Here is a 72,089-nt window from a genome sequence, read left to right as displayed (position 1 = left end):
TAACTCGATTATTTCCCTGGCCCAAATGAAATGGTTCTCTTTCTCAGTACCCGTTGATGACGAAGGAAACCTACCTGTTGTTCTTAGGTCTGTGGACTTGATTTCCCATCCGTATTTACTCTTAAAACCTCTGGACAGCTTTGACAGTAAGGCACTCTGGTTTCCCCCAACCAGAAATTTCTTAGCTGTGTCTGTAAGCAGGGTGACCTGTTCTCCTGGGGCAATCCTGATTTATCTGTGTTGCCCTGATGTAACTATTAATAATGGCCCCTTTCAGCCTCAAAATATATTCTGGTTTGGATGATAAATTATATCATCACTTCATTTATAATGAATCTTATCAATGTTAAAACCTTAGCAGGGAGGTATTCACTGAGATCCTTCTTCCTGGCAGGATAAACCAAGGGGATTCACTATATTATCTTACATTCCAGCAAGTGTTTTCATACATAATAAACTAGTTGCCATCGAGTCAATTCCAATTCATGGCAACCTCATGTATGTCAAAGTAAAACTGTGCACCATAGGGTTTTCAATGGCTGATTTTTGGAAGCAGATCACCAGACTTTTCTTCCCAAGCACTTTAGGGTGGCTGGCACTTCCAGCCTTTCAGTTAGCAGCCAAACACGTTAGCCATTTGTACCAACTACGGTCTCCTTCATACACAATACTTCATGTAAAATTTTTATAAACCCACATTTGGGAGTAAATATTATCTCCATTTTTCTCATGAAGAAAAAGAAGCTCAGAGAGGTTAGATAACTTGCCCAAGGACATTGAGACAGTTAATAATAGAGATAGTGACCTGAAGGCATGCCTTCCTTACTTCAAAAACTATCTTCTGTCCAGGTCCCTGTGGCTGTCCCATGAATTCTGCCTGCGAAGATTTTGAGAACACGCGCAAGAAAACTCTCATTGGAAATGAGGCTGCCTCACATTCCTCTGCAGCCACTTTGCTCTGTGGACCAAAGAAGTTCTAGAAAGGGAATTCTGAAACTCGAACCCTCAGCAAGCTCAACAATGATACTTTTCAACTGGAATGGGCAAGGGTCTGCAATATGAGAGACACCATATTTAATTGTGGGAAAGGAACTTGAATTATTTTTCTCTAACTACCTCATCTGTTGACCAGGAGTAAAGATTTCCATTAGCTCATAGCATTGTAACTTAAACAACACAACCAAAAATGTCTAGTACATAGTAAGGGCTCATGTAATGCTAACTGCTTCTCCTTCCTCTCCTCCAAATGGTTGCTACGGTATTTCCATCGGCCCGGAGAGGTTTTCAAGAAGCCCTGGTATTGCAGTGATTAAGTACTGTGCTGCTAACCGAAAGGTCAGCAGTTGGAACCCACTAGCTGCTCCCTGAGAGAAGAAGTGGCAGTCTACTTCTGTAAGGATTTACAGCTTGGAAACCTTATGGGGCAGTTCTACTCTGTCCCACTGGGTTGTTATGAATCAGAATGAACTCAACAGCAAGGTTTTTTTTTTTTTTTTTAGTTTTACAGAGGGCTTAAGTGAAATAAATATGAGTTGTGAACAAAATTAGGATAAAAAATACTTCTTCAATCAGAGAAAATAGCCCTAGGCCTCATGCAGCAAATATGTGCCCCAAAGCCCTTACCTGACCCCTACAAACCCTGGGAAAAGTAGGTCTACTCAGGTATGGAGGTAACTTTCCTACAGAAAGTTACCTTCCCTGGGGCTTCCCTGGTGGCTGCTTCACATCAGGGAGTGCCTACAAGGCCTAAAAACCCATCACCGTCCAGTCAATTCGAACTCATAGAGACCTTACAGGACAGAGTAGAACTGCCGCATAAGGTTTCCAAGGCTGTTAATCCTTACAGGGAAACCCTGGTGGCGTAGCGGTTAAGTGGTATAGCTGGTTAAGTGCTACGGCTGTTAACCAAGAGGTTGGCAGTTTGAATCTGCCAGGCGCTCCTTGGAAACTCTACGGAGCAGTTCTACTCTGTCCTATAGGGTTGCTATGAGTCAGAATTGACTCGACGGCAGTGAGTTTTCCTTGGTTTTAAATCTTACAGAAGCAGACTGCTACATTTTCTCCCACGGAGCAGCTAGCGGGTTCCAACTGCTGACCTTTTTGTTAGCGCCAATAGCTCTTAACTACTGAGCCACCAGGGCTCCTTGTAGAGTGAAGAAGAGCCTATTCAGATTTATATATTTTTTTTGTAATAGCAGCTAATGGCCACGGGCTAGCCTATGGTCAGTCCCATCTAGTCTGATACCATTGACACTGTGGATGTGCCCAGAATAAACACATTTCCTGCTGGGACTGCAGAAGTAATTGAAAATTAACCTAGAGTGTGCCAGCTTGCCTCATGCAAGGGCTTGTGATTTGCTGTCTGCTATTCCTCCTCTTACTCCTCCTCCTCCTCTTACTCCTCCTCCAGGATGCACAGAAACTTGAAAGATTGTGCATTGGGGTTGAATTCCTCCCTTCAAGGGCCAGGAGTGGGCACTCCAGGTGATGGAGCCGACACAAAGAACAGACGTCTCCTGGATGTGTCTGACGTAGGAGGGGTAGTCCCAGTCTAAGTAGAAAGAGTAGAGTCTCTAGCACCCTCTCCAGTCCTCTCAGCTGTCAGTCAGGTGGCTTAAAGGGAGCTTAAAGGCTCCCAGAAGCATCAAACAATGGCTACTCCTCAGGAAAGTTTGTCTATCAGATTCCTCTGAGGAGACACTATCCCTAAGAGAAAACTCTTTGATGAGGGTTCATGGTAGAAGGTAGGATACAGGGCCTGGGTGTGTGTCTGTTGGGAATAATAACACTTGTGTGATGATTAAACCAGACAATACATGTACAGTGCTCAGAACAGTGCCAGCACCATAGTAAGTGTTCTGTGTCTGCTAGCTGTTGTTACTATTGATGTTATTGTTATCATTATCACCCTTAGCCATTGACTTGTGTTCCCAGTTTTCTAGGTCTCTTTTTCTAATTTCTCTATGACTGATATGGACATGTCTTCCCCTTTTCTGTTTTCAATTTTTTTAAGTTAATTTAAATTATATAAAGTTCTTAAACAATCTCCTTTAATTTTTTTTAAATTGGTAAGACAGAAATTCTTACTACTCCCTGTCTTATACATCTCCCATGTCTAAGAAGTAACCATTATTTTCAATTTGTGTATCTTTCCAAAAATATAGGAATATATCTATACTCCTATAAATAAAGAAATTTGTACATATATATATGTATATACATATATGAGCCTTGTGCTCTACTGGTTAAGAGCTCAGCTGCTAACCAAAAGGTTGGCAGTTCAAATCCACAACACTCCCTGGAAACCCTATGGGACAGTTGTACTCTGACTATGAGTCAGAACCAACTTGATGACACCTAACAACAACATATATATATACACACCCATAGGAAATATATGTAATTATTACTTGTGTATATATTTTTTTAAATAATTTTTATTGTCCTTTAACAGAAAGTTTACAAATCAAGTCAGTCTCTCACACAAAAACCCATATACACCTTGCTACACACTCCCAATTACTCTCCCCCTAATGAGACAGCCTGTTCTCTCCCTCCACTCTGTCTTTTCGTGTCCTTTTTGCCAGCTTCTAACCCCCTCCACCCTCTCATCTCCCCTCCAGGCAGGAGATGCCAACATAGTCTCAAGTGTCCACCTGACCAAGAAGATCACTCCTCACCAACATCCCTCTCCAACCCATTGTCCAGTCCAATCCATGTCTGAAGAGTTGGCCTCGGGAATGGTTCCTGTCCTGGGCCAACAGAAGGTCTGGGGGTCATGACCACTGGGGTCCTTCCAGCCTCTGTCCGACCATTAAGTCTGGTCTTATGAGAATTTGGGGTCTGCATCCCACTGCTCTCCTGCTCCCTCAGGGGTTCTCTGTTGTGTTCCCTGTCAGGGCAATCATTGGTTGTAGCCAGGCACCATCTAGTTCTTCTGGTCTCAGGATGATGTAGTCGCTGGTTCATGTGGCCCTTTCTGTCTCTTGGGCTCGTAATCACCTTGTGTCCTTGGCGTTCTTCATTCTCCTTTGATCCAGGTGGGTTGAGACCAATTGATGCATCTTAGATGGCTGCTTGCTAGCGTTTAAGACCCCAGACGCCACTCTTCAAAGTGGGATGCAGAATGTTTTCTTAATAGATTTTATTATGCCAATTGACTTAGATGTCCCCTGAAACCATGGTCCCCAGACCCCTGCCCCTGCTATGCTGGCCTTTGAAGCATTCAGTTTATTCAGGAAGCTTCTTTGCTTTTGGTTTAGTCCAATTGTGCTGACCTCCCCTGTACTGTGTGCTGTCTTTCCCTTCACCTAAAGTAGTTCTTGTCTACTATCTAATTAGTGAATACACCTCTCCCACTCTCCATCCCTCCCCCTCTCGTAACCACGAAAGAATGTTTTCTTCTCAGTTTAAACTATTTCTCAAGTTCTTATAATAGTGGTCTTATACAATATTTATCCTTTTGCAACTGACTCATTTCACTCAGCATAATACGTTCCAGGTTCTGCCATGTTATGAAGTGTTTCACAGATTCCTCATTGTTCTTTATCGATGCATATTATTCCATTGTGTGAATATACCGTAATTTATTTATCCATTCATCCATTGATGAGCAACTTGGTTGCTTCCATCTTTTTGCTATTGGAAACAGTGCTGCAATAAACATGGGTGTGCATATATCTGTTCGTGTAAAGGCTCTTATTTCTCTAGGATATATTTCAAGGAGTGGGATTGCTGGATCCTATGGTAGTTCTATTTCTAGCTTTTTAAGGAAGAGCCAAATCGATTTCCAAAGTGGTTGTACCATCTGACATTCCCACCAGCAGTGTATAAGTGTTCCAATCTCTCTACAGCCTCTCCAACATTTATTGTTTTGTGTTTTTTGGATTAACGCCAGCCTTGGTGGAGTGAGATGAAATCTCGTAGTAGTTTTGATCTGCATTTCTCTAATGGCTAATGATTGTGAACATTTCCTCATATATCTGTTAGCTACCAGAATGTCTTCTTTAGTGAAGTGTCTGTTCATATCTTTTGCCCATTTTTTAATTGGGTTATTTGTTTTTGCAGTTGAGTTTTTGCAGTACCATGTAAACTTCAGAGATCAGATGCTGATAAATGTCATAGCTAAAAACTTTTTCTCAGTCTGTAGGTAGTCTTTTTACTCTTTTGGTGAAGTCTTTGGATGAGTATAGGTGTTTGATTTTTAGGAGCTCCCAGTTATCTAGCTTTTCTTCTACGTTTTTTATAATGTTTTCTATACTGTTTATGCCATGTATTAGGACTCCTAACATTGTCCTTATATTTTCTTCCATGATCTTTATTGTTTTAGATTTTATGTTTAGGTCTTTGATCCATTTTGAGTTAGTTTTTTTGTGCATGGAGTGAGGTATTGGTCTTGTTTCATTTTTTTTGCAAATGAATGTCCAGTTATGCCAGTACCATTTGTTAAAAAGACTGCCTTTTCCCCATTTAACTGGCTTGGGGCCTTTGTCAAATATCAGCTGCTCATATGTGGATGGATTTAAGTCTGGATTCTCAATTCTGTTGCATTGGTCCATGTATATGTTGTTGTACCAGTACCAGGCTGTTTTGACTACTGTGGCGGTATAATAGGTTCTAAAATCAGGTAAAGGCCTCCTACCTTGTTCTTGTTTTTCAGTAATGCCTTATTTATCCGGGGCCTCTTTCCCTTCCATATGAAATTGGTGATTTGTTTCTCCATCTCACTGAAGAATGTTGTTGGGATTTTGATCGGAATTGCATTAAATGTATAGATCACTTTTGGTAGAATAGACATTTTTATAATGTTAAGTCTTCCTATCCACGAGCAAGGTATGTTCTTCCACTTATGCAAGTCTCTTTTTGTTTCCTGCAGAAGTGTACTGTAGTTTTCTTTGTATAAGTCTTTTACATCTCTGGTAAGCTTTATTTCTAAGTATTTTATCTTGGGGGCTACTGTAAATGGCATTGATTTGGTGATTTCCTCTTCAATATTGTTTTTGTTGGTGTAGAGGAATCCAACTGATTTTTGTATGTTTATCTTGTATCCCGATACTCTGCTGAACTCTTCTATTAGTTTTCTGGTGGATTCCTTAGGGTTTTCTGTGTATAAGATCATGTCATCTGCAAATAGAGATACTTTGACTTCTTCCTTGCCAATCTGGATGCCCTTTATTTCTTTACCTAGCCTAAGGAATTCCAGCACAATGGTGAATAAGAGTGGTGATAAAGGGCATCCTTGTCTGGTTCCTGATGTCAATGGGAATGTTTTCAGGGTCTCTCCATTTTTTACGGTGATGATGGCTGTTGGCTTAGTATAAATGCCCTTTATTATGTTGAGAAACTTTCCTTCTATTCCTATTTTGCTGAGAGTTTTTATCATGAATGAGTATTGAACTTTGTCAAATGCCTTTTCTGCATCAATTGATAAAATCATGTGATTCTTGTCTTTTGTTTTATTTATGTGGTGGATTACATTAATTGTTTTTCTAATGTTGAACCATCCCTGCATACCTGGTATGAATCCCACTTGCTCATGGTGAATTATTTTTTTGATATGTTGTTGAATTCTATTGGCTAGGATTTTGTTGAGGATTTTTGCATCTACGTTGATAAGGGATATAGGTCTATAATTTTCTTCTCTTGTGGTGTCTTTACCTGGTTTTGGTATCAGGGATATGGTGGCTTCATAGAATGAGTTTGGTAGTATTCCATCCTCTCCTATGCTCTGAAATACCTTTAGTAGTAGTGGTGTTAACTCTTCTCTGAAAGTTTGGTAGAACTCTGCAGTGAACCCGTCTGGACCAGGGCTTTTTTTTGTTGGGAGTTTTTTTTATTACCTTTTCAATCTCTTCTTTTGTTATGGGCCTATTTAGTTGTTCTACCTGTGTTTGTGTTAGTTTAGGTAGGTAGTGTGTTTCTAGGAATTCATCCATTTCTTCTAGGTTTTCAAATTTGTTTGAGTATAGTTTTTCATAGTAATCTGATATGATTCTCTTAATTTCAGTTGGGTCTGTTGTAATATCGTCCATCTCATTTCTTATCCTGGTTATTTGCTTCCTCTCCTGCTTTTCTTTTGTGAGTTTGGCCAATGGTTTATCAATTTTGTTGAGTTTTTCAGAAAACCAGCTTTTGGTCTTGTTAATTCTTTCAATTGTTTTTCTGTTTTCTATTTCATTTAGTTCAGCTCTAATTTTTATTATTTGTTTTCTTCTGGTGCCTGTGGGTCTCTTTTGTTGCTCTCTTTCTATTTGTTCAAATTGTAGGGATAGTTCCTCGATTTTGGCCCTTTCTTCTTTTTGGATGTGTGCATTTATTGATATAATTTGGCCTCTGAGCACCACTTTTGCTGTATCCCAAAGGTTCGGATAGGAAGTGTTTTCATTCTCTTTGGATTCTTAGAATTTCTTTATTCCATCCTTAATGTCTTCTCTAATCCAGTCTTTTTTTGAGCAGGGTATTGTTCAGTTTCCAAGTGTTTGATTTCTTTTCCCTGCTTTTCCTGTTACTGATTTCCACTTTTATGGCCTTATGATCAGAGAAGATGCTTTGTAATATTTTAATGTTTTGGATTCTGCTAAGGCTTGCTTTATGACCTAATATGTGGTCTATTCTAGAGAATGTTCCATGTGCACTAGAAAAGAAAATATAGTTGGTTGCTGTTGGGTGGAGTGTTCTGTATATGTCTACGAGGTCAAGTTGGTTGATTGTGGTGTTTAGATCTTCCGTGTCTCTGTTGAGCTTCTTTCTGGATATCCTGTCCTTCAGCGAAAGCGGTATGTTGAAGTCTCCTACTATTATTGTGGAGCTGTCTATCTCATTTTTCAATGCTGATAAAAATGAAAAACAATGCTGATAGAGATTGTTTTATGTATCTTGCAGCCCTGTCACTGGGTCCGTAAATATTTAATATGGTTATATCTTCTTGGTTTATTATCCCTTTAATCATTATATAGTGTCCTTCCTTATCCTTTCTGATGGATTTAACTTTAAAGTCTATTTTGTGGGAAATTAATATTGCCACTCTTGATCTTTTTTGATTGTTTGCTTGATATATTTTTTTCCATCCTTTGAGTTTTAGTTTGTTTATGTCTGTATGTCTAAGGTGTGTCTCTTGTAGGCAGCATACAGACGGATCTTGTTGTTTAATCCATTCTGCCACTCTCTGTCTCTTTATTGGTGCATTTAGTCCATTTACATTCAGGGTAATTATGGGTAGGTATGAATTTAGTGCTATTATTTTGATGTCTTTTTTTGTGTGTTGACAGCTTCTTTTTCCCACTTGATTTTATGTGCTGAGTAGATTTTCTTTATATATTGTCCTTTCCTCATATTTGTTGTCGTTGATTTTGTTTCTGCTGAGTCTGTATTTTTCCCTTGTATTTTATTTTGATGATTAGGATAGTTTGTCTCCTTTGTAGTTACCTTATTATTTACCCCTATTTTTCTAATTTTATAACTAACTTTTATTTCTTTGTATCGCCGTATCTTCCTCTCCATATGGAAGGTGTATGATTACATTTCTTAGTCCCTCTTTATTATTTTAATGTTGTTTTCTTTTATATAATAACATTGCCGTTACCCTATGTTGGGCTTTTTTTTTTTTTTAATCACGCTTTTTTTTGTTTGTTTTTTTGTATTTCCCTGTCTGGGTTGACTTGTGGTTGCTCTGCCCAGTGTTCTAGTCTTGGGTCTATACCTGATGTTATTGATTTTCTAACCAAAGAACTCCCTTTAGTATTTCTTGTAGTTTTGGTTTGGTTTTTACAAATCCCCTCAACTTGCGCTTATCTGGAAATGTCTTAATTTCACCTTCATATTTAAGTGACAGTTTTGATGGACACAAAAGGCAGGCAATTTTTTTCTTCCAATTTTTTGAATATGTCATCCCATTGACTTCTTGCCTGCATGGTTTCTGCTGAGTAGTCCGAGCTTATTCCTATTGGCTCTCCCTTGTAGGTGACTTTTCTTTTATCCCTCGTTGCTCTTATAATTGTCTCCTTATCTTTGGTTTTGGCAAGCTTGATTATAATATGTCTTGGTGACTTTCTTTTAAGATCTACCATATGTAGAGTTCGATGAGCATCTTGGATAGATATCTTCTCATCTTTCACAATATCAGGGAAGTTTTCTGCCAACAAATCCTCAACAATTTTCTCTGTATTTTCTGTTAATTCTCCCTATTCTGGTACTCCAATCACTCGTAGGTTATTTCTCTTGATAGAGTCCCACATGATTCTTAAGGTTTCTTCATTTTTTAAAATTCTTTTATCTGATTTTTCTTCAAATATATTAGTGCCAAGTGATTTATCTTTGAGTTCAGAAATTCCAGCTTCTACTTGCTCAATTCTTCTCCTCTGACTTTCTATTGAGTTGTCTAATTCTGTAATTTTATTGTTAATCTTCTGAATTTCTGATTGCTGTCTGTGTATGGATTTTTCCAGCTTATTAAACTTCTCATTACGTACTTGAATAATCTTTCTGAGTTCTTCAGTTGCTTTATCTGTGTGTTTCTTGGCTTGTTCTGCGTATTGCCTCATTTCCTTCCTGATGTCTTAAAGGGTTCTGTAAATTAAACTTTTGTATTCTGCATCTGGTAATTCCAGGAATGCACTTTCATCTAGAAGATCCCTGGATTCTTTGTTTTGAGAGCCTGTTGAGGCGATCATGGCCTGTTTCTTTACGTGACTTGATATTGACTGCTGTCTCCGAGCCATCTATAAGTTATTGTATTAGTTTGTGCTTGCTTACTGTGTAGTAGCTGCTTGCTTTGTTTTGTTTTGGTATACCCCTATGGGTTGCTTGAGTGAGCTAGCTTGATTATTTTTTGCCTTTGGAGCTCTAGTGTCCTGTCCCCAGGTGGCTAGAGCTGTTATCAGGTATATCAGTCTAGGAGTCCATTCAGTTTTCTTGTATGAATTCAGCTTAGGTTCCCACGTAGCTGATCATCAAGTGTGTGGTATAGGCTCTGTCCTACAGTCTTAGAGGGGCAGGGGTGATTGGCATATATACCTGTATCTGATTGCAGCAGGGGGTCACACTCTGAACAAGGCAGGGAGCTGAGAACTGACCCCCAAGTGTCTCTGAGGAAAACGCATCTCTATTCCCTAGAGCGTGCTGGTGGGTGGGCTCTGCAGAGGGACCACGGGCACCCAAGGATTTTGTTGTAAGGACTGGGAGGTACCAGTTATCCCTGGGCCCCTGTTGCGGGTGCCTGAGCGACCAAGTGGAGCCACCAGTCCTTAGGTCCCTGTTGTGGGTAGGTGAGGACCTTGTTTAATAGGCAAAGCAATGTCAAACATCAAACACCCACCTCTCCACTGCACAGCTGAAATGGTTGGAGTTTGCCAACAAGGGCCTGTTCTCCTGATATAGGCCCACACAGGTCCGTGCAGAAGGGAAAGGTGCTCAAGGTCCACAGACGGTTTATGCCTGGATAGGAGCTGCTTCTGTCCTGAGCTCCCGCAGTTAATGGAGCTAGCAAATTATCTTTTCCCCCCAGTTGGAAATTTTTTCCTTCCCCAAGGCCAGGAGGACGGCTCCAGGTGCTCACCAGGGTCTATCTCAGGCCTAGGGATTCAGCCCCTGAAGCTGGGTTGGGGGTGGGGGTGGACGCGGTAAAATATACGCAAGTACTTAGCTTTTGCCAAGAGCGCGCCATTCTCCTCAGGTTCTGGAGGTGTGAGTGGGCTGTGTGGCTGGCTGCTTCTCCCTGAGGAAACTGCGGCCGGATGCTCGGACCAGCCTGCTGCCTCTGCCGCCACTGCCGCTGCTCCGGGAATTGTGCCTGAGGGCTCCCTGTGATTCAGGTCAGGCAATTCCTCTCCACTTCTGAAAGGTCTCTTCTTCTCCCTGCCCCTCAGTTCATTGTCTAAGCTTGCCTTTGTTGCTCAGGGCTCCCAGCTTGTCACAAATACACTCGTTTCACTTGTTTTTTGGGGTCTTTGTTGTAAAGAGGGCTCCACGGAAGCGTCTGTCTTTTCCGCCATCTTGGCTCCCTGTATGTGTTTTTAATATATGGTCAGTGTTGAGCTATTATTCTGTAAACCTTTTTCACTCAATGTTACATCATCCTGGGGATATTTCTATAGTAATACAAACAGATCTACTTTATTCCTTTAAACTGTTGTGAAGCAGGTCATGAAAATGGATATAATGTAATTTAATTAGACTTTCCAGCACCTAAGGAAATTTAGTTTGTTTCAATTTACGCTATTACAAGTAGTACTGCCAATAAATATCATGGCTCACATGAGTATCTTTAGTAAACTTCCGTACAGCACAGAACATCTTGGACTAAGTTGAAATATAGGTAGCAACAGGGAGAAAATATTTGCAATAAATACAAGAAGCTGTAACATATTTCAATTCTGGGTTCTGAGCTGGAATCATATAAAGACCTCCTACAGATCAGTAAGGAAAAGACAAAAAAAAAAAAAGACGAGAAAAAAAAAATGAAAAAAGGTGCAGAGGGTTTAAACAGGCAATTCACAGAAGAGGAAATAAAAATGGCCAATAAACATACAGAAAACAGTTCACCCTTACTAACAAACAGAGAGATACAGTCTAAAAGTAAGAGAACATTTTTCATGCACTGATTTAACAGAACTGAGAACGTGATGATACCAAGTATGGGCAAGGTACGAGGAAGCTGATTTCCCCCTACACTGCTGGTAGGAGCCCAATGTAATAATCCACTACATTTAGAAATATGATACTCAGTGGCCGAGCAAGCCCGCTCCCACCACCACCATGTTCCTTGGCTGAAGAGTCACAGCTCCTCTAATTGTGTTCTTCCCCTATGCCCAGGGCCCTTGCGCTTCGGGTAGGAAGGTCAGACTGGGGGCTGGATCAGCCTGGAGGTAAATACCAAATGACTAAGCACTACTCTGCATCTTTCCAACCCTCAGGCCCTGTTGCTGGCTATAGTTGATCAGTCACCCTCATTCCTTCTCCCCCAGGGTAGGATTTTTCTCTAGATTCCATCAGGATTCCTTCTTTCACCCTAACTACAACTCCTTCCCTCACCTGTTCAAAGAAGTGAGGCATGAGCTCTGTGGTGCAATGAATCACTTTTATATGGCCTTTCTAGCCATGGTTTTGTAACTACTACAAAATGATTGTCTGGGCCACACTCTTGCAAGGGATTGGTTGATTTACTATGCAAATAAAACTGAAAAAAACAAACTCATTCTTGTCAAGTCAATTCTGACTCATAGCTATCCTATAGGACAGAGCAGAACTGTCCCATAAGGTTTCCAAGGTGTGGCTGGTGGATTGAACTGCTGACCTTTTGGTTAGCAGCCCAATGCTTAACCACTGTGCCACCATGGCTCTACTACTCAAAAAAAAAAAAAAAAAAATAGTGGCTTGAAAATCCACACAACAGGGTTGAGCCCGTTGCAATCCAGCCAAGGGTTTGGTCAGTTTTGCTATTCTGCTAGGCTTATACATATGGGCCAATCCCACAGAGGCTCAGGGGGACCTCATTACCATCAAGAAGAGTCTGGGGCAGAGCTTGTCTTTTGGATCTGGGGCCCCTGCACTGAGAAACTTCTAAATCCAGAAGAGAGAGCTGTCACACTGAAGACAGGGAGAAGAATGGTGGGTTTGCTGGCCCACGGAGAGAAGCAGCTGCAGTGAGCTTGCCAGCCTACAGAGCAGGAGTTGAGCATCTTCAGACAGGAGGCTTGATGGCAGAGTTATAACACTTGCCCAAGCAGGGCAGAAGCCTGAGTATGCCCCTGCAGAGGTTGCATGCCTCCACCCTGGGAAGCATGACAGAGTCACGTGGGCCCTCCGGTAGCACAGGCCCTGGTTGCTTGGTGGTAGCCAGAGGAATTGGTAACATGAAGACAAAATCTGACCTGAATCATGGGGTGTCTGCCCAGGGACAAAAGAATATAGGTAATTTGGGGAAGGATAAATTTTTCCCCCTTTAAGAATCTTTTGTTATTGTTTACTGTTTGCTTTCTATAAATAAAAAATAATGGCTTTCATTTTGCCAACACTGTGTAAGAGCCTCATACATCCAGCTCCATCACAGATGAACGTAGCTCCCATGGAATGGTTGCTGCCAGTGGGTGTACGTGCCTCATTCCTAGCAGTCTAATGGCTGCCTGGAAGACTGAGGCACAGCCTGACTGCATGTGCAATGCAGGTAAGCAGAGAGGCACACAAGCTCTTAATCAGACTGCCTGAGTTCAAGTCCCAGATTTTTCCACCACATGATTTTGGGTGCTTTATACAACCTGCCTTGGTTTCCTCATCCATGCCTTACCTAACGGGTGGGGAGGGGGTGGTAGTAAGAGTAGCTACCTCTTCATGGGGTGATGGTGATGGTTCAAGGATGAAACACACCATTAAAGGAGTAGAAGGAGGCCTGGCATAAGTAAGAGCTCAGCAGGGCTGGCTGTAATATTAACTGTTTGAAGCCTAATCTACTTCTACACACAAATAAAGAGCAAGATGCAGTGGAATCTAAAGATGAGGATAAGGATGAGAACAGAGGTCTTACCAGATGTATTCCTATCTACCGCAGACCTAGTTTCCCTTGCCGCTTTCTCCCATGAAGTTGCAGCATGCTTTGGAATATTATGAGTTCTGGAATTGGTCCCCCAAAATTAAAAAAATAGGGCTTGTGAATCATATACTGAACCAGTGGTGACTGAGTCGACTTCTACCCGTAGCGACCCCATGTGTGTCAGAGTAAAGCTGTGCTCCATAGGGTTCTCAATGGATGATTTTTTTGAAAGTAGATCACAAGGCCTCTCTTCTGAGGTGCCTCTGGGTGAACTTGAACTTCCAACCTTCCGTTTAGCAGCCAAGCCCATTAACGGTTTGTACCATCCGGATATAAAAGGTATTTGCTGAACACATGTTGAGTGAATACTTGAGGGATGGGAGGAGAATAAGATGTGGGGTACGAAACTGTTATTAAGAGAGAAAAAAGAAAGATTTGGCATACGGCAAGTGGATGCACCGGAGGAGGGGGAGAAAAAGGTGTCAGTGTGAAGGAAATGAGAGTTAACAAAGCAGTGCGTACAAGTTTAGTGACTGACGTTAAAGAGGAGAAGGCAAATACTTGCTGAGCACTTGCTGCGTGCCAGGCACATCCCACGTGCGGTAACATATGTAATATTTAACCTTCACAACTATTCTGAGGTCATTGCCAAATCCATTGTTTTTGCTTATTTGTTTTTGCGTTTGACAAAGGAAGAGATTCATGGAAGATTCACAAACCCCTGACAGATCCCATGCCTCTTGCACGTTCTATTGTACCAATTACCTAAATGTCTCCTTTTGAAACCCTGTTTGTGGATTCTGGGTCTAGGGGTGTGGGCTGCATGTGAGACATAAGGAAAAAAATAAAGAATTAAGCTGATTCTCTGGCAACATTCAGGAGAAAACATTGTGTGCCCCCAAAGATTAGCATATGGGTGAGTTGGGTTAGTCAGAGGGCGGAAACTTTTGCAATTATTGATGAAGGGGAAAAATGGTCAAAGGGTTGAAAGAGAGGACCAAACCAGTTGATTCCAACTCATGGGGACCCCACATGTACACAGTAGAAATGTGTTTCATAGGGTTTGCCGGGCCTTTCTTCCAAGGCACTTCTGGGTGGGTTCAAATCTCCAATCTTTTGGTTAATAGTCAAGCACTTAACCTTTTGTGCCACCCAGGGACTCCTGAAAGAGAAAAGGAGTGAGAAAAAGTGGAATTTAGGAATGCTTTATGAAATAATCTACTACAGAAAGACAGAAAATGCAAAGTGTCCTAAGCCCAGTTAAAACTGAAAGCTGAACTGAACAGAAGAGGTCCAAAAAAGTGAAGGGTGTCAATGGGAGAGAGAGTGATCAAGTGTGTCAGAGGAAAATGACAAGAAAAAGCAACCATGGGGTTTGCGGGGGCAGGGGGGAGCATCTCTGAAATACCACCAGCTAAAAAAAAAAAAAAAAAATTTTTTTTTTTAATACAGCAGCTAACGAAAAAGTAGGCAGTTGAAATCCACCAGGAGCTCCTCGGAAAAGCTGTGGGACAGTTCTACTCTGTCCTATAGGGTCTCTATGAGTTGGAATCGACTAGATGTCAACGGGTTTGTTTTTTGTTTTGTTTTTTTAATGGGACCACTTGGTAGTTCAGAGGTAGAATTCTCACCTCCCACACAGGAGACCCAGGTTCTATTCCTGGCCGATGGACCTCATGCGCAGCCAATACCAGGCTGTCAGCAGAGGCTCGCACGTCGCTACGATGCTGAACAGGTTTCAGCGGAACTTCCAGACTGAGATGGACTAGGAGGAAAGGACTGTAGATCTACTTCCAAAAATCAGCCAGTGAAACGTGGATTGGAACTATGAATCACAATGGTCCAGTTCACAATCGACCACGGGGATGGCGCAGAACAGGGCAGCTTTTCATTCCATTGTGCGTGGCGTCGGCATGACTTCGGGGTGAGCTCTATGGCATCTAACAACAGCCTTGCCGTTAATGAATATCACTCAAACTTCAGCCTCATTTACTAAAAACGTAGTGGTGAGAAGATTTTATAGGCACAATTGTATCGACAGAGGGTGTTATTTCAGCAAATTTTCTTGCACAATTTTCCAAAAACAGCAGTATAGTGCAGTGCTGTGACATGGAGTTTACCAGAAGACCTTGTTTTTCAGTAGCAAAGTGTTCGCCAGCCCTGTAGTCCTAAATCAGCAGAATCTTTGACTGGAGTTACCCAAGGAATAAATCGCCGCTACCTCCAATTGAAAAGCAGCTGACGGAGTAGAAAGGGTCACTATTTCCTCACCCAGCAATTGCCTCTCCTGCAGTGTTGTGTTGATACTGAAAAGAGAAAATCATTAATGTCCACTTAAAAAATGTCCACTTGCATTGTGAAATATTCCTAACTTCTAAATTGGTTCTGTTTGCTCTTTCTGTTAAAAACTCCACGCAGTCAGCCACCTTCCAATGTCCACATGGCTGAGAATTATCAGGAGGACAAACGTTCTCAGGACAAAGTTTCAGGCTTTATGTAAACACAACCTCATTTCTATTATTTTCCGTTTAACCCTGAGCAATTAAGCTGGAAACACAAGTGCAAATTGTATTTGTGATGACTTTGCATGTCCTCCAATGTGAGCCTCATTGTCTTTCAGTCAATGGAGCCCTTCCTGGCATGTCCAGTTACCTTTGCTGCACTCCTTCACTCCTGCATGGCTAATTCATTTATTATGATAAAATTAAAAAAAAAAAAAATTGCTAACATAAAGATGTGTCTCAGACCTGAATTACTTTCCTTGTCTACAACCAAACTCTAAATGACACATTCTGGCAAAGAGGCCTGCCTCGCTGACGCCTCTGGGTTGAGGAGTATTATCCGCTCTCTCTATGGCAGAGTCTCTGCAGGGGTTATTGCTGAGTGTGTAGGTAAAAAAGAACTTAAGGGAGGGGCAAAGATTTCTTTCCCACCGTTAGACCAAAGATGTTTGCTCAGAACTATGACTTTGCGCTACATGGGATTTGGAGGAAGAGTAAGGAGTGTCATGAGGATCCAAGAGGAGAATGAAAGAAGGGGAAGAAAAATGAAGGAAGACTCCAGATAGATTAGTTTTTATTGTGTGTCCTGGAGGATGTCTACAGATCATCTTGCCATGACTTGTAAATAACTGGAATTAAACTGCCATCAGAAAGCTAAATAACGAAATGAGCATGGAATGATTCAGAGATTATACAAATATCTTAAAAAGAAAGATGTTGGCTCCTCACCATCCCCATCCAATCAGCAGAACTTAACTCTGTACCTGAACTTGAGTAAGGAGAAAGTAAGTCCATCAGAGGGTATGGTGAAGGGTTGGCCGTCAAAGAACAAGTTACTGGAAACCTAGTAGTGTCCACTGGAGGACTGAGTGGGGAGATGGAATCATAGCCAAAGGATTTCAAAGATTCCAGTCCTACTGGCAAGGCTACACTTAATGTGGGCATAGACGCAGGGTATTGTGACCAATGGAATTTGAGAGTTCCCGTGCCTTTGGCAAGCCCAACTCTGTGTTGCAGTGGATTAGCCTGATCCTTTCACACATTCCATTCAAATGTGTTCACCCAAAATATCCTTTGACTGTGCTTTTAGTCTCTGTGAAACTCAGCTACAGGGTGATTGTGCACTGACCCTGTGAACTTCGAAAATAGACTTGCTCACAGAGTCATTTGCATTATGAAATAATGCATGGTCTTTCTATTATGTGTATTTATGGTTGTGCATTTATGGCTATGTATTTATGGTTATGTTATTACAGTGAGGGAAATAATACATGCAAGGAGTCATGCAGGTTGCAAAAACACTTCTTTCTGTGAAGAATACTTCACACATCAATTGATATGTTGGTGTTCTGATACATATGTCAGTTCTGTCAGCTTGTTCAATCTGACTCTGCTCCTGAGAAGGGGGTACATCAGGGTGTTTACAACATCAGGTGTCTTTGCTTATGAGGTTTGGGCCTGCCCCAGGACCCTGGGAAATTCCCCAAGATAACAAGTGCCTCCCTGCTAGATTTCTTAGGACAGAGCCTACTGGTCTCTCAAGAGGAAAATACTATGTGCCATGCCAAGGCATTCACGTGTGACTTTTGTTACTGGATTGTACCTCACTGAGAGCAGAGAGTTAAATTTTGCCCAGAGAAGTGCTAAAGCATTGTTTCTTCATGCTCATTTAAGGGACGGGGGCCACAAGTGTGGGGGCACCATAGGACTGCAGTTCTGGGCTCAGCAGAAAATCATCCTTCTTCTGCAACATTATGACTGTTTATATATTTTGACAGCATATAGCAAAAAACCATTTGCCATGTACTGAACACTGTGCAAAGATCTTTAGGTATATCATTTCAAATATTCCTTATAACAGTCATGACAGACACTCATGTCATTACCCCATTTTACAAATGAGAAAACCAGGGCCCAGAAAAGTTAAGAATTTTCCCAAAGTTACACAGCGATGGAGCCAGGAACTGAACATACCAGCTGCCTTTCTCCAGAACCCACATGCTTAATGACTCCCTGTTACAAAATGACTCTTTCCTTTTTATTTCTTTGGTTACAGAGTGGTATTGTTGAAGTGGCGCTGTTGACCATATAGCTTGTGGTCAACCTACTTGGCTAAACCACTCTATACCAGAGGAATGTTCTACTCTGTGATGGCCAAGTCCAATTCCACTTGAGTTCCACCATGTCATAGGTAGGTGTCTGCCATGGCTCATTATGGCTGCATAAGAGGGCACCAGTGAGCCACCTGTCAAAAGAAATGTCACCTTCCTGTCCGATGTGCACTTAACTTGTAGCGGAAATGCAAAGGGCAATATCACATCATGTGAAGTTCATGGGTCTTATCTTTTCTATCCCAACTTCAGACCGGAATTTATTTGCCATCAGGAATTTCCTACCTCAGCTTTGAACATGACTATTTTCCAGTGGAATTTCTGATTTTGCTGCTTTTTCTCTTTTCACTGAAATTAAATATTTATTTTTATTTAAAATTCTCCCAAATCTCACTGCCATTATATACAATCTCCTCTCCTCTTTGTATGTGTTAAAATTCTGCCCCATTCTGTTTTCAGATCCATGCTGGCCTGGCCCTCTAAGTTTCTAATATAATTACCAGGACTCGTTGTGCTTTGTACACCTGTACACCCCCAAGCCAACAACGGGTAGGTTTCAAAAACATTGGTGCTGTGATGAAACTCCAAGGCAAGCATCTCTGGGCAGGAATAACTAAGGCCAGTCAGCCTGCCCCTTCTCAGAGACAGGAGTTTTACATGTGAAATAGACTTGAAAGGTGGGGCTATTTTCTAGGTTAGGAAACAGACCTACAGAAGTCTCTTTTTTTTTTTTTACTTTTTTAATTTCATTGTGTTTTAGGTAAAAGTTTGAAGAGCAAATCAGTTTCTTATTCAAAAACTTATGCACAAATTTTTTTATGACATTGGTTGCAATCCCCTCAATGTGTCAGCGCTCTCCCCGTCTCTCTTTACACCCTGGGCTCCCTGTTTTCATTCTTCCAGGTTTCCTGTCCCTTTTTACCTTCTCTTTGCTTTTGGGCAGGTGTTGCTTATTTAGTCTCATATACTTGATTACCTAAGAAGCACATTACTCAAGTGTGTTATTGCTTGTTTTATAGGCCTGTCTAATCTTTGGCTGAAAGGTGGACTTCTGGAGTGGCTTCAGTTTTGAGTTATCAGGGTCTCTGGGGGCCGTAGTCCTGGGGGGTTCCTCCAGTCTCTGTCAGACCAGTAAGTCTGGTCTTTTTTGTGATTTTAAATTTTGTTCTACATGTTTTCACTGCTCTGTCTGGAACCCTCTGTTGTGATTCTTATCAGAACTGTGGTCTGTGGTGGTACCTGGGCACCATCTAGTTTTTCTGGGCTCAGGCTGGTGGAGGCTGTGGTTCATGTGGTCCATTAGTCCTTTAGACTAGTGTTTTCCTTGTGTCTTTGGTTCACAGAAGTCATTTGATTTTCCCCTATCGTTAGCTATTCACAGCTAAGTACTCAGAAAGGGCTTAATTCATATTTTTTAATGAATAAATTAATGAAAGAACATATGATGAACAAATGTTTGACTACCGCCTCCATCTTCTGTATTCTAAAATATAAACCAGATATCTCTCCCTGTTTATCGCCCTCCAATGGCTTCCCATGATTCTTGGTATAAAACTGAAATGCTTTACCATGACTTATAAGGACCTCCATGATCCCAGCCTGCCCTTCAGAATGAACCTTCTGTCCATCATTTCTTCAATCACTCACTCCCACTTGCCTAACCTTCTTCTTGCTCCTCAAATATGCCAAGTGTGTTCCCATTTCAAGGTCTTTGAGGGTGTTAGTCCTTCTGACTAGAATTATTTTGCCTCAGAGCTTCGTGAGGCTTACAGCTTTATCCCATCAGGTCTCTGCTGAATGTAACTCCTTCAACAGGCATTATTTAGGTTCTGTTACCCTACTGGAATGAAAGCTTTGTGATATAGCCAATTTGTAGCCAAATCTCCAGCACCTAAAAGTCCTTGGAATATATTAAATGCTCAGTTAATATTTATTGAATAATCTAATGAAATCACATTGTCTCCACAATAAAATAATCTTGCTCTTATGACACAATGGATATATCAACTTATAAATAAATATAAAGCGTTAGTGCATAAAAGAGTTCATCAGATACCAAATATAAATGTAGGCATTTATAGCTATCATCTTTTCATGAAAGATTTCTTCAGTGTGAAGCTATCGAAGATTTAAAAATTGGGCAATGCATATTTTCCTACACTGGTGCAGTGCAGTGGGTCTCTCTTATGGCCTTTCTGGCCCTAAGTTTTTAGTTCTGCCAAGATGATTTGCTAGGCCACAATCTTGCAAAGGGATTGAACAGCTAACTAGGCAAATAAGGTGGGTAAAACCCTTTCAGGGATTTGTCAATTACTATGCAAATTAAGTGACTGTGGCCTGCCAAGAAGATTGGTCAATTTCTGGTCTTCGTGGGAGGGGTAGGTTTATAAAAAGGCTAATCCCACAGAGGTTGAGGAGGACCTCATTATCATCAAGAAGAGAGTCAGGAGTACAGTGTTACTTTGGACCTGGAGTCTCTGTGCTGAGAACCTCCTAGACCCAGGAGACAGAGAGAGCTATAACGCTGGAGATGGCACGAGACGGTGCAAGACTATATGAGTGGTGAGAACAAGGAGACTGGCATGAGATGGCTGTAGTGGACTTGCTGACCCACAGAACCAGAAAGAGCTTAGCCCCCTAGGGCAGGAGGCTTGCTGAAAGAGTGGGGTGCCTCCAGGCACTTGTTGGCAGAGCCAAAAGAGTTGTAACACTTGTCTCCAAAGTGCAGATGCCAGGCTGCGCAGACATAGCAAAGGCTTGAGTGGGGCCCAGCCTGTGGGCACAGCTCAGAAAAGGGCCATGAGCTAGCATGGAAGAGAAGGAACTGAGAGCTATCTCGGTTGGATGCTGTCCTAATTGATGAAGTTGATCCTGATCCCTAGTTGTAACCTAGCCTGTAACTTCCCTAAAAAAACACATAATTGTGAGTATGGTAGGTGAGTTCTGTTTGGCCTTTACAATGAATTATCAAACTCAGAAGAGTAATAGAGAGTGCCAAGGTTTCATGACTGAATTGTGTCCTCCAAAAATATGTGTCAACTTGGTTAGGCCATGATTCCCAGTATTGTGTGTTTGTCCTCCATTTTGTGATTGTAATTTTATGTTAAAGAGGTTTAGGGTAGGATTGTAATATCCTTACCCAGGTCACATCCCTGATTCAATATAAAGGGAGTTTCCCTGGGGTGTGGCCTACACCACCTTTTTTCCCTCAAGAGATAAAAAGGAAAGGGAAGTGAGCAGAGAGGGGACACCAATAAAGCAGTGTCGGGAGCAGAGCACATCCTTTGCACCAGGGGTCCCTTCATGGAGAAGCTCCCAGTCTGGAGGAAGATTGATGACAAGGCTGACAGAGAGAGAAAAAACCTTCCCCTGGAGGTGATGCCCTGAATTTGGGCTTTTAGCCTACTTTACTGTGAGGAAATAAATTTCTCTTCGTTAAAGCCATCCACTTGTGGTATTTCTGTTATAGCAGCACTAGGTCTAAGACACATGGGGATGATGGCTTCTGTCAGAATTTGTAAAAACATTGGCGAGTGGAGGTATGTTTGCCCTCCACCACATAGAAATCAGCTTTGTGCTGCTGTTGATTCTTCTCCCTCCCCCTGAAGTTACACAGCTTAACACACTACTAGCTTCCAACTGGCATGCAGACCATATGTGTATAAAAGTGTGCATTGCATGTAGAGAGTGATGATCAGGAAATTTCACACCTACCTGCCTTTGTCCTTGGTTCTACTGCACCAACCAAACCCTGTTTTTCATGGGATGTAGAGAAAAACTAGTCTCATTTTCTCTAAGTCACTGCGTGTGGTACAATGAATTACTTAATATAACCCTTCTAGCCATGGTGTTTGTGACTCACTCACAATGATTGGGTAGGACTATGCAAATAATGTGCATGGAACTTGTGATGACTGGGGTTATATGTCAACTTGGCTAGGCCATGATTCACAGTATTGTATGATTGTCCTCCATTTTGTGATCTGATGTAGTTATCCTCCATTTTAAGTGTTATAAATCCTAGGCTCTATACGTTAATAAGGAAACCCTGGTGGTGTAGTGGTTAAGTGCTACAGCTGCTAACCAAAGGGATGGCAGTTCAAATCTGCCAGGCGCTCCTTGGAAACTCTATGGGGCAGTTCCACTCTGTCCTATAGGGTCGCTATGAGTTGTAATCGACTCAATGGCCCTGGGTTTGTTTTTTGTTTTTTTTTTATATGTTAATAAGGCAGGATTAGTGGGGGGTGTACCTTGAGTCATAGCCTTACAGGAAGGCATGACTCAAGTCCCACTCTTACTCAAGTTATGCCCTTCCCTGGGGTATGGCCTGTATCCAAGGTATATATATGGGTGCTCTGGCGGGGACCTCCCTCTTTTGTGTATGGCTTGTCTCTGTCTGACCTCCAGTTCTTGGGACTGGAGCCAGTGGCCTTCCATCTGACCTGTAGATTCTGCATCCCTGTGGCCCAGCAGTCTACTGTCTGACTTGATTCGCCAGCTTCCACAGCCTTGTGAGCCAGTGGCCTATGGTCTGACCTGCTAGTTTGGGTTTGTCAGCGCCTGAACGATGTGGGTCAGGAAAAACTTATGCACGGCCTTTGAATTTGAGACTTGCCAGCTTCTACAGCTGCACGAGCAGTTTTCTTGACACCGTTTACGAGTTCTGTGAGATGTCGCAGTGAATTCTGGAACTCATAGATGGAGAGAGTGCTGAGGGGAGGAGGAGGTGATTCAGAGGTGATGCAGTGGTAGAGAAATTTGGAAAAGTTGGACACTGGGGACTTCTTTAACCTCTGCCTTGTAGGAACTAGTTTTGTGCTGATCCTTATAAAAGAAATTATTCATTTACCGCACATCTCCCATCTAGATAGCCTTGGCCCCTGAATATTTGGGAACGTCTGCTTAGTATAGATTTACTTTAATTTTATTCAGGCTTCACCCCAGAGCCTTTACACATTCTGCTTGTCACTCCGGGGCTCTGTGGTGAAGAAGACATGCCCCCTGCCCTCAGGAAGGGCTCACACACAGAAAGTACAAGACTGGAAAGAACGTTGAAAGGGAGCAACAAGCACCCAGCCTGTGGAGCTTGTTTTTGTTGTCTCAAGATTCATTTTCTGTTTCATCACATTGCACTGAGCTGGAAATCCTGTGCTCACAAGACAATACTTTTCTGAAAGAGCCTGGCAGAGAACATGGTCACAGCATTCTCCCAGAGACAAGTCATTTTGCCCTTTGTTCTTTTCACAGCTGCATCTCTCCCACTGCTCCCTGGAGTCCAGGCAGGGCACCTGGTCGCCAAGTAACTGCATACTGCTATGGCCCTTCTGGCCGGGCCAGGGTTCCCTTGACGGTGGGGATTCCCCCAGCCTGCTCCACAGCTGTGGGGCCGAGCATCTGCACAGCCCTGCCCTCTCCTGAGGGCCATTGCAGCTGGGGCTGGTTCCGCCTTGGCCTGGGGCCAGGACCTACCATGTGCATAGCCAGTGCCTCCCTGAAATCATGCAATGGCCTGGTCCCAAAGTGGTGGGCACCAGGAAAAAACCTGCAATGGAGATGCTGTGATCCCAGATTTGTTTTTCTTCTTGTGGCTTTTCAGAAAAGAAAAACCTTGAGATTACCTATGTTAAAAAAAAAAAAAAAAAAAAGTCATTCCCTCAGTTTCAGAGTATCAAGAGGTGGAGGAAGAGGACAGATTTCTAGTGTGAAGGAAAGAAAAGCTGCCTGCTCAAATGCTTTTCATTCCCATCCTTGGATACGGGTTGGGGTGGCATCATTTCAGATGAGAGAGCAGTTTTTGCTCTGTTGGGGGCAGAGCCTAGAGCAGGTAGGATGATGTCAACCACATTTGGGCTCCCACCTGGCTCTGCTCTTTCTAGCTGCCTGACCTTGGGGCCATCAATTAACCCAAGCCTCACTTTCCTCGTGATGGAAGATGGAAACAATCACCCAGATCTCACAGTGGAGGAAATGAAGTGATGGGCACAGAGTCTGCACACTGTGATTATTAACTATCCGCATATGTGGTTGTTGCTATTGCTGCTGTTTCCAGAAACAAAATGCAGAAGATTTAGTAGTTCAAAAACCACAGCACCACTTATTCATCATTTTCCTCACACAAAGAAATCCTGGGTTATCCCTTTTTTAGAGAAAAATTGTACGTTGAATAGAGATCAGCTTTTCGATTGTCCTATTCCAATTCAAAAATAGATGGTCTTCCAGAGACTAAAGCAGAAATTCTGTTTCTTTAAGCCCCTCCTGTACTGATATTTGGCAACCCTGGTGGAGTAGGGGTTAAGAGCTACAGCTGCTAACCAAAAGGTTGGCAGTTCGAATCCACCAGGCGCACCTTGGATAACCCTATACGCCACTCCTACTCCGTCCTCTAGGGTCACTGTGAGTCAGAATCGACTTGACGGCAATGGGTTTGGTTTTTGAGTACTGATATTTTGAGTCCTTGGGTGGTACAAATGGCTAAGCGCTCCACTACTAACCCAAATCTTGGAAGTTTAAACCCACCCAGAGGCACCTTAGAAGAAAGGCCTGGGAATCTGCTTTGGAAAGGTCACAGCCTTGAACAACTCTATGGAGCACAGTTCTTTTCTGCGCCATGTGGGGGTGCCATGAGTCAAACTCAATGGCAGCTGGCTTGAATTTGGTTTGGTACTAATATTTGACTCTAAAATGGAATGGGCAATGGGAAATTAAAACAACAACAACACTTGAACATTTGGATTCTAGCATGCCTTACACTGGGCAAATTTATTGTGTTTTGAGATTCTCATGCTCATTTACTGGCCACAGAAAAAGAAAAAAAAAAAAAAAGGAAGATAAATGAAAAGGAGGAAAGGAAGAAAGAATCTTAAGTAAGCAATGTTATACAGCAACCAGTACTTAGCTTAATTGGAATTCTGGCTTTTCTTCATATCTTTGTTGGTTTAGAATATGTAATACAGAAAAGGACGAAAAATAACATAAGAACTACCGTACTCACAACCAGGACACAACTGCTAACATTTTGTTTTATTCACTTCTAACAACATAATATTCATAATAATATTTTTTGAGTGTTTACCATTTACTGGAGCCCTGATGGCACAATGGTTAAGTGGTACTACAGCTAGCCAAAATGTTGGCAGTTCAAGTCCACCAGCCACTGCTTGGAAACCCAATGGGGCAGTTCTACTCTGTCCTATAGGGTCACTGTGAATTGAAATTGACTCAATGGCAACGGGTTTTTTTTGTTTTTGCTTTTATTTTTTACCATGTATTAGTCCTGTTCACCACTATAACTGTTCAACATCTGCTCCAGAGAGGAAACCCTATCATAAGTTTTAGATGTGGAATTTGTGGGTTCTTTTATACTTTTTTTTTTTTAATACTTACACATATATGCGCACATATACATGTAAAAACATATTTACAAACAATTTCTAATTTTTTTTTTGGAGTGTGTTTTAAAAAAATTCACGATCATATTATGTTGCTTGTGCAATTGAACAGCTTCCATTTTTCACCTGACATTATGGGTCAGTCTAGGTTTACTGATATAAATAGCTCTAATTAGTTTATTTTGTTGTTAGTTGTTGTCGAGTTGCTTCTGACTCGTGGAGACCTTATGTATCCTAGAAGAGAATGTTGCCTGGTCCTGTGCCATCTTCATGATTATTGGTATGTTTGAGTCTATTGTTGCAGCTTTGTGTCAATTCATCTCATTGAGAGTTTCCTCTGTTTTTGCTCACCTTCTACTTTACCAACCATGATGTCCTTTTCTAGTGATTGGTCTTTCCTGATGATGTGTCCAAATATGGAAGACAGTCTCATCATCCTTGCTCCTAAGGAACATTCTGGTTGTATTTTGTCTAAAGCTGATTTGTTATTTTGATAATCCACAGTATATTCAAAATCCTTCACCAACACCACTGTTAGGACACGTCAATTCTTCTGCCTTCTTCATTGTCCAACTTTTTCATGCATATGAGGCAATTGGAAAGTTTCTTTTAATTGTTCTATGTTATTCCACACAACCCCACATCAATAAACAAAATTTTATTTACTTATTCCCATATGTGGTGTACTAGTTAAGTGTTTGGCTGCTAACCAAAGGTCGGCAGTTCGAATCCAACAGCCACTCCTTGGAAAACTTGTGGGACAGTTCTACTCTGTCCTAAAGGGTAGCTATGAGTCAGAATTTTAATAGGCTTATTCCAGATAGAAGAACATTATAACGAGTTCTGATTCAGTGAAAAGTATTTTACGTATCTTCTTGTAGTTATATTTTCTCAAATATATTTTTTGGATTATATATTTAGGAGTTGAAATACTATAGACATTTTCATTTGTTTAGATGACCACACCATTTCCCCTGAAACACCTATTTCAATTTAAACACCCAGAAGAACAAATGAGAGTATACATTGCAGATGGAAGTGCAAAAGATAATAACCACTATGGAAGGAAAATTGTCAATACATACTAAAATTACAACAGCACTTACCCTTTGACTCAGTGATCCTACTTAGGAGAATTTGTTCTAAAGGCATCCCTGTATACATTTCCATTATGTCTGAGCTAGAATATACAGTATAGCATTGTATATGACATCAAAAGGCTAGAAACTACCTGTCTTAGTCATCTAGTGCTGCCGTACAGAAATACCACAAGTGGATGGCTTTAACAAAGAGAAATGTCTTCTCTCACAGTCTAGTAGGCTACAAGTCCAAATTCAGGGGATCAGCTCCAGGGGAAGGCTTTCTCTCTCTGACAGCTCTGGAGGAAGGTCTTTGTCATCAATCTTCCCCTGGTCAAGAAGCTTCTCAGGTGCAGGGACTCTGGGTTCAAAGGATGCACTTTGCTCCCAGTGCTGCTTTCTTGATGGTATGGGGTCCTTACTCTCTGCTTGCTCCCCTTTCCGTTTATCTCTTGCAAGATAAAAGGTGGTACAGGCCATACTCCAGGGAAGCTCCCTTTACATTGGCCCAGGGATGTGATCTTAGTAAGGGTGTTACGATTCCACCTTAATCCTCTTTAACATAAAATTACAGTACGGAATTGGGGACAACCATACAATACTGGAAATAATGGCCCAGACAAGTTGACACATATTTTTGGGGAGCACAATTCAGTCCATGACACTACCCAACTACACATCAGTAGAAAACTGGTTAATTCTGGTGTATTTATAAAGTTGAATACCATAAACCTGTTGCCTTCAAGTTGATTCTGACTCATAGCCATCCTGTAGGACAGTGTAGAACGTCCCCATAGAGTTTCCAAGGAGCAGCTGGTGGCTTTGAACAGCCAAACTTTTTGGCCAGCAGCCAGACTCTTAACCACTGCACCGTCAGGGCTCCCCTGGCAGGGCAGAAGTCCATTAAGCACCAGCCAATGACTTCCTGTCAGGTGTGTCTGACGCCTTCTTAATGCACGGTAGGGCTGGCATTTCTTCAGCACCTCACTATGTGCTAGATGCTGGGTGAGTCCTTTAGAGGCATCATCTTTATTCCTCCCATCAAACTTTTTATATGCCATGTAACCAAAGCTTTAAAAGGATTTGCTTAAGTCCACAGACCTGTGAAACAGCCTAACGAGGATTTGATTTTTGACCTGTCGGACTCCAAAACCAGAGCTCTTAGCCACTCCACTTTGCTACCCTGCACTTGGGGAAAGTGGCAGCAAACAAGGGGTGCCTTTCATGCCTCACCTGAATGGCATTATCAGAGATGCAAGGAAGAAGAGTGTGTGTAGAGCCAGCTGAGATGAGGGAACGGACTTTTGAGCCCACACTTAGAAACAGATGTGAAAGGCAACAGCCCAGGCTCTTCAATCTACACAATTTGATGTGAGAAGATGATCATGAAACATAGCACAGAAATACAACTATTCCACATTTGTAAGATCACTGCGTCTCCAGCTTCGTCTCATAGGCCTTTTGACTTCCACATCCCAGTTCCGCTAATAAGGTATTCCCTGGAGCCACAGGGCCTCTGCCTCTGCTGTTCATTCTGCCTGAAATCTTTGTGCTACCTCCACTGTGTACCTGCACATATGCATACAAATCCTTTTGCTTAGTTAGATCCTTCTGATCTTTTAGGTCCTCCTCCAGATCACATCTCCAGTGAAGCCTCCATGACGACCACCTGTCCAGCCCTCACCTGTCCAGTACAGGTCAGGTTCATCTGTGGCCTGCTCTTCTAGAAACGGGCTGTTTCCTTCTTAGAGTCCTCTAAGTTTGTCATTGGACAGTATCTGGTGTGATTGTTTGATTAGTGTTCCCCTTTTCCCACTTGAAAATAAGACAATCTTTTTGCTCATTATTCTGTGCCCACCACCTGTTCATATGATATTGTATGTAGGTGTCCAGTAACTGTTTTTTTTCAGTGAATGAATAAATAAATTAATGAAACATTTTGAAATCCTTAATAATCCATCTCTAGAATAGGGATGAGTCCTTGGGTGATACAGTTAATGTGCTCAGCTGCTAACTGAAAGGTTGGAAGTCCAAGTCCTCCTAGAGACTCTTTGGAAGAAAGGCCTCCTGATCTACTTCCAGAAAATCAGCCATTGAAAACCCTATGGAGCAGAGTTCTACTCTGATACACATGGGGTTGCCATGAGTTGGAGTCAACTAGAAGACATTTGGTTTTAGAATAGGGATGATAATCCATAATCCATAGAGTCATGATGAAAATGAAATGAAACGACCTGTAAAGCGTCCAGGAAAGAGTTTACGTTCAATAAATGAGAGCTGCTTTTCCTTTCGGTACCAGCCACCAGACCATTTACCTTGTGCCTGCTGGGGTTCCTCTTCCTGTGGGGGTGAACATTATAAACCATAACACCAAAATCTATTTCAAGTTCCAGATTTTCTACTTACATATGTGTGAATGTAAGCAAATAACTCTCTGAGCTTCAGCTTTCAGTCTTAAAAAAGGAAATAACATCACATTTAAAACTCTCAACAGTGCCTATCAAATAAGCATGCTCCGTACACGTCTACCTGATAGCAGAGTTCACCTTCCTTTGTGATGTGCAAATTTTTTCCATTCCTGATACCTTCTCTCTCTACTACATTCCTTAACTACCCTTCCACCCTACCCACTGATCTTTTCTCCATTTTCAATAGGGCGGGAGATGAGCTAACAGGCCTATACGCTGGAATTACCCTCAAGGTTACATGAAACTGGGTGGAATTCTGAGCTCTGCAGTTTGTTGGCCAAAAAATCAGAGCATCATTATCAAGCTCAATATTTTTCACCCTATTTTACCTCTTTTCCATCATCCATCTGTTAGTTTGCCATACTGTGGTGGCTTGTATGTTGCTATGACGCTAGAAGTTATGCCACTGATATTTCAAATTCTAGCAGGGTCTCCTATGGTGGACAGGTTTCAGAGGAGCTTCCAGACCAAGACAGACTAAAAAGAAAGACCTGGCTATCTACTTCTGAAAATCATTCAATGAAAACCCTATGGATCACGACAGAAGATTGTCCAGTACAGTGTTGGAAGATAAGCCTTTTAGGTTGGAAGGTACCACAATAACCACAACAATGGACTGACATACACCAATGATTGTGAAGATGATACAGAACGAGGCAGTGTTTCATTCCGTTGTATGTGGGGCCGTCCTGAGTTAGAGCTGACTGGGCAGCAGCTAACAATAACACCTCTTCTACATGTGTGAATTCTTTTAAGGCTTCTTTTGTATTTGAGACAGAAGGAAAACTGTAGAGGGGCATTATTTGTTTGGGCTTCTGTGAATTCTTTTAACACTTGACATTTAATTCAAAGTTTGTAGCTGGGAAAGGCACAATAGCCACGTAATAAGACCTGGTCCACTTACACACACACACACACACACACACACACAATCTTTGTGACCCTATCAATGAGTAATTGGCTATTCTCTCTCAGCTTTAATCTGGAAGGTCAAGAAGGCCCATCATCAGCTTTTCAACCTACCTTCCACACCTGTCATTTCGACCGAAGACTTTCTGCAACAGGGTGAGCATGAGAGCTGAGTGAGGCTGCCATGAGCCTAGCAATCTAAATAAATGCTGATTTTATTTCTGAACATTTTGGACTGATAGTGAAACTTCGACTCTGCCTATTTTAAGTTGGGGAATTAAGCGGTAGCAAACACATCATTTTCCCCTTTTTCTAATATAGCAACTATTTTTAAAATAATCTTATTACTGTCTTAACATTTGCATTTTGGTCATTTTATTTTTGTTGTTGTTTTTCATGCTCTAACAGGAAATTTTTTCTTGATGCCCCATTTTAAAATCGCTTGTTTACCTAACACCCCCTATTTTAAACCTTTTTGTGTATTATATGTTCATTAAAAAACCCTTGAAGCGATCCCTGATGTACAGATCTTCGAGAAGACTAAAGAATCGTGACAGGAATATCACAATGCAAACCTATAGCTGTGTAATCCTAGTAAGGTGCCCTGGTGATGCAGTGGTTAAGTGCTGAGCTGCTACCAGAAAGATTGGTGGTTCAAATCCACCAGCAGCTCCTCGGGAGAAAGATGTGGCAGTCTGCTTCAGTAGAGATTATACTCCGGTAGTATTTTAAATTTAGGTGAACTTAGGGCTTAATATTAAAATAACAATTCCCCCTCAATAAACTCTGATTTTTTGCCCATTCTCGCATGTCTATTTCTAGAGGCCGAAAAGAGGGCCTTTAAATTTCTTGCTCACTATAGTTTCAGTTATGACTGCTGTGCTTGAAAACCCACAGGCACGGTATCTGCTCGACTGACTAGACATTTCTGAAATAGTACCACTATCAGGTAGATCAGATTGTTGGCAAAAGCTTTGGCACCAAAGAGACTCAACAAATACATTTCATCACACGGGCCCTGTACTAACAGCAACTTTATGTGGATAACCTCATGGGAATGGAAGTTGAGAAAGAGCTATTTCAAGGCTGCCAATGCCTTAATCTCAGCTCTGCTCAAAATGCAAACTTGCTGCTCTTTATGCTTGGAGTAGTAAAATGAATCTGGGGTTTTATAATCTTCTGCATGGGAAGGTAGAAAGAAAAGTGAACAAGGGGAATCCTGCCGAACTTTTGGACGGTTACAATAGAGAGAAGAATATGAACTAAAAACCACCTTCTTAAAAAAGAAAAACAAACAGAAATTTATTGGAAATTCACTCAACCTCAATTAGAGGAGGGCAAAAAATAACTTTTATTGGAGGAGCCAACACTCACTTCTTTGTTAAGGAAAATTAGAGCAACAGCCGGCAGACTGGAAGGCTCCCGTGTTATCAGGGAACTGTTTCCTGGGAATATGCTCACCCTTTCCAGGCTGCCTGCTTAAGACAGGCAGACTGAGTGGTGCGAATACATTCTGTAAAACTGATGAGTGTTCCTTGCTTTGTTCTAACAACTATTATATTGATGTAATGGAAATTTCAGGAGATGTCTGATCAGCTCTGCTGAAACAGCATTGGATGGTTTCCAGGGGGTACCCTCGCTGTTCTTTCCAAAGCAAAGAGAATTTCTAGCACTTGAGGCCTTTGTGCGCTAACCAACCTACTACACCCGGCTGGGATGAAGGTCCCTGCAGACCAAGAAATACGGAAATCACAGTAAGATAGGGCAGTGGACTAAAGCCACTAGGCCATAAGGACTGAGATTTGCTTATCTTGACACTGGTTCTCCAGCGTGGCAATGGGAAGGGTCTTGCAGCCTTGGTCACCCGATATCTGCTGCATGTCTCTGTCTGTGACACTGGGCTCCCTCTGTTCGTTCTCAATCAGTCCTCACAACTGGTGGGGGGATCCGGAGAGGACAGGGCTCCAAGTGGTTTCCAGAACTTTGGGAAGGAAGCCCCGAGTCCCCTTTCTCTGTTAGTCATTACCAAATGATGGTTCTCAACGGGCAACTTAAACAGTGTGGTAGCTTTGTTATGACTCCATAGAGTGCTTCCAAACCTATTGAACAATTTTTTATTGTGATTTATTTGTATTCCTTAATTGAAACAAAATGGTATAGCATTCTACAATAATGGTATCAAGTCCTAGAGCCCGTAATAATGTGCAATGTTATATATATATATTTTTTTCTTTTATGGTGTCTGGCTATTTAAGTTCATCCTAAATACTTGCATGTCGGAGTGTGACATTCCAGATTGCAGACAACTGAGAGAACCCTGCACTGTTCGTTTCTAAATCCAATCCTCGCAGCCTTGTTATCTTTGTCGGAACAACCTAGTAACTGCGTCCTCAATGTTTTAATTTAGATTTCTGAGATACATGAGGAATTTAGATGTGATCTCTCCCCACCTCCCCACTTAACAATGCCGCAGGGCCTCCGTGTTTCTAGGACAGGCTAAAAAGGAACAGCTCCAGCCGCAGTGAAGCCCTGAAATGGTATTCCAAGTCGTTTTCAGATCTCTGCCCTGCTGTCCAGTAGTTGGCCTCGCTCAGTTATAGACTGCTCCAGAAACCAACCATGCCACGGCCAGACGGTTATGGAGGTGCTCAGTAATGATAAACAGGAGGCCGCTAATTGTTTCAATTTCTCAGTTTCAGGGGGCTGTAAATGAAAAAGACAAATGAGAACAACTCCTGTTTCTTTTACTATGAATCTTGAGTACAAACTATTTTTTTCCCCCAAGGCCCTTGCGCAACACAATGCATCTTTTCATGGGTTGTTTGGGAACGCCTATTGCTGTATGTATTTAGGTTAAAGAAAGTTTTCATGCGATTGGAAGGGGGGCCGAGTCATCTTCAGAGTACAAGCTTTCTGGATGAAGAGCCACTAGCCCTTGCTAACCTAGATTCCTCTGGCAAAAAGTCATCTTAGCAATTTTATCCGACCATGCTTAGACTCTAAAACACCTTTGCGTTTTTTTTTTTCCTCTTTCCATTTGGTTCTTGGGAAAGTCAGGTGTTCATGGTTAGTGTCTCTGGACACTGAACCAGATACCCAATCCAAACTCAGGAAAGACAAAGAACTATTGTGATAGGGTAAATGCTTCCTTCTCAGAGGCATTTGCAGTTTCACTCTCTTTGTTTCCCAGTTCATTGCTTTGGTGAAGTCTCCAGCAGCTGACAAACAGAGCCTAAAATTTAAGACAGTCTGCAAAGGTCAAGTCAGCTTCACTTGCACTTTTCCTGAAAGAAGAGCCCAGGCATCTTGCCTTGGAAAAGTAGCAAAACAAAAGAAAAGAGAGTCTTAAGCATTTATCTACTGGAATTCTTTTGCGTCCTCGACAACTTGCTAGCATTGATGGCTTTGTCGTATTAGTGAACTCTGCTGTCAATAGAATCTTCCACAGAGTTTTGGATTCAGAGACTGTGAGAAATGACAAAGTAGTGTGTTTGAAATCTTAAAAAGAAAGCAGAAATCAAAACAAGGTAAAAGGCAGAGAGTGGGGATAACAAAAAGAAAAACATGATACTGGCTTACTAAGCCAACTTCTAATGTAGAGTGCTCCAAGTTAACTTCAAAAGCTAATTGCAAGCGTAACTATTGTGATCTTTGTAGGAAAATTCAAGAAAGCTGTCAAAGGGCTTCAGTATTAAGTGCTTTGTGTGGTTGGGGAGATATCAATTTGTTTGCTTTTGGATTAGTTTATGCCTTCAGTCACTTCTCTGCCCTTTTTTGTTGTTGTTGTTGTGATAATTTCGTTTTTGCATAAATAGAGCCTTTTTTTTTTTCATTATTTAAGCAAAGGGAACAGTTATAGTTTCTACACATTTCTGCAGGTAAAGATCAGCCGGGAAGATATTACTCATTGTCTTCACTTACCTCTCTCCTCAGCTTGAAACTCTAACCTTTCAGTTCCCCCCAAAAAGTATTGCAGATTGGGAACACAGCAACCAGCCTTTTTTTTTTTTTTTTTTTTTTTGTGGAGAGCAATGGATACTTCTTAAAATAAGATTTTCTTTTTCCCCTAACTTAAATCTCACCATACAGGTGAATACGCTTGCCTGCCAATTGCAGCTGGCACAACAAAATGAGGGAAGATGCCAGATTGGGAAGGCAGGGATCAAATCCCACGATGCTAACAAATGAGAAAGAGGAGATCTAAAAAGCACAAGCCTTTATTTGGGGACAGAGCTGAAGGATATGGAAAAAGAAGACAGTCCTTTGGGGAAAGACTTTTTCTTCTCTTTGTTTATAAGAAAAAAAGAAAAGAGATGTGCCTAATTCTTCCATTTAAAAAGTACATGTGGCTACACCTATTGGTTGCTTATAGAGGAAGGCACTCATGGCCTGCTAACATACTTACAGGATGCCGGGATCATGACAGTCTTTTCCTCAGGGCTATCAAAATCTTTAAAGAGAAAAAAAATGGATTTGTGTGTTTCTATTTGAACTGCCGACTTTTCAGTAAGCAGCCATAGTTCCTAACCACTACACCACCAGAGTTTCCATTTCTATGCTGCTGATTTCAATTTCTGTATGGACTACAATTTTAAGCCTTTGGCTTTGCCTTCGTACCATGGGCATATCCCTATAAAACTGCCTTTAAAAATTGTCATTGTGTATGCCCTGTATGGTCGTGACACTGGTTCTCCAGTGTAGTAATGGGAAGGATTCTGTGGCCCTTCTACTATATAGTTGCTCCTTATCTGCTCTATGGCTGTTGTTATACCATACATGCCCTGTATAGTCCTTATATACCATATATGCCCTATAAGGTCATTATATACTATATATGCATTATATGGTCACTAGATACTATATATGCGCTGTATGGTCATTATGTGATATATATGACCCGACCCATTGCCATCAAGGAGATTCTTACTCACAGCAACCCTATAGGACAGAGTGGAACTGCCTCATACAGTTCCACTCTACCAAGTGGAAGCGCCTGGTAGACTCAAACTGCCAACATTTTGATTGGCAACTGTAGCTCTTAACCACTATGCCACCAGGGTTTCCATAGTATATATACCTTATATCAAAACCAAAAATCAAACCTGTTGCTGTTGAGTTGATCCCAACTCACAGTGACCCTATAGGACAAAGCAGAACTGCTTCATAGGGTTTCCAAGGAGTGGCTGGTAGATTTAAACTACTAACCTTTTTGTTAGCAGCTAGCTCTTAACCACTGTGTCGCTAGGGCTTCATGCCCTGTATAGTCTTTATACACTACATATGCCCTATGTGATCATTATATACTATATATGCACTGTATGGCCGGCCATTGTATACCATATATCCATTATATGGTCATTATACACTATATATATATGCCCTGTAGGGTCATATGTTGAATTGAAAATAAATAAACCCTTGACTCTATTGTATGAACTGGACCAGTGTTAGTTCAGACACTTAAATGTTTTGCTTGAGACTTGGATTTGGCTAGAAGGTAGAAATCATAGCCTTTGGCAGTACCCAGCAGTGCGCATTGTCTAGCTTAATGTCAAAAACAGCCAGGCACTAATTTATAATGTTAGCGAATGAGTACCCAGGGCATGTGAAATGATTTAGATTTGCATTTAAACCTTCAGAAATGAAATGCCAATATTTAGAGAAGATGTGATATTCAAGTTCCCTGGTTTGCCGCCTCAGTGGAAGTCTGCTTGCCCAGTATCATTACCCTTCTTTAGGTAACTCCTCATATTTCCTTAAGGGACTCTGCTCCCACTTTCCTCCTCACAGTTCTCTCAATAGCCCCTTCCACCCTAAGCCACTCTGTAGTTTGAGTGAAACTATCTCCACCCCTGGCTGCAAAGATGGGAGCCTGGCAAAGGACTGAGCAGTGTTTTTCCCACTGGTTTCATAGTCATAGGTTCATGAATGAGCATGAGACCCAGTCAAAGCACACAAAACCCAGCATAGGACTCCTGGGGGACAAACAAAATGATGCTAAGAGAATTGGTCATATGGGCTTTGTGCTGTTGGGAAGCCACTTTGCCATCAAGAAGGAAATAGAGAAGACAGTAAGAAGTGGAAAGTTTCGGGATAATTTCTGGAGGCAGAGCCAACAAAACTTGCTGAGCTGACAGGGTAAGCTTAAGGCTTGGCTGCAGGTGATGAAAGAGGGGAGGAATCTTGGATACATTTTTGGCTAAAAATTGAGTAGATGGTGTTGCCATTTCCTGAGCCGAGGAAAGATTGAATGGGACACAAGACAGGGAAAAAAAAAAATCACGTGCTCTATTCTTGTCAAGTTGAGTTTGAAATGTCTTTTAGACACTCCAATGGCTCCTCCTGGCTCTGGGAATAAAATCCAAGCTTCCTCATATATTAAACAACTCATGGTCTATCCCTGGAGACCCTGGTGGCGTAGTGGTTAAGTGCTACTCCTGCTAACCAAAGGGACAGCAGTTCAAATCCACCAGGCGCTCCTTGGAAACCCAATGGGGCAGTTCTACTGGGTCCTATAGGGTCGCTATGAGTTGGAATCAACTCGACGGCACTGGGTTTTGGTTGGTTTGGTCTATCCCTTGTTACCCCTTCTATCTCTTTTCACCCTATATTCCAGACTCATCTAGCTCCCTAAAACTGAGCTACTCAGTTTTGCACCTAAGTCTTCGAATGACCTGTGTCTTCTGTTGGAAGTGTCCTTCCCGCCCTCTCCAACGTATCTTTAGTTTCACGGTTTAAATTAGAAGCCACCACTTTTCTGATTCCTTCCCTGAGGTTGGATGAGGGCTCTCAGTTAAGTGTTCCTTTTTACCATGTGTTATTGGTGTCGGTCAACTTGTCTACCTCTTCCACTGAATTGTAAAATCCCTGAGATTAGGGGTTATGTGATTCATTTACCTTCATAGCCCCAGAATCCATAACAGTAACTGGACCCTAGTAAGTACTTAATGCATATGCACTAACAGGTTGACTTACTGATTTACTCTCTGGCTGATTTTTTTTTTTTTTCCCCTCCCTGATGTAGTCTAGTGCTCTGAAAGAAATACACTAGAAGATTCCTCTTGGATTGTGGTTCTCAAACATTAGCACGCATCAGAATCACCTGGAGGGCTCCTTAAAATGCAGATTTCTGGGTCCCACACCTGTAGTTTCTAATTCAGTAGGTCTGAAGTGAGCACTGAGAATTTGCATTTCTAACAAGCTCTCAGGCAGTGCTGAGCCTGTTGGTCCAAGGACACCGCACTGAGAACTACTGCCCTAGGAAATTTCTCAACCAAATCGGTCTCATTCTCCATTCACCTCTACCCTATGGCTATCAGTTCAGATCTAACACTTGGAAATACTCCAAATCGAAACTAAATGGAACTGTGCAAAGACAGCTTGATCTCACAGTGTGGCACCAAATATCCATGTGGGCAGCCTCTTCTGGTGCCTAAAAGAGATGCAAACACATACCTAAGTGAAATTTACCTACTTTAGGAAAAAGCTCTTTTTAAAGTTCCCCCATGTACATTGCACTGAAACACTCCATGGCCAAGCCTGGACAAATACACATTTTTTTTTTTTTTCTATGTTTCAGGTTGCACACAGAGGCACCCAGAGCCAATCTCTGTGTTGTTTGAGTTATTAAGAGAACCCTGACCACCCATGAATTGGAGATTTCCAAAGACAAGTTTTCAGTGAATAAAGGAATATTCAATAGTGTATAGGTTGGTTGACATTTAATATGTATCAGATACATCATGTGTTATTATTAGTTGCCACCAACTCAGCTCCAACTCAGGGAGATCTTATGTATAACAGAACAAAATGTCGCCTGATCCTGTGCCATCTTCATGATCAATGGTACATTTGAATCCATTGTTGGGGCTATTGTGTAAATACATCTCCCCGAGGATTTCCTTCATTTTCACTAACCCTCTACTTAAATCCTCGCAGCTCCACTTCTTAATCCAGGCACCAGTACAGTGACCAGGTGTGTGCAAACTTCAACCAGCTTTGTTCCAGATGCTATTTGACAGCTTGTCGCTTCATCTGGGACAACTCCTTCTTGCTTCCTGCCCCAGAGCTTCGCTGACACTATGGTAAGGGGCACCTGCAGAATGTCACTCTGTACTCACGCCTCTGAAGTGCAGGATCCAGATACTTCCTCTTTTGTCCTCTAACACGCAATTCATGAGGTTCCTGAGAAGCTCCTCTGAGACTAAGCACCAGTCTCTAGAGGTGGCCAACTTGTTAACACATCCTGGAAATGACTTTCCCTCCTTCCCATTTCACTTCCAGACCCTCACTCTTGTTGCTTGGAACCATACTCTCAGATATACCACCCCACCTGCAAACCTATGTCGAAGCTTTTGGGGGAAACCAGTAAAGACTTAACCCAAAGCACAAAGTTGTATTGAAGAGTTTGCCTGCAGAAGTTATGTGATAGACCCAAGTGCATTGCAAAGCCAAACTACAGATGAATGAATGCTCAGTAGAGGTAAATATGCTCGTTTTAACCACATGATTTGTATTCTGTGACTTAAGTGGTTTGAAAGTTTTGGAAGTAATTACCTGGACAAGTTCAGAGCAGTGTTGAGGAAATTCAGTTTTGGTTTGAGAGGGCATGTAACAGATTTGCAAGGCAGAGAGGAAAGAATACCATCCCTTTACCAAACTTTTGGAAATTTGGGGGAAATAAAAGGATCTACCTGTAGCTAAGCATGGGTTTTACTAGTGCTAATAAAAATAATATTATTTGATGATAGGTATTTGGACTGAACCTTGAACCTTGAAGGACTTTGTAATTTTATTGTGAGCAGTAGTTATTATTTTTTCCATTTGCATAACAGTTTGTACAACTTTAAACTTTTTAAAGGATGCTGAATTTTCGGTTGACATTCTCAGCTAGCCTGGGAGTTAGATGAGACAGGTATTAGTGTTTTCATCTTTAAAATGAAGTAGCTGAAGCTGAAATAGGTTTTTTCCCCAGGGTCTCTTCTAGTTTTGAAAATTCCATGATTTTATTTTAAGATTAAGGAAATTGAGAAGTTAAGTGTCTTGCTTAAAATGGCAGAGCCAGTTAATGTGGAGAAGAATGAGAATTCAGGTCTTCTCTCTTTCAGGTTAGCTGCTTTTACAACTAATGCCATAAATAAGCATTTTGACAGAACTCACGTTGTCCTTGGACCCAAAAGTGAGTCCAAGAGCTGATGATTCCTGGTACTCACCTGTTTTCTCCAAGACTTCAGCAACGCATGTCTTTCTTCCCCAAAGTACCACTGCAGTAGTTGTCAGTCAGCACAACAGGTTTTGCAGAACCGCTGGGTTAAAGAATAAAGCAAGAAAAGAAACATCTAGAAGTTTAAGATGAGTGCTTGCCTGTCTTGAAAATTACATTATGCAGGCTGAAGATTATTTGAAAATAAATTTATAGTAATATATTTCTAACATGTTTATAAAGAAAGCACACCCCATGAAAGGGATTTACCACTACGGTCTTTTCTAGTTGGTTTTATTTCCATGGTAGCCAGATCTCCCATGCACAGGACGTTCCCTCTTGCTTACACTAAGGATACACAGAACATGGTTTCCCACACGGGGTGGCCAGATGTCCTGGATTAACCAGAATGACACAGGAGCTGCAGCTACTGTCTGCCCTGGTTGTGTGCAGACATTCTGGAGGGAGCGTCCTTCCAGAGTAAGGTTCTTTGGACTATTTGAAGGAGAGACACTTAGGCCTTTCACCATTTTGATCTCAGGAGGATGAGGAATGAATCTCTCTGGCCCAGCCCTGGAGAGTCCTTGATTGCTTTTGTTTCAAAGAAAATGTTTCCAGTTCTATGAAGAGCTTTCCTTTATTCCTAAGAAGTAAGAAATGATACAAGCTTACACATTTTGTAAGACTCCCAAAGAGGACATTCCTGAAAGTTTTCCTCTTCGGATAGATTACTAAGAGATTCTGGGGAGAGAAGGAGGCAGGGACAATAAGGTACTAACCAGAGGAGACGTTGTCTTCTGCACCTTAGCAGCAGGAAAGTGTTCTCAGAGAGCAAAAGGGGGAATCGGTAGACTGCAGCAGAAATTCCAATGAAGTGCCTTCTCTTTGCTGGGCTTCTCCAGGGCCCAGAAGGCGCTCTTGAAGTCCTCATTAATCACTCTTTCTCCTTCTGAAGAAGAAATGTGTTTTCTATAAGCCCGTTCTTATGAATAGGGCTGATTACAAAGCTGTAAAAGTCAGACATGAAATAGTGTGCAGTCCCCAAAGTCCCCAAATGCCATGTCAAGGCAGGACTTTTAAGTGCAATTATAACTTGTGGAACCAGCATAACACGATGTTCTGCATTTGAAAATCTGGGAAAGTATCTGCATGAATTTCTTATTCCATTTGCTATTTGCATACTTGCAAAATGTAAAAACCTGCTTTGGCATATGTCAGAAAAAACTATAAAATCCCTTCCAGAATAAAGGGAGTAAAAAAAAAAAAAAAAAGTAAAATGCAGTGTAAATATTTGTCCCAAAGGCTTAATAAGGGCAATGCCAAATTTTTTTTTTCTTTTGTTAATAGTTTTTTTTTTTTTTTTGCTCTTAGCACAGTAGTTTCAATGGACAAGCAGCTAAGGGATAAAGTGTCAATTACCTTAACTTATTAGGGAAATTCTGCTGTAATTAAATGGTAGAACTAAACTTTGGTCGTAGCCAATCAAGTTTCAGTACCGATTAAACTCCCACTGAGTTCTGAGTGGGGTTATTACCCAGCTGAAAATCTAATGAAGCTTGGGTGTCTCTGCCAGTGCCCACCCACCCCAGCCACCCAGCTCCCTTCTCTTACAGCCTCTCAGTTGCAATGGGTAATATTTTCTAGGGTTCAGTCTGAATTTTTTTTTACTTTAAAGTCCCAGCTCTGTACATTTACAATCATATCTATCATCCATGACAGCTGGATATAGTGCTTAGGGGGTAGTTGATAGGGAGAATAATTTCTTGGGTTTTGATCTTTTTTGTTTGTTTGCTTTTTGCATTAGGTTTCCAGGTATATAAACAACAAACTCCTTGAGTGCAAAGTCCAAGGCCCTTTTATATACCCAGGAATGTTTTTATTGTGGTTACTAGCCATCCAGTCGACCCAGATTCATGGTGATTCTATGCACAATGGAATGAAATGGGCTCTGTATTACACCATCCCACGACTGGCCATGGATCAAACCATTGTGATTCACAGGGTTTTCATTGATGGATTTTTGGAAGTAGATTGACAGGCCTTTCTTCCTAGCCCCTCTTAGTCTGGAAGCTTCACGGAAACCTGTTCAGCATCATAGCAATACGCAAGCCTCTACTAGCAGACAAGTGGTAACTGCATGAGGTGCGTTGGCCAGGAACTGAACCTAAGTCTCCCTCATGGAAGGAGAGAATTTTACGAGGAATGAACACATAGAAATAACACTGAATGAATGATTGAATGAATGCATTTGTAAATTGAAGGTTTAGAAAGGACGAAATTGAAAATACCTCCAGGGACCTTGTGATTCAGTTATTTGTGGACACCTAGGTATCACGTGCCTCCCACATGCCAGGCTTTGTTCCGGGCACTGTGGACATAAAGATAAATGAGATTGCCCTGGATCAACAGGCTCTCACTTCTGCTTCCAGGACACACTGGCCTTTTCCAGGGACAGAGGGCATGGCTTGTGAAGTTCCTGAACCTAGGGTTTCATAATAGGCAGGGTCATGGTTGACCCACATTATTTTTAAAATAACCTATTTTTAAAATAACCTTTCTCTTAATTTCAAATGTAATGCCATACAGACTCACTGTACAAAATTGATGTCATATATCTGGTACCATCTGACCCCGCTACTCTTGCTAGTATGTATTATAAGTTTTGGCTATTATTAACAATTCTCACTGGGCAAAAAGTGTGCCCTATCTATGGACTGAGAAGCTGCCCTATGAGATGGCCTGGTGCCAAAACTCTGCCCAACAGAGATGGAAATGATTAACTCAATAGGAGTTTGATCTGTAGAGAGAGTTGACTATTGACATCAAGGTCAGAGGCTGAAGGACACATAAGAAGAAGAGATGCAGAGATTAGCAGAGACAAAATAATGGTAGAATGTAAAAAAGGAATTAATAATAACTGAAATTCATTGAGTGCATATTATATGCCAGACACTATTCTAAGTGCTCTTTTTTATATAGATTAACTCAATTAATCCTCACAACAAAAGACGTAGGTACAATTATTTTCTTTATCTTTCATATGAGGAGATGGAGGGACAGAAAGGCCAATTAACTTGCCCAGCATGACACTAACAGGAAGGAGCAGAGCTGGGATATAAGCCTAAATAGTCTGGCTACAGAGCCCTAGTACTTACCATGATACCCTACTGCCCCACAATGGAATGTATGTGTGTGGGTAAAGCCAGCGGAAAGTGACTGGGGAGAGGGTGACCAGATAACCCCAGTCAGTAGATCCAGAATATCATTCAGGTTCCTAAACCATTGTCTGTTTTTTAGCTACTGTTCCTCTGTTCCTACTCCCAGCCTGGGTAGGTGACCCACAACCTGAGTTTGCTCAGCACTTTCAGCTCTGTAAGTCCCTTGAGGGTTGGATTCAGGTCTTCTTCAGTGCTACTCACTCCTCATGACAAAAAACAAAACAAACAAACAAACAAAACCTCACTGCTGTAGAGCTGATTCTGACTCATAGTGACCTTACATGACAGAGTAGAACTGCCCCATATGGTTTCCAGGGAGCAGCTGGTGGATTCGAACTGCTGACCTTTTGATTAGCAGCCAAGCTCTTAACCACTGAGCCACCAGAGCTCCTCCTCCTGACAAAAGCCATTGCCATTGAGTCAATTCTGACTCATAACGACCCTATAGGACAGGGTAGAACTGCCCCCATAGGGTTTCCAAAGAGCGGCTGGTGGATTTGAACTGTAGGCTTTTTGGTTATCAAGCGAGCTCTTAACTGCTACACCACCATGGCTCCCCTCCTTCTAAAAACAGGACCCTGCTAATTAGAAAAGCCTGTCTGTCTGTCTTTGTAGCCTTAAAAAGCCTGATTAGCATACATCCGTGCTTATGACTGCTAGACTCCTTTGCAAATTCCCCCTCTTGAATCCGCTTATCTCTCTTCCTTTTCTTTTTTTTATTTTTTATAATTTTTATTGTGCTTTAAGTGAAAGTTTACAAATCAAGTCAGTCTCTAACACAAAAACCTATATACACCTTGCTATACAATCCCAATTACTCTCCCCCTAATGAGACAGCCCGCTCTCTCCCTCTACTCTCTCTTGTCGTGTCCATTTCGCCAGCTTCTAACCCACTCCACCCTCTTATCTCCTATCTGGGCAGGAGATGCCAACATAGTCTCAAGTGTCCACCTGATCTAAGAAGCTCACTCCTCACCAGCATCCTTCTCCAACCCATTGTCCAGTCCAATCCATGTCTGAAGAGTTGGCTTCGGGAATGGTTCCTGTCCTGGGCCAACAGAAGGTCTGGGGGCCATGACCACCGGGGTCCTTCTAGTCTCAGTCAAACCATTAAGTCTGGTCTTATGAGAATTTGGGGTCTGCATCCCACTGCTCTTCTGCTCCCTCAGGGGTTCTCTGTTGTGTTCCCTGTCAGGGCAATCATCAGTTGTAGCCGGGCACCATCTAGTTCTTCTGGTCTCAGGATGATGTAGTCTCTGGTTCATGTGGCTCTTTGTCTCTTGGGCTCATAATTGCCTTGTGTCCTTGGTGTTCTTCATTCTCTGATCCGGGTGGGTTGAGACCAATTAATGTATCTTAGATGGCTGCTTGCTAGCTTTTAAGACCCCAGATGCCACTCTTCAAAGTGGGATGCAGAATGTTTTCTTAATAGATTTTACTACACCAATTGACTTAGATGTCCCCTGAAACCATGGTCACCAGTCCCCTGCCCCTGCTATGCTGGCCTTTGAAGCATTCAGTTTATTCTGGAAACTTCTTTATTTTTGGTTTAGTCCAATTGTGCTGACCTCCCTGTATTGTGTGCTGTCTTTCCCTTCACCTAAAGTATTTCTTATCTACTATCTGATTACTGAATGCCCCTCTCCCTCCCTCCCCCCCTCGTAACCACAAAAGAATGTTTTTTTCTCAGTTTAAACTATTTCTCAAGTTCTTATAAGACCACTATTATAAAAAAAAAAAAGTTTTTTATAATAGTGGTTTTATACAATATTTATCCTTTTGCAACTGACTCATTTCACTCAGCATAATGCCTTCCAGGTTCCTCCATGTTATGAAATGTTTCACAGATTCCTCATTGTTCTTTATCGATGCATATTATTCCATAGTGTGAATATACCATAATTTATCCATTCATCCGTAGATGGGCACCTTGGTTGCTTCCATCTTTTTGCTATTGGAAACAGTGCTGCAATAAACATGGGTGTGCATATATCTGTTCGTCTAAAGGCTCTTATTTCTCTAGGATATATTCCAAGGAGTGGGATTACTGGATCGTATGGTAGTTCTATTTCTAGCTTTTTAAGGAAGCACCAAATTGATTTCCAAAGTGGTTGTATCATTTGACATTCCCACCAGCAGTGTAGAAGTGTTCCAATCTCTCCACAGCCTCTCCAACATTTATTATTTTGTGTTTTTTGGATTAACGCCAGCCTTGTTGGAGTGAGATGAAATCTCATTGTAGTTTTGATCTGCATTTCTCTAATGGCTAATGATCATTAACATTTCCTCATATATCTGTTAGCTACTTGAGTGCCTTCTTTAGTGAAGTGTCTATTCATATCTTTTGCCCATTTTTTAATTGGGCTATTTGTCTTTTTGCTGTTGAGTTTTTGCAATATCATGTAGATTTTAGAGATCAGGCGCTGATCAGAAATGTTATAGCTAAAAATTTTTTCCCAGTCTGTAGGTAGTCTTTTTACTCTTTTGGTGAAGTCTTTGGATGAGTATAGGTGTTTGATTTTTAGGAGCTCCCAGTTGTCTAGTTTTTCTTCTACATTGTTTATAATGTTTTGTATACTGTTTATGCCATGGATTAGGGCTTCTAACGTTGTCCCTATTTTTTCTTCTATGATCTGTATCGTTTTAGATTTTATATTTAGGTCTTTAATCCATTTTGAGTTAGTTTTTGTGCATGGAGTGGGGTATGGGTCTTGTTTCATTTTTTTGCAGATAGGTAAAAAAAAAATTTTTTTTTTTTTTTTAATCCAATTATGCCAGCACCATTCATTAAAAAGACTGTCTTTTCCCCATTTAACTATTTTGGGGTCTTGGTCAAGCATCAACTGCTCATATGTGGATGGATTTATGTCTGGATTCTCAATTCTGATCCATCGGTCCATGTATCTGTTGTTGTACCAGTACAGGCTGTTTTGACTACTGTGGCAGTATAATGGCCAGGTAAAGTAAGGCCTCCCACTTTGTTCTTCATTTTCAGTAATGCCTTATTTATCCGGGGCCTCTTTCCCTTCCATATGAAATTGGTGATTTGTTTCTCCATCTCATTAAAGAAGGTCGTTGGGATTTTGATTGGAATTGCATTAAATGTATAGATTGTTTTTGGTAAAATAGACGTTTTTATAATGTTAAGTCTTCCTAGCCATGAGCAAGGTATGTTCTTCCACTTATGAAAGTCTCTTTTAGTTTCTTGCAGAAGTGTACTGTAGTTTTCTTTGTATGAGTTTTTCACATTTCTGTAAGATTTATTCCTAAGTATTTTATCTTCTTGGGGGCTATTGTAAATGGCATTGATTTGGTGATTTCCTCTTCGATGTTCTTTTTGTTGGTGTAGAGGAATCCAACTGATTTTTGTATGTTTATCTTGTATCCCGATGCTCTGCTGAACTCTTCTATTAGTTTCAGTAGTTTTCTGGAGGATTCCTTAGGGTTTTCTGTGTATAAGATCACATCATCTGCAACTAGAGATATTTTAACTTCTTCCTTGCCAATCTGGATGCCCTTTATTTCTTTATCTAGCCTAATTGCTCTGGCAAGGACATCCAGCACAATGTTGAATAAAAGCGGTGATAAAGGGTATCCTTGTCTGTTTCCTGATCTCAGTGAGAATGTTTTCAAGCTCTCTCCATTTAGGGTGATGTTGGCTGTTGGCTTTGTATAAATGTCCTTTATTATGTTGAGGAATTTTCCTTCTATTCCTATTTTACTGAGAGTTTTTATCATGAAAGAGTGTTGAACTTTGTCAAATGTTTTTTGTGCATCAATTGATAAAATCATGTGATTCTTGTGTTTTGTTTTATTTATGTGGTGAATTTCATTAATTGTTTTTCTAATGTTGAACCATCCCTGCATACCTGGTATGAATCCCACTTGCTCATGGTGAATTATTTTTTTAATATGTTGTTGAATTCTATTGGCTAGAATTTTATTGAGGATTTTTGCATCTACATTGATGAGGGATATAGGTCCATAATTTTCTTTTCTTGTGGTGTCTTTACCTGGTTTTGGTATCAGGGATATGGTGGCTTCATAGAATGAGTTTGGTAGTATTCCGTCCTTTACTATGCTCTGAAATACCTTTAGCAGTAGTGGTGTTAACTCTTCTCAGAAAGTTTGGTAGAACTCTACAGTGAAGCCATCTGGACCAAGGTTTTTTGGGGGGGAGTTTTTTGATTACCTTTTCAATCTCTTCTGTTGTTATGGGTCTATTTAGTTGTTCTACCTCTGTTTGTGTTAGTTTAGGTAGGTAGTGCGTTTCTAGGAATTCCTCCATTTCTTCTAAGTTTTCAAATTTGTTTGAGTATGGTTTTTCATAGTAATCTGATATGATTCTTTTAATTTCATTTGGGTCTGTTGTAATATCACCCATCTCATTTCTTATTCAGGTTATTTGCTTTCTCTCCTGTTTTTCTTTTGTCAGTTTGGCCAGTGGTTTATCAATTTTGTTGAGTTTTTCAAAAAACCAGCTTTTGGTCTTGTTAATTCTTTCAATTGTTTTTCTGTTTTCTATTTTTTTTTTTTTAATTTCACTTAGTTCAGCTTTACTTTTTATTATTTGTTTTCTTCTGGTGCCTGTGGGTCTCTTTTGTTGCTCTCTTTCTATTTGTTCAAATTGTAGGGACAGTTCTTCGATTTTGGCCCTTTCTTCTTTTTGGATGTGTGCATTTATTGATATAATTTGGCCTCTGAGCACCGCTTTTGCTGTGTCCCAAAGGTTTGGATAGGAAGTGTTTTCATTCTCTTTGGAGTCTCTGAATTTCTTTATTCCATCCTTAATGTCTTCTCTAATCCAGTCTTTTTTGAGCAGGGTATTGTTCAGTTTCCAAGTGTTTGATTTCTTTTCCCTGCTTTTCCTGTTACTGACTTCCACTTTTATGGCCTTATGATCAGAGAAGATGCTTTGTAATATTTCAATGTTTTGGATTCTGCTAAGGCTTGCTTTATGACCTAATATGTGGTCTATTCTAGAGAATGTTCCATGTGCACTAGAAAAGAAAATATAGTTGGGTCCTGTTGGGGGGAGTGTTCTGTATATGTCTACAAGGTCAAGTTGGTTGATCGTGGCATTTAGATCTTCCGTGTCTTTATTGAGCTTCTTTCTGGATGTCCTGTCCTTCACTGAAAGTGGTGTGTTGAAGTCTCCTCCTATTATTGTGGAGCCATCTATCTCACTTTTCAAAGCTGATGGAGTTTGTTTTATGTATCTTGCAGCCCTGTCATTGGGTGCATAAATATTTAATATGGTTATACCTTCTTGGTGTATTGTCCCTTTAATCATTACATAGTGTCCTTCTTATCCTTTAAAGTCTATTTTGTCAGAAATTAATATTGCTACACCTGCTCTTTTTTGATTGTTGTTTGCTTGATATATTTTTTCCATCCTTTGAGTTTTAGTTTGTTTGTGTCTTAGTCTAAGGTGTGTCTCTTGTAGGCAGCATATAGATGGATCTTGTTGTTTAATCCATTCTGCCACTCTCTGCTTCTTTACTGTTGCATTTAGTCCATTGACATTCGGGATAATTATGGATAGGTATGAATTTAGTGCTATCATTTTGATGTCATTATTTGTGTGTTGACAGTTTTTTTCCCACTTGATTTTATGTGCTGAGTAGATTTTCTTTATATATTGTCCTTTCCTCGTATTTGTTGTCGTTGATTTTGTTTCTGCTGAGTCTGTATTTTTCCCCTGTATTTTCTTTTGATGATTAGGATAGTTTGTCTCCTTTGTGGTTACCTTATTATTTACCCCTATTTTTCTAAATTTAAAGCTAACTTTTATTTCTTTGTATCGCCGTATCTTCCTCTCCATATGGAAGGTGTATGATTACATTTCTTAGTCCCTCTTTATTATTTTAATGTTGTCTTCTTTTATATAATAACATTGCAATTACCCTGTGTTGGGCTTTTTTTTTTTTTTTAGTCTTGCTTTGTTTTTTTTGGATTTCCCTGTCTGGGTTGACTTCTAGTTGCTCTGCCCAGTGTTCTAGTCTTGGGTTGATACCTGATATTATGGATTTTCTAACCAAAGAGCTCCCTTTAGTATTTCTTGTAGTTTTGGTTTGTTTTTTACAGATTCCCTCAACTTGAGTTTACCTGGAAATGTCCTAATTTCACCTTCATATTTAAGAGACAGTTTTGATGGATATATGATTCTCGGCAGGCAATTTTTTTCCTTCAATTTTTTTAAATATGTCACCCCATTGACTTCTTGCCTGCATGGTTTCTGCTGAGTAGTCCGAGCTTATTCTTATTGGTCTCCTTTGTAGGTGACTTTTCTTTCATCCTTTGTTGCTCTTATAATTGTCTCTTTATCTTTGGTTTTGGCAAGCTTGATTATAATATGTCTTGGTGACTTTCTTTTCAGATCTACCTTATGTGGAGTTCAATGAACAACTTGGATAGATATCTTCTCAGGTTTCACAATATCAGGGAAGTTTTCTGCCAAAAAATCTTCAACAATTCTCTCTGTATTTTCTGTTATCCCTCCCTGCTCTGGTATTCCAATCACTCGTAGGCTATTTCTCTTGATAGAGTCCCTCACGATTCTTAAGGTTTCTTCATTTTTTTTTTAATTCTTTTATGTGATTTTTATTCAAATATATTAGTGCCAAATAATTTATCTTTGAGTTCAGAAATTCTAGCTTCTACTTGCTCAATTCTTCTCCTCTGACTTTCTATTGAGTTGTCTAATTCTGTAATTGTATTGTTAATCTTCTGAATTTGTGATTGCTGTCTATGGAATTTTCCAGCTTATTAAACTTTTCATTGTGTTCCTGCATAATCTTTCTAATTTCTTCAGTTGCTTTATTTATGTGTTCCTTGGCTCGTTCTGCATATTGCCTCATTTCCTTCCTGATGTCTTAAAGGGTTCTGTAAATTAAACTTTTGTATTCTGCATCTGGTAATTCCAGGAATGCACTTTCATCTAGAAGATCCCTGGATTCTTTGTTTTGAGAGCCTGTTGAGGTGATCATGGTCTGTTTCTCTATGTGACTTGATATTGACTGTTGTCTCTGAGCCATGTATAAGTTATTGTATTTGTTTATGCTTGCTTACTGTGTAGTAGATACTTGCTTTTTTTTTTTTTTTTGGTATACCCCTATGGGTTGCTTGAGTGAGCTAGCTTGATTATTTTTGCCTTTGGAGCTCTGGTGTCTAGTCCCCAGCTGGCTAGAGCTATTATCAGGTATATTGGTCTAGGATTCCATTCAGTTTTCTTGTATGAATTCAGCTCAGGTTCCCAGGTAGCTGATCATCAAGTGTGTGGTATAGGCTCTGTCCTACAGTCTTAGAGGGGCAGGGGTGATTGGCGTATATACCTGTATCTGATTGCAGCAGTGGGTCACGCTCTGAACAAGGCAGGGAGCTGAGAACTGATCCCCAAGTGTCTCTGAGGAAAACGCGTCTCTATTCCCTAGAGCATGCTGGTGGGTGGGCTCTGCAGAGGGACCGTGGGCACCCAAGGATTTTGTTGTAAGGACTGGGAGGTACCAGTTATCCCTGGGCCCCTGTTGCGGGTGCCTGGGTGACCCAAGTGGAGCCACCAGTCCTTAGGTCCCTGTTGTGGGTAGGTGAGGACCTTGTTTAATAGGCAAAGCAATGTCAAACATCAAACACCCACCTCTCCACTGCACAGCAGAAATGGTTGGAGTTTGCTAACAAGGGCCTATTCTCCCAAAATAAGCCCACACAGGTCCATGCAGAAAGGAAAGGTGCTCAAGGTCCACAGACGGTTTATGCCTGGACAGGAGCCACTTCTGTCCTGAGCTCCCTCAGTTAATGGAGCTAGCAAATTATCTTTTCCCCCCAGTTGCAAATTTTTTCCTCCCCCAAGGCAGGGAGGATGGCTCTAGGTGCTCACCGGGGTCTATCTCAGGCCCAGGGATTCAGCTGCTGAAGCTGGCTTGGGGGTGGGGGGGGGGTGGGGTAAAATATCCAAAAGTGCTTAGCTTTTGCCCAGAGCACCCTTCTCCTCAGGTTCTGGAGGTGTGAGTGGGCTGCGTGGCTGGCTGCTTCTCCCTGAGGAAACTGCAGCCGAACCCTAGGACCAGCCCATCGCCACCACCCCCACCACCACCGCTCCTGGAATGATGCCTGAGGGCTCCCTGTGATTCAGGTCCAGTAAATCCTCTACTTCTGAAAGGCCTCTTCTTCCCCCTGCCCCTCAGTTCATTGTCTAAGCTTGCCTTTGATGCTCAGGGCTCCCAGCTTGTCACAAATATACTGGTTTCACTTGTTTTTTTGGGTCTTTGTTGTAACGAGGGCTCGACAGAAGCGTCTGTCTACTCCTCCATCTTGGCTCCGCCTCCCCCCTCTTCCTTTTCGTGATGGTACTGGACAGGGAAAAATCAAGGATCCTCTCTTTCTACATTCCATGTCTTTATAAAATCTCCTTCAGGCTTTGCTGTCCCACTCAGTAAAAGCTATTGACCACGTTGACAATTCCTTTTTGGTATAAGTCCCCACACCTGATCCCCTTGAATTCCTGATGTAGGCAGGTGAGGGAACTCACTTAGGGTATGAACCTCAGGTTGTGTTAATTCTGTCTTCCCATCCAATGCAGAAATTCCCTCTCCCACATCTCCTGCCCAACCCCCTGCCCCCAAGTCTGGTACACTGAATGGTTCTTTTCATTTTCCACTGCTTTGAACTTTAGAAGGTTCTTCCATACGATAATACAAAATGTGAAAAATCTCAGCTCGATTTCTGAAGCCACCAAGAATAAAGCTTACTCCAGTAGAATAATGGTCTCCTCCAAGGGAGTAGAGATCGCACAGGCTGGGAGGATGGATGGATCAGAAACCGATCTGATTCACAAGGCGTATGCATGGAAATGAGGGCGTGGATGACTAGGATCAGAAAAAGGTTGGCACATGTGGTCACCCTGACACACTGTATTTCACCTAGAAAGAAGACTAGCAAGTGAGGAGGGATCCAGGACTGCTAGAGGAAAATGGCAGCGGTAGTTGTCAGAGGCAAGGTGACAGGCCAACACTTCCATTTTACAGACGAGCTTTCTGTGGCCCTGGGAAACAACAAGACTTACATCCAGCTAAGGATGACTGAGAAGGGCTGCTGTGCAGAGCATGGCACATGGGTGATGAATGGAGTGAATTGGAGATGGAAGTCAACTTGATAACCACAAAGAACCTTTGGAAGGCACTCATGACTGAAATAAAGCAGTGGAGTGCACATCTTTAGGAAACTCCCTGGGGGCAAAGCTTCAACCTTGTTAGCACCTGCAGAGGGGTGACCAGGAGAGGGGAGGGCTGGAGACACGAGGAGTGTGAAGAAGAGTGGAAGGAATTTCATACTATTTGTTCTGCAAGACAGAAGATGTGGGAGAGGCATCACCACTGTTTCCAAATACAAAAATGCTCACAGAGAAGAGTTAAAAAAAAAAAAAAAAAACTTTCAAAATAAAAAGTACCAAAAACCAAACCCACTGCCAAGTCAATATAGAAAAGAGTTAAAAAAAAAAAAAAAAACTTTCAAAATAAAAAGTACGGTTGCTCATTATTTTTTTTCTTCAAAACTTTGAAAAAGGTATACGAACTAGGAGGAAAAAATTGCTATACCTTTGCACCTGAGAGTAACACAATTAACATCAAAAAATTTCTAAGGTTGAGATCATATTGCATATACAATTTCCTATCTTATTGTTTTCCTGCTTAACATTGTATTATTGGCATTTTCTTGTGTCATCAAAAACTCTTCAAAAATATTATTTCAAAACAGGGCATAATTTACCTCATTGTTTCTCTTTTGGATATTTGTGTTGTTTCTAGGCGTGTAGTGTAGTGGTTAAGAGCTTGGCTGCTAAGCAAAATGTCAGCAGTTTGAATCCACTATCCGCTCCTTGGAAACTCAATGGGGCAGTTCATAGGGTCACTATGAGTCAGAATCAACTCAATGGCAACGGGTTTGTTTTATTTTTTTGGTTTGGTGATGAAAACAATCATCCATTAATCTCTCTCTACTCTTTCTGAATAATTTCTCTGGCATATAGTCTAGAATATAGAATTCCTTGGTCAGAGAATTGATTGTTTTCAGGTTATTGATAAAATTGCAAAAAATAAAAAATCCTTTTCAGAAAAACCATAAAAATTAACACCCCCCGCCCCCGCAGCAGTTCACACAACCCTCATCTACAAAAGTCATGGTATTGATCGTATGCTAATTTTGTAGACATGACTTCTGTTGTAATTTTCAATTCAATGGTAATTAATGAAGTTGAAAAATGACAATATAAAAGACCGATGACATACAAGAAGTGGAAAGCCTAGGAGACCAATAAGATGAATAAAATGTTAAAATTACATAATGTTGCCCCTTCTGCCTTCAGAAAGTACTCTGTTTACCCGTACTTGATGGAGTCATAGGTGAGTCCTTTTACATAGCTAAGGGGAAATAATTCTCATGCTGTTTTTCACGACTCATTTTTTCATAGTAGCAGAGACGTGATACAAACACCTGAAAAAGTAACAGGCACAAAAAAAAAAAAAAAAAGCTGAAGGCAATTTTGCTTACGAACTCAGAGACTAAGTTTATTATCCAAATCCAACAATGTGTATTAAAAGGATAATACCCCAAACCAAGAGGAAAAGGGAATTTAATATCAAGAACTTGATTAATTAATCATATTACTTAGCCAACAGAGGAAAATCATATGATTATCTTGGCACCGAAAAGACATTTGGTTAAACTTAACATCAATTTTTGATAGAAAAAGTTAAATAGGAATACAAGAATACATCTATAATAAGATTATGAAGTATATCCCAAACACACTGCCAATGTAAAAATTAGTAATGAAATATTCAAGATACTACCATTAAAGTTGGGGGGAAAAAGATGATCATTCACCCCACTTTGATTTGACAACAAACTCAAATAAAATTATAAATATTGGAAAGGTTAAGGCAAATGTATTATTATCCCCAGAGAGCATGGTAGTCTATACAGAAAACCTAATAGAATAAAATTAAAAACAAACAGAACGAACATTAGCATGGATAAGACAAGTAAATGAGGTGGCCAGTTATTTTTCTGTTAGATTCTTTGAGGAAAAGAGTTATCCTCCAGTTACCTCAGGTCTAGGGATTTTTGTAAAGATACATCAGTGTGTATTAAAGAGCAGCCTGTCTTTACCACAACTACTACGTTGTTTATTGGTTGTTTTAGTGGTTTGAAACCAGTCTGATCCAATAGCTCTTCCAATGTACGCCTCATCATAAGCTACTGCCAGCCTGTAGATTTTTCTCCAGTTCCTGGATCAGTGAACAATGTAGTGGGGAGAACAGTCTCATTTGCAGTAGTAACAAAACTTATAGAACACCAAAACCTGTACTTAAGGCCTTATAGATCTACAAACTTCAGTAAATATAGAGAGACATGTTTTATTCTGGATAGAGAGCTCTCTTGGAGAAAACAATGGTAAGAAAATACAGATTTTGTTTGTTCGTTTGTTTTAAAATAACAACGTAAGTGGCTGAGTTCTCGAGAGCTGAAATCAGTGTCTGTTAGTATGAGATCTTGATGATGGAACATACAACACAATTTCTGGATCTGGAAATGACATTGAGTTCATGCATTGTGCCAAGCCAGTGAAGGATACACTAGAAATATATGTGGGTGGTAAGGAGAGGCTTCAATGTGAACAAGTAAAAAGAAATGCTTTTAGAGAACAGGCATCTAGACTTGACTCATAAAATAATGGATACCAAGTTCTCAGTTACAAACCAGGGAAAGCATGTAGGAAAAACTGACTTCTTTCCTAAATTCACTGGCTTGTGTATTAAAGTCACACACAAAGGTTAGCACAATTCTGGGCATCACATGAAAGGGCACAGAAAAATAAATGAAAAAACACGCATTTTCTGCACAGTCATTCAACCAACGTTTAGTGACTGCCTATGCTACGCAAGGTGCCCCTCTACAGGGACAGGCCATGGAAGTAAGAAAGTGCAACAAAGAAGCAAAGATCACCCTCTGTATGAGAAGAGAACACAACAAATTAGGACTAGTTGGGGAGAAAGTCAGTAAACAAAATAAGTGTTGTATGCTCTGTGAGAAGGTGTTAAATGCTTAGAAAATGAAGGGATGGGGGGGAGGCATGAAGAGGTCAGATTCCAGGAATTTTTAAAAAATAGAATCAAAGAGAAGTGCTGACATATTTGTTATAAGGTGTGGGCAAAGAGAGGAATTAGGAAGACTTTAAACATTTGGGCTAAGAAACTGGGAGAATGGAGTTATCTTTTATTGACATGGCTAGATCTAGAGAAGGAGCAGGCTGGGAAGAGAATCTCACTGTAGGATAGGTTGAGTTTGAAATTTGTTAAACAAAGAAGATGTCAGGTATGAACCTAGAATTCAGGGGAGAGGCCTGAGCTAAAGGTTCAAATTTTGGAGTAATAAGCACATTGGTGACATTACCAAGAGTGTAGTGTACATAGAGAAGTCCAAGAATTGAACCCTGGACACTCCACCATAAAGATGGCAGCAAGATAAGGAGAAATCAGCAAAGGAGCCTGGTAAGAAGTGGCAGGAGAAAAATCAGGCAATTTTTGTGTTCTAGAAGCCATGCAAAGGTAGAGTTTCAAGGAAAAAGGAGTTCATCAACTGTGTCAAATGTTGTTTATAGGTCAAGTGAGATAAGGATGATAGAAACATTGATTGTATTTAGCAGAATGGAAGTGACCTTGATAAAAGAAATTTCAGATGAAAAAGAAATTTCAGAGGAGCAGTTAGATGATAGCCCAATTGGACTTGGTTTAAAAAAAGATAACCAGTTGCTGTCAAGTCAATTCCAAGTCATAGCAACCCTATAGGACAGAGAACTGTCCCCAGAGTTTCCAAGGAGCTCCTGGTGGATTTGAACTCCCAATCTTTGGGTTAGCAGCTGTAGCACTTAACTACTACACCACCAGGGTTTCCTAAAAAAGGATGTGAGGAGAGAAATTGGAGATGGCAATAGACAGCTCTTCCAAGGAGTTTCTCTGTGAAAGGAAGGATGGGAATGGGGCAGTTTTTACGCTCTGGAAGAGTGTGGTTGAGAGGGAAAGATTGCTAAAGCAGAAGAGATGGGAGAGAAGTGCCAGAGAAATGTCTCTGAGTAGGTGGCAGAGGACAGTATCTTGTACACAAACGGAAGGGCGGTCTATTCGGCTTCATGGACAGTTTGTCTACGGTAACAGGAGGGAAATGGACACTAAGGCTACAAACATTGTAGGTGAGAAGATGTGGAGGGGGAGCTAATGGAAGTTCTCTCTCATTGCTTCCATTATTCGAGTGAAGTAGAAAGCAAGTAATCAGCTGAGAGTGAGGATGGAGGAGAAGGGATTGGAAGTTTGAGGATTGAGGAGATAATACAAAAGAGTAGGCTACTATAGTGGAAGAGTAGGTATATTCGGGAACATGGTGCGCCTGCAAGGGAAAGTTAAGGCTTCATTTGAGGTTCATGGTCGTGAATTACAAATGAGACCAGTTACAATGACTAGGTTTTACTTATTCCACTCAGAACACTCCCACGGCCCTGTCATCTTCAGAAAACTATTAAAGGTCAATAATATGGCTGACAAGGATCTTTAAGACATTGCTAGAGCATCTCTTTAGTGGTCCCTTAATACTTACCAACTCACACTCTTTTTTTTTTTTCTCTAGCAGTTTCTCCAAGTGCTGCTGTCTCGGTACCTGAGGTTCTCTATTTGTAACACCTTTCTACCTAAAGTACTCCTATAAGACTTAGCTCTGGCACTGCTTCCTCAGGGGGACTTCTCTGGAAAGCCCTCAACGGGTTAGGTGCCTCTTGTGTAAACTTAGGGATTGTTGTGAATAACTCCATCTTAATATTTATTACCCACCAGTCATCTGTCAGCTTGTTGCTCTGTGATGGCTTGCATGTTACTATGATGCTGGAAGTTATGCCACTGATATTTCAAATACCAACAGGTCATCCATGTTGGACAGGTTTCAAGCAGAGTTTCTAGACTAAAACAGATTAGGAAGAAAAGCCTGGCAACCTACTTCTGCCAATTAGCCAATTAAAACCTTATGATGCCATTAAACAGAATGTTGACACATTGTGAAAAATGTAACTAATGTCACTGAACAATTTGTGTAGAAATTGTCAAACGGGAAACTAATTTGCTGTGTAAACTTCCACCAAAAACCACAATAAAATATTATTAAAAAAAAAAAACCCTTAAGAATCTATACTTTTTTTTTTAACAGTATTTTGATCCATATAGTGCTAGAAGATGAGCCCCTAATTTAGAAAGCACTCAAAATACACAGTAGCAGCGACAAGAGACTTGGGCATACCCATGATCATAAAGATGGAGCAGGACTAGCACTGTTTTGTTCTGTTATACACAGGGTCGCCCTGAGTCAGAGCTGACTTGACAGCAACTAACAAGGATGGTTATCCCATAACAACCTTCGAGATAAAGACATCGTCATCCTTAGTTTATGGAGGAGGAAGAAGAAGGACAGAGACATTGAGTATCCTGATGGGCTCCTATGAGTAGTAGAGATCCAGGTTGAGCATTGATTGGTGGCAGATCACATTCGGAGTCCATGCTCTAAACCACCATGCTGTTTAACTCTTTGGTTTCTGGTCAGATAAAGGTGTCATCATTGCAATAAAAGGACACTGAGCCAGCTGAAGCTATAATTCATGGTGAATGGAGATTTTCTACAAAAATATATTGAGTATTATATTATAAGGCTAAATGCAACACCACTACATTTGAAATTTTCCCTTTTTTATTTCTTTTTCGATTGTGAGTGTTACGTTCTCTGGAGATAACTGAACCCAAAAGATTTTAATGTGGTTGGTATCATTCTATTTAAAAGCCAGCATTTGGTGTTAATATGCTCTTGTAAAGTCATTGAAGAAATGTATATTCTGGCTTCACATTTTAATCGGTAATAAAAAATAAATTTGTTCAAATCCTGAATTCTGAATACTCCCCCCGTGATAATTTTGGGGGATGGAAATTCAAAATCCTTCTGCCAGCAGCTGCCTGATTTTCCAAATTTATATAGAATGCAAAGTTTCTAAGGGCAAATAATCATCTCTCTTAGTTAGTTAAAATCAAAACCACATACGAAAGAGCCAGCATACATAACACTAATACTTACAGGATTTACTTCTTGGAAAGGAGTAAGCTCTTCTTAAAAGTTTTATCCAAAAGCATGTCTGACAATAGTGAATACAAAATATTTGGCTTCCTTAGGCAACTCCTTTACATATTGTCTATAATGACATTCAACTCTGTCTGCCCAGCCCCTGTGCATTCGGCACAGTCCAAGCTGTACGTAGCAGTAACTCAAGCTGTGTCCTGTTAGTCTGTTCCCTTACAGAGCTGCCATGCCTCCCCACAAGCGACAGGTCTGCTGGTGAGTGTGTGCAACTAAAGTCATCAGAAAGCCTAGGACATGAAATCAAGGACATCAAAGGGTTGGCTTTTAATTTAAGCCACCAGAAAGAGAAGAGCAAGACATGTGGATCAATATGCTCGCTTTGTAGGATAGGAAGGGTAGGCAAGGGCCAATGCTGTGGGTTTATTAGATACCATTTGTTGTTTACTTCTTGACCTCTATTGGGCTCAGCACTTTGCATATTTTATTCCATTTAATCTTCACATCAACATTCAAACTCAGGCAATTAGTTGAAGAAATATGAATTGTAATCAAATATACTCCAATGCTCTGTTCTGCCCTGGAGTGAGCATGGTCCCCAGTAAAAGGTTGTCTCTGCCTTCATAAAGCTTATAATCTAGGAGTGTGAAATACCTTTCACTGAGGAATGTACGAAAGAAAGAAATCCTTGAAGAACCAGGATTGGGGGTGAGTGGAATAGAGAAACCTTAAGAAATTCTGAATTGGCTCTTTAGTGATGAAATAAATAAGGTTCACTAACGACAGCTGAGGAGCCCTGGTGGCACAGTGGTTAAGAGTTACGGCTCCTAACCAAAAGGTCAGCAGTTCGAATCTACCAGGGGCTACTTGGAAACGACATCTGAAAAAAAAAAAGAGAACAAAAAAGACATAGAAAAAGAAGAGGAATGGAGGCAATACCCAACAAAACAAACACGATCCCACTGATGTCAAGCTTCAGGTTGAAAGAAAGATGGATTCTCAGAAGGCAGCCATGCTGCACCTCACAGAAAGGCTCCAGGAGGCTTCTCCATCTACTAGGTATGATCCAATAGGGATTCCTGCCCTTGGATGCTGATTATTAGGGCTTATTCTAAGAATGAGTAAGTATCCTGATCAATAACCATCAAATGAAAATCAAGTGAAAATCCAGATCTCACTTTTCACTTGCCTGCTCAGTTTTAACACCATTTATGAGTCAGAATCGACTCAATGGCAGTGGGATGGGTGGGTACCACCAGAATGTAGTACTCCCTTCTCCGATCCTAGCCACCCAGAGGTAGGTCAGAGCTCACAAGCTGAAAGGATCCTGTCCTTCGGACTGCCAAACAGGCTCAAGACTTCAGATGCCGGCTGCAAGCTTGGGAGTCCCTGGAAATCTGTTCACTTCTGACCTGCTGGCTGCAAATTCAGGAGTTGCCCTTATCTCCTCAGGCTATCAGCCATAAGCTTAGGGGTTCCTGGCCCCCCTTACTCCTGACCTGCTGGGTGTCGTTACTCCCTCAGGTTTGGTAATTCACTGAAATGACACACAAAACTCACAGAAAGTGCTATACTTAAAATTACAGCCTTATTATCGCAAAAAAGGATACAAATGAACAGATGCATATGGCAAGGCCTAGGAGAGTCCCCAGTATCACACTTCCATGTTCCAAAGGGACGCACTAGCCTTCCATGTGCATTGATATGTTTTACCAAACAGGAAGCCCCTGGAGATTCAGTATCCAAAGCTTTTACTGGGAGTCTCATTACATAATACAAACTCTAGCCCCTACCCTCTGAGGTTAGTTGGTATCATAAGGTGATCACAAAATATCACACAATGGATCTTTCTGGCATGGCTCTCATCTTTAAGACAAGGAAGTCTGACTAGACCGTTTTCATGATCTCTTCTCTGATTTGGTCTTGACAGTTATATTACGTACATAGATACATTTCAGAGTTTTAAGGAGTCTTAAGTAGAATCTTGTCTGTCCATGCTTCCAAATGTTGAATCTCCTCTATAACATCTCTGGCTGAGTGACTGCCCTGCCTGTCCTGGCACCTTTCCAGTGTAAGGGACCACAATCTCCCTAGAAGCCCTTCCCATCTGGGTACAGTCCTCTGTGACAGGTTTCACTTATGCAAAGCTGTAATGTGTATATGCTGACTTTCACGTGTCATAGATTTGCCCATCTGAGATATTCTTCACTGATCTTCAGAGTTTTATGATCTCAGCAAACTTTTCCCCATGGCTTTAGATGAAAAATCATAACTTCTGGGCAAAGCGCTGGGGAACCTGACCCTGAGGGAGCAGTAGATCCCTTTCCTGTGGGAGGGGCGTTTAAGTGGTAGGCCTCATGAACAGAGAACCATGATGAATGGACCATGTCGATGTTTTATTAACAGAAAGGATGAGCTAATGGAGTTCATGCTTGGGGTCTGACTGTTGAATGGGTCAAGAAACAGACCCATATTTCTTTTTACTTTTGTAGTTATCCTTTCTAATGCCCCATTTTATGGTGTAATTTTGTGTATTCTTATTATAAAGTAAAGAAGTTCAATGTAGAAACTTCAGGAAATATAAATTATTAAAAAGAAGAAAATTCACCTAAACCCTTCAAAACAGGAATAACTACCTGGTAGCATATTCTTCTATTCATTTTTTCTCTGTATGATTGTGTAGTGTGAATGTGTATGAGTATGTGTGAGTGGGTATATGATTTTATTTACATGGGCTGAAACCATAGATGCTAACCTGACCTGTTTTCCAGGTCATTAAATATTTTCTTTTTACTTATTTTAAATGGTAATCTTAAATTCCATCTCACAAATATATCACAATTTATTCATTCTATTCTCTTTTTTTTTTTTTTATTCTCTTAAATTTAGTCGGCTTAATTTTGAGTGGCACGTATTGCATAAAGACTACTCTTTGGCTTTAGTGTCAGCTGCTTGACCAGACTTCCCAGCAAAGGCCCTCTATACCCCAAAGACCCATAGCCAGCACATACCGACCTCATCCATGAACAAGACCATGGATTTCTTCAGATTTTGCAGGTGGGCTGCAGTGGGCCCCGAAGTCTCACGCTGGATGCCAGGATTCTTTTATGCATTTTCCTTTGGGGATTGAACAAGAGTTCATCCATCTGAGTTTAACAACAAAAGCTAAACCTTTATTCAAACTGCCACTGTCCCAACAGAAAGGGCCTTTCTGACATTATTCAATCCTAGTTCATGTGGGCTATAGCCATTCTTTGGGTTCCTAAGGCTACAGTTTTTGTCCCAACCAAATAGCTTAAACCTCCCTTTTTGTTTTTGTGAGGCTTACTAACACACACTCTACCACTGCAGGAAGGGACTGCTGCATTAACAGGTCCATTTGGAGCAAGGGAAAGCTGCATTCCTTTAATTCCAATAAAGCATTGGCGGGCTTCTCTACATGTACATTTATGCCTCCTCCAACTGAGTCAGGGATCCAGGCCAGGCTTGCTGACATTTCCAATAACTTTTAAGCTAAAATGTAGTAATATACACATTACCCCGTGGTAAATACCATACTACGTGGAAAGGAATTAAGGCCATGGAGGGCAATCCTATGCTAGGCTGGACCATGAGTGAGAAGCCAGTGTGTTCTGCCCATCAGCCCCCAAATCCATACAGCTACCAAGTTCTAAGGATTCTCCCTTTCAAATAGCTCTAACTCATTCTTGCATGTTTATCTCCACTGCCACAATCCTACCTAGTCCAAGTTACTATCTCATCTTGTCTGTACTATTTCGAAGCTCCAGAATTGATCTCTCTGAATTTCCTTCTGCTGCCCTTGGTGACCTAATGGTTAAGTGCTATGGCTGCTAACCAAAAGGTTGGCAGTTTGAATCCACCAAGCACTCTTTGGAAACTCTATGGGGCAGTTCTATTCTGTCCTACATGGTCGCTGTAAGTCAGAATCAACTCGATGGCAATGGGTTTGGTTTTTTGGTTTGGCCCTCCTAGCAAGGAGCCCAGGTGGCATAATGGTTAAGCGCTCAGCTGCTAACCGAAAGGTTGGTGGTCTGAACTCACCAGCCATTTGGTGGGATACAAAACCTGGCAATCTGCTCCTGTGAAGATAGCAGCCTAGGAAACCCTATGGGGCAATTCTACTCTATCCTATAGGGTTGCTAGGAGTTAGAATCAACTTGATGGCACACAACAACAAATCAACAACAGTTTTCCTAGCAATTCCTTACACAACGGGCAGAGCAATCTTTGAACAATGTAAATCTGATTATGTCTTTCCCCTTAAAAAGAACCCATTGCCATGGAGTCAGTTCTGACTCATCGTGACACCATGCATTGTAGAGTAGAACTGTTCCATAGGGTTTTCTTGGCTATAATCTTTACACAGGCAGATCTCCAGGCCTTTTTTCTGTGGGGCCACTGGGTGGGTTTGAACCACCAACCTTTAAGTTAGTAGGCAAGCACAAACTGTTTGAATTTAAGAACCTGAATGTGTCCCAGCAGACCTTCCCTAACCTTGTCTTAACCAAAAACTAGCCTTATATCATGCCGTCCCTCCCAGATGCAGATAAGGCTCCCATTCCTACTTTTCAGTCTTTACTTCAATGTCACCTGCTCAGAGAGGTCCTCCCTGGCCGTCTCGCCTAAAGCTGTGGCACCGCTCCCTCCCAACACACACACTCACTGCCCACTGTCCTTCCCTATTTGCTTTTCTGCTTGGTATATTTCACCATCTAACATGCTTTACCTTTTATCTTTTATCTTATTCATTTTCTATCTCCCCTATCTGAACGTAAGCTCCATGGAGGTAAGGATTTTTGTCTATTTTGGTCATTGCTATATTTCTGGCATTTAGAATGATTTTTGGAAAATAGGAGATGTTAAAAAAAAATGTTGAATGAGTAAATATCTATTAAATAACCTTCCTGTTTTATAAGTTACACAAGGCAATACATATTTATAAGGAGTATTTCTATAGTGTTCTTAAAAAGAGAATAGACACATTACAAAAAGTTTTGTGAGTAGTTTTGTGTGAGTAAGCATTTTCTTCAATACCTCTGTCTGCCACATCTACTAAGTTAAATCACACTGCTTAAAATTCTTGTATCAGGCTGTGTTTCTCCTTTTGTAGCTCTTAGCACAATTATGATTAAATAATGTTTTTGTGTATTTTGCGATTATGATCATTTTCCCAATAGGCTAGAAATATCATGGGGTAGAAATGATGTTTGCTTTGCTCAGAGCAAATGAATGAATGAATGCATGAATGAATGGAGCATCTCTTTTCTGGCAACCAAGGGTGAAAGGGCTGGGCAATTTTAGCCTGGAAAGGATTAGGCTGAGAGGTGATGTCTCCTGTTCTTGTTTTAGCCTCAGAGCAGAACAAGAATTAATGATCAAGGAAAGTTTAAAAATGGTCTTTCTTACTAAGAAGTATTAGATTCTTGGCTTAGGAGAGAAGCGACAGAATTTTTTGCCATGAGGCTTTCCCCCAAATTTCTGGATTCTCATGTGCTAGGTCTTGGCTGGATTCTTGGAATTAATATGGGAATAACCTTGCAAGATTGGTTCCTAGCCCTGGGCTGCAGCTTTGGGGTTTAGAAAAGATTAAATGACTAGAGCAGTCTTCATTTGTTTTTTTTTATAAACTCTTCATATTTTATTGAACAGCATTTAACAATCTAATTTAGGAGCTAGTGGCACAAATGGTTGAGGTTCTCAAGTCCACCCAGAGGTACCTTGGAAGAAAGGCCTGGCAATCTACTTCCCAAAAATCATCCATTGAAAACCCTATGGAGCACAGTTCTATCCTGACACACAGGGGCGTGGGTGAGAATTGACTCCAGGGCAACTGGTTGGTTTTTGGTTTATCAGAAACTAAACTGAAATCCAAGTGAAGCAGGGTAACCTTTGCAAGAAAATTAGAATTAATCCTTTGGAGCTTTCTCCACTAATCTCAGGGTGAGGGAGGGAGTTTTTCTTTGCTATTTATTCAGTTTTTACTCTAATATCAGGAGGAAAGTGTTTGCATCCTACTGTACTGAATGCCAGATGGTAGAAACTTATGAAGAAGAAAGTATTTGTGAATAATCATTCAGCCTTTTGATCGCCAGCTTTCATAGTTATCAACTTAACTTTTTGCCTTCCTCCCCACCTACCACAACATGGTGGTTATCACGAGTAGGAGGGGTAGCGGCAAGAGAACTCAGCTCTGGAATTCTCCCTTTGTGGAAATTCGCCCAGTCCAGGACGGGCTCCAAAGTAGAGTGCAGGATACTTTTTAGGTGGTTAAAATGCAAAACAGAGGCCCGTAGTGCCTGTGTGATTTTCTCAAGAAGGGTTTGCCACAAACTCCTCAAGCACTTTTAGCTAGCGTGGATTATGCTGACATTTTTCTTTTCACTGTTTTCATGAGTTTTGAATATCGAAACAGATTTTGCTGGGGATAATGGAAAGCAGACTTGGGAAACACTTGTTTTTTTGGTTGGCTTTTTTTTTTAAATCTAGATTAGATCTAGCATTTGATGTAAGACTAACAATTGGAATATAATGAAACAGGCAAGTGGGATTATACAAGTTGGTTTTGTTGATAGTATCTAAAAAACATTTTCACTTCGAATCATTTCCTTAAATGTAATATTTACCTTTTAAAGGTCTAGCCTCTGCCAAATGTTTCCCAATTAAAAAAAAAAAAAATTGGCTCATTATTTACATTATGGTTACATTTTGATTTTTTTGTCATTTGAAAAATGCTCCATGGAGATCTATTATGTGATCACCTTGTTATTTCAACGACGTAGTGGACCAAATGAGTAAGAATCACTGCAGTGATAGCCAGGCCTCAGTGAAAAAGTGTGTTCAGGTTGCTTGAACTAGAGAAACACCTGGGTTCAGGAATAAAGGCTGTGATAGTAATAGCAATGCCTAAAATTTACTGAGCACTTATTATGCGCCAGATATCTCAAGAACTCTGTATGTATGAACCAATTTAATTGGAACAACAATCTTGTAAAGTAGGGGCTATTATAATCAATCCCATTTTAAAGATGAGGAAGTTGAGGTCCAATGGCTAAATAGCTTGTCCTGGTTTATGCAGCTACTAAGAGGCAGAACTGGGATTTGAAATCAGGCAGCCTCAGCCAGAATTCATACCATTAGCCATTGTCCCAGACTGCCTCCCTGTTCATATGACCAAAAAACCCAGAAACATAATTCTCCTAAGAAAAAAATTCTCCTAAGAGGAACTATAAAAGATGGCATGACTTCCTTTCATTATACTACTCCTCCGAAGGAACACGAGGATACCAGTAACCCTCTGTGTGATTTAAGTGAACACTTTAACTGCTTCCATTTTTTCACTTATGAAATGAAGTTATGGCAACAATAATTTCTGAACTCTACGATTCCATTTATTTGGTGTACAAGTGCCTTGAGTGTGTATGTGTGTGATGGGAGCGTTCACAGTGGTTATGGAATTACGAGGATGTATGGAGAAGAAAATAATTTCCAAAGAAAGAAAAAATGGAATTTAATAACCTATCAAAATGACTGTTAAAACACATTTACGTCCCTTGTAAGCACTGGGACCTTTCTAACTTACTTAAGGCTCATCACTTCTAAGTTTTATGCCATGTATTTACTGGTGGGAATTATTATTACACCCCTGACCATTAGCAAGTGGTTCACAGACATAAATGTTTTTTTTTTCACCTCATCAGACCTACACATGGAAGTAATTAGAGTCTTCTAGTCACAAGGAAACCCTGTTTGATAGCATCACCCAATAGTTTCCTCAAGATGATCGGCAGAGGCTAATCTGCTTCTGATAGGAAATACAGGTATCTTGAAGGCTGCAGATGCATACTCTTTTTCTGGATACCTAGAATTGCTTTTCATGTGATTCATAAAACCAAAACAAATCCATTGCTGTTGAGTTGATTCCGACTGATAGTGACCTTATAGGACACAGTAGAACTGCCCCACAGGGTTTCCAAGGAGTGCCTGGTGGATTCCAACTGCCGACCTTTTGGTTAGTAGCTGAGCTCTTAACCACTACTCCACCAGGGTTTCCATGTGATTCACAGGATTAATAAATAACAATAGCAGCAACAGCAGTTACAATAATAGCAATAACAAACTATTTGGTGTGGTGCCTATTAGACAATAGACACTGTGATACACATTTTATTTTATATAAATCGATATTATCATCCTAACAGCCACACAATGATAAAACTAGCCTCAATAAGTAGATAAGCAAAATGTCAAGCACTGAGGTGGAAAAGAGCAGAAAATAGGTTTCAAATCCTGGACTACGCGTGTCTTCAACTACATAGCACACAACACAAATTCATGCCAGGAAAATGTAAAAAACTATTAATTTCGGAAAAATGATTATCATTTTTTAGAAATACTATTCTCTGGTCCCTTTTCTTGTCCTTTTCCATGGTCATCGTTAATTTAAGAGCATTTCTAATTTCTGACCTGAAATTAAGTCTGCAACAATGGCCTAAAGCCTAACCAAGGAGTCCATGATCCAGAAGCATAGCCCTTGCTCGGAGCTTATTAGAAATGCAGAGTCTTGGCCCCCACCCAGAACTACTAAATCAGAATCTGCCTTTTAACAAGATCTCCAGGTTGTTAACATACACATTGTTGTTGTTGTTGTTAGGTGCCGTCCAGCCGGTTCCGACTCGTAGCGACCCTATGTGCAACAGAATGGAACACTGCCCGGTCCTGCGCCATCCTTACAATCGCTGTTGTGCTTGAGCTCATTGTTGCAGCCACTGTGTTAATCCGCCTCATTGAGGGTCTTCCTCTTTTCCGCTGACCCAGTACTGTGCCAAGCATGATGTCCTTCTCCAAGGACTGATCCCTCCTGACAACATGTCCAAAGTATGTAAGACGCAGCCTCGCCATCCTTGCCTCTATGGAGCATTCTGACTGCACTTCTTCCAAGATAGATTTGTTTGTTCTTTTGGCAGTCCATGGTATATCCAATATTCTTCGCCAACACCACAATTCAAAGGCGTCAATTCTTCTTCGGTCTTCTTATTCATTGTCCAGCTTTCACGTGCATATGATGCGATTGAAAATACCATGGCTTGGGTCAGGTGCACCTTAGTCTTCCCTGGTGGCTACAGCAGGTCCAAGAACTGTGTCCTTGTAGACAACATCCAAAGGCAGGAAGAGCAGAGTACCTGTGATGGGTCATTTTTTTAAGAAGGGCTAGAAGACCTTCTGAAATCTGTCTGGTAGAACTCATTGGTCAGGGTAAGACCACAAGCCCATGGTGAAACTAATCACTTGGAAGAGATGAACTGCTTTAGTGGTGTAATGGTTAAGTGCTTGGCTATTAACTAAAAGGATGGCAGTTTGAACCTACCCAGCAGCTCTGTAGGAGAAAGACCTGGTATCTGCTCCCCTAAAGATTACAGCTAGAAAAACCTATGGGGCAGTTCTACTCTGTCGCTTGGGGAAGCTATGAGTCGAAATAGACTCAACAGCACCTAAGCAAGGAAGGAATAAGTATTCTCCCTCCCTTCTAAGGTTGAGAAGGAGGCCCTTGAAACACATGGCTACCCAATATTGGAGCAGAAGGAAGAATGGGAGCTATTGGGTAGACCATCAATACAAAAAAAAAAAAAAAAGAACCGCTTTGACATCAAGTCAATTCTGACTCATAGTGACCTACAGAACAGAGTAGAAGTGCCCCATAGAGTTTCCAATATCAGCTGGTGGATTTGACCTTTTGGTTAGCAGCTGAGCTCTTAACCTCTGTATATAGGCCACCCCAAGTATCACTGGTAAAATGCCATTTTATAGCTATATGATAAAAAAATGTTTACACAAAAATCTCATGCTAGCTCTCACCAAAGAGCTTGTTGATGATCTGTGTGAATGAACTGAGGGGCACATGGATTAAATTTCCCCTAAAATATACATGGGTTTAGATTGTGGGGGGATGTTCTTGGGAAAACATGTTCTGAGTTTTACCAAACACAAACTTTGGGGTGAAAAAAAATAGCCTCAGACAGTTGACAACCAAAAACCTAGTGAGAGTCATCCACCCAGAATTCAATCCTAACTGTGGGTTATTAAAAGTTTTGAAACCCTTGAGGTAATGCCAGTGATGAGTCAGTGCCTCTGGCCACCTACAGCTTATTGAGCCTGAGCTAGCCTGTAACAAAGTCTCACAAACTGAAAAGCCAGGCTGCAAAAGCGTTAAGTGGGCTCAAGGTGATTAATTAATTAATCCATTTTTTTAATTCATCCTTATCACAAATATTTATTGCTTTCGTAATACGTAGCAGAGCCAGCGATGGTTCAGTGGTAGAATCTCGTCTTCCACGCAGGAAGGCCCAGTTCAATTCCTGGCCAACGCTCCTTATCTGCAGCCAGTACCCATCTGTCGGTGAAGGCTTACTTGTTGCTATAGTGCTGAACAGGTTTCAGCAGAACTTCCAGACTAACATAGACTAGGAAGAAAGGCCAGCCAATCTATTGCCAATAATCAGCCAGTGAAAATTCTATGGATCACAACAGTCCTGTCTGCAAACTATCATAGGGATGGTACACAACAAGGCAGCACTCAGTTTAGTTGTGCATGGGGTCACCATGAGTTGGAGGCTGACTTGACAGCAGCTAACAACAACAACAATACATAGCAGGCACTATTTTGTGTGCTAGGGATCCAAAGATAAAAAGTCAGATCCCTGGGGGGAAAAAAAAAGTCAATTACACATGCTATGCTAATTGTTATTATGAAGTATCTCAGGGTGTTGTGGAAACTGAGAAGGAGCCCCTGCCCAGTGGGCTCAACCATACTCCTTCTATCCAATGTTTAAAACTACCATTCAAACACATGAGACTGGATAAAACCTCAAACATAGGTTTCCAAGGCATTTTCCCCTTTAGTATTTGGACTCACACGTATGTGAAAGGAAATTTAATCCATATGTTTCTGAATCATTCTTACTTAAATCATCATAATTTGTTTTGTAAGAGCTGTTAAGGTCCAAGAAGCCTTTGGGGCTTTTGAATTTAATTATTATTATTTTTTTTTGGTCAACAGGAAGTTGATCGAATTGAGAGGGAATGACCCTCTAACAGCAGAGAAGTCAGGAAGGCCTAATACTATGAATCCATGAAATTCAAATGGCTGTGAACTTGGCAAGCCCAGAAATAAACTCCAACACGTTGACTCTGGTGTAATCACATGTCTGTTTTCCAGGTTATGGCCCTTCATCAAAAATCTGGCTGTGAGGTGTTTGGATTACTCGTGCCCCAATTACATCTTCTCCGTGTGCTCATACGATGCAACGGTCCAAAGGCCAAGGAAACCAAAATGCTTGTTCAATGCTGAACCATCAATCAGGTCTTTCTGAAAATTGGAAAACTGGTCTTTCCCGGCTTGTAAACGTTCCCCTAATGTCCCCAAACAACTGTTACAAAGTTTTCTTTGGGATTTAACTAAGATTCCTGGGGATTTAAGATACTGGCTGCCAGATTGTTAAAATGCATTAATGTTTATAGTGATTATGATTATGAGAACCAATAATAAATAGTTGTATATACCTGGAATGGAGCCCAAATCCTACTGTTTCACAAGAAAGACTCAGTGTAAAGCCATCGCTCGTTGGAAAGCCGCACCCAGGAAAATCTGAGATTGGTCTAGACCCACAGAACTGCTGGTGAATGCCAGATGCTGGCTAATCAAATTGTCCCCAAACCTCATCCCTGGTAAGAATGCTTTAGAAAATCATAAGATAAAAATGGCCATCTTCGTGGTATCACTTCATCACTTCCGATTTGGATCGGCTGAATGTATAAAAATATTGCATTTCTGATTGCATCAAGCACAATACGAGTCAAACCAATAGTTACAGTCAGAAAGCTCGCATGCATGCTACTGTCAATGACACAGCTTATTCCCATGCACTGTTGTTAACTGTAAGGGCAAAGTTTTAGCCCATCTCATCTTGCTTCAGTCTGTTGGTAGATGGTTAGTTCAAGTGCTTAAAGTTTCTTGCTGGCTAATGAGGTCAGGATCAGAGGTCTGAGCCATTGTGGGTCAATTAGCATCCTGAATGCTCTGGTCGTATCAGGGATGGGGGTCATGGTTACTGGGAGCCAAGTTACTCCTACTGCTGGAAAATGGTATTTGCTCGAATCGTGAGCCAGCAGCACTGCAGTTATACACAAGGTGTAGCATGATAGCTGTCTCAATTCCAAAGCTTTTCTGTCACTCTTGGACCTAAGAGCACGTAACGCTTTCCTCCTGAGGCAACAACAGAGGTTGCTGATTGCTTTGTCCCCAGCAGAAAGGAAAAGAAAAAAATTTTTTCACACCTTTCAGTAGCAACCTTAATACTCGGGTACCATTTAGGGTGTCATTTTTCCCTTCAAGGTTATGGAAAAGGTTTTCATTGTAAAATATATCTCATCTGGGGTAGATGATAAGGAAAATGAAAATTACGTGAAAATAGGAAAACTTATTTTTCAAAGTCAACAGAGGGGAAAAATCAAACTTACCCTAAAGAAACATTGGCTATGCTTTAAAAAACAAGCAAACAAAAAAAAGAGTAACAACTGAGAAACTGATGAACTTTTAAAGCTCTTCTAAACTCAGAGGTATTGTGTGTCCTTTTGTATCAGAGAAAAGGGGCAAGCTGTACCCCATGCATAATACCGGGGACTATATAAGGCGAATGTTTACAAACTGTGCTGGATTGTTTAATCCAAAACGTTTCCCTCTTGCCTCAGGATTGTGTGTCTACATGAAGTTTAAAAGGCTTTTAAAGATAAGGAAGGCCAGCAAGCACTCCAGAGCCAATGGAGAGGCTTTTTTTTTTTTTTGCTCGTTAACCTGATACGGACTGATCTAGAGATAGCCAATCCACAGTGATGAAAGAAACTCCGGCAGAATGAAAGTGTCAGAGCAGTCCCAGAAAAGGCCATTGGCTTAGGCCAACGGATGAGCCACAAAGAATAGTGGGGGAAAAAATAGTCCACTTTATAATTTTACACTTTGTCCACCATCAAAACAATTTTTTGGAGCATTCGAGTCTTCCCTGGACATGGAGTCAAGGGGTTCCAGTAAGAGTTTGGACACTTAGTGGATGAGGAACCTGGGACAAGTCTCCTACTTTCTCTGATTTTTGGTTGTCTGTATCAGAGTCATGCATGGCCTCCCTAAGTCACAGGGACAGCCACATGCTCTAGGGTAGGATTTCTACACCAATCTTTTATCAGAGTCATCTCCAAAGCTGATACAGTTTTTCTTTCTTTCTTTCCTTTTGCTTTGCTTTTATTTTTTGACAACTATATTGGGTATTGGGATATAATTGACATACAACACATTACCCTCATTTACATGGTGCAACTTTTTAAGTTTTGACATGCATATACACTTACGAAATCATTATCGCAGTTAAGACAATTTCCCCGTACCTCTTTGTACTCCTTCCTCCCACCCTTCCTCACCACCCCTGCCTCGAGACTACCACTGACCTGTTTTCTGTCAATATAAATTAGTTTGCATTTTCTAGAATTTTATGTAAATGCAATTATACACTATAATTTTTTCCTCTGACACCTTTCGCAAAGACTCATTACTTTGAGTTTCATTTACACTGTTGTGTGTATCAACGAACCATTCCTTTCAATTGCTGAGTAGTATTCATTGTATGGATTATACCACAATTTATTTATCCATTCACCTGTTGGTGAACATCGGGTTGTGTCCAGTTTGGGGCTATTTCCCATAAAGCTACTATAGACGTTCCTATACAAATTTTCGAATAGACACATATTTCATTTCTCTTGGATAAATTCCTAGAAGTGAAATAGCTGGATCATACAGCAGGTGTATATTTAAGTTTTTAAGAAACTGCCAAACAATTTCCCATCTTACTTTTCCATCAGCAGGATATGAGCGTTCCAGTTGCTTCATACTCTCGCAACTTGGTGTGGTCTTTTTTAATTTCAGCTGTTCTAATAGATGTGTAAGGTCCCCCCCGCAGGGCATCACAGATAGTTTGGACTTAACCACTAACCTAAAGGTTGGTGTTTTGAACCCACCCACTGGTGCCCTGGAAGAAAGGCCTGGCAATCTGCTTTCATAAAGATTATAACAAAGAGGATCCTATGGAAAAGTTCTTCTCTGTAACACATAGGGTCATCATGAGTTGAAATAAAATCAATGGCAACAGATTTTTTTTTTAATAGTTATGTAATGGAATTTCATTTTGGTTTTAATTTGCATTTCCCTAATGAATAATGATGTTGAGCATTTGTCAAGTGCTTGCTTGTCATTTTTTTTATCTTCGTTGGTGAAATGTCTATTCAAATCTTTTACCCCTTCCCCCCCACCCCAGTAGTGACAAATTCAGCAATCTGCTTTAAGTGTTGGCTGTCCTTGAATCAGAGGGTGGGCGTCACACGGGGGGAAGGAAATTCTGAAAGGATCGATTATAACAACAGCAACAAAATATGTTATTTCAGGAATGAAGGGCATCCTAATCCTAGAAC

The sequence above is a fragment of the Elephas maximus genome, chromosome 8 (assembly GCF_024166365.1).
Source record: "Elephas maximus indicus isolate mEleMax1 chromosome 8, mEleMax1 primary haplotype, whole genome shotgun sequence".
In the NCBI taxonomy this organism is placed as follows: Eukaryota; Metazoa; Chordata; class Mammalia; order Proboscidea; family Elephantidae; genus Elephas; species Elephas maximus.
Note: the sequence above shows the minus strand (reverse complement) of the source record.